This window comes from Strongylocentrotus purpuratus, unplaced genomic scaffold, assembly GCF_000002235.5.
Source record: "Strongylocentrotus purpuratus isolate Spur 01 unplaced genomic scaffold, Spur_5.0 spur5_scaffold_18, whole genome shotgun sequence".
Taxonomy (NCBI): domain Eukaryota; kingdom Metazoa; phylum Echinodermata; class Echinoidea; order Camarodonta; family Strongylocentrotidae; genus Strongylocentrotus; species Strongylocentrotus purpuratus.
Window position 1 is genome coordinate 4,862,375 of NW_022145603.1, and position 62,383 is coordinate 4,924,757.

General features: G+C 36.7%; 2 protein-coding genes across 2 annotated transcripts in view; both read right to left on the reverse strand.

The window, feature by feature from the left end:
• Positions 1 to 1,568: 1,568 nt before the first annotated feature.
• LOC105443545 lies at positions 1,569 to 9,130 on the reverse strand. The gene is made up of 5 exons (XM_030988970.1): positions 8,978 to 9,130; positions 8,178 to 8,261; positions 7,333 to 7,525; positions 4,250 to 4,297; positions 1,569 to 2,141 (listed from the first exon to the last, which is right to left on the reverse strand). The coding sequence occupies exons 1-5, from the start codon at positions 9,113 to 9,115 to the stop codon at positions 1,918 to 1,920; spliced, it is 687 nt and encodes a 228-aa protein (XP_030844830.1). The 5' UTR covers positions 9,116 to 9,130; the 3' UTR covers positions 1,569 to 1,917.
• Positions 9,131 to 59,359: 50,229 nt separating this feature from the next.
• The window catches only part of LOC115925296, a 6,356-nt gene continuing 3,332 nt past the window's right edge, over positions 59,360 to 62,383 (reverse strand). The window contains exon 3 of the mRNA XM_030988971.1: positions 59,360 to 60,163. Coding sequence (XP_030844831.1) covers positions 59,923 to 60,163 — 241 coding nt within the window. The 3' untranslated portion in view covers positions 59,360 to 59,922. The remainder of the gene's footprint in view (positions 60,164 to 62,383) is intronic.

Genomic DNA, 62,383 nt, shown 5'->3' on the forward strand with positions numbered 1-62,383 from the left:
AGTATGAAAACAAATAATCACCAATTAGTATATCGGATATTGACACATGAAGTAAAAAGATCTAAACACGCTATTATAAACTGAAACAATAATTCTGAGAACGTGCTCTTACCCTTTCACGTTTATTACAATCTATGTACATTTCTGACAAAACAATTATTTGTGAAAATAAGTATTCGATGATCATTTGTTTTCACACTGTATAAAACCTTGATATTCAATTAGGTATATCATTGCTCATCGGGTGTGTCGAATATGCACATAGAACTATGCACATAGAACTCATAAACGAAAATGAGACCATGAAAATTATGATGTATAAATTCATCACCGGTTTGTAAATTTGATTGATTGATTTTTGATTGATTTATTTACCAACAGCAATACATTCCATACAGTTTATACAATAATTACATATACAGGAAGAGAAACAATTGGTTGGTAAAAGGGGCCAGATAATAGCACATGTGCTAGTCAAGCCTAACCCCTTAATAAATTGGTAATTAGAAATAGACAACGACTTGTATCACTACCTACAGCTTAAACGATCGAATGAAAGGTACAGAAATACCTATTGAATTGTGCGAACATATCGATGACGTACGTATTAAGTAAGCTGAACATGATTTCCATGGGACATACAATAGGGTTTTGAAATTGCCTTTGAGTTGAAATTTCTAAAATAGTTGCGGTAGTGTTATTTATAGAATGGAATCTGTGTTTCCTTGTTGTTGCTCAGTAATGCTCACGCTGTACATATTTACATTTATTTGCTAGATATTGCTGCATGGAAATCTACCGCAACTGTAATTAGATTTGTATAGATAAATTACATCATGAAATTATGAATTATGGATACGGAATATAATAAGACTAAGACTATAATAAGATATTTGCAAGACTCATGTCATGTGCAACAGCATTTTCAATAGTATCATTTTATAACTCCATATGCGCAATCCCTCCCAGTCCAATTCGTTAACCTCCACCAGGAGAGTTGAGCTATATCATTTTCAGATTCAGAGAGTTTGGGAATATTTTTCTATTTGCAGCTGTCTCATGAAGATCGACCTGAAATGTTTGACCATTTGGATCTCTTTATAATCAAAGCAGTCTTTACCCAAAATTACTCATGATCTATAATTGTAGTGATAAAAGATAAATATCATTGTTGCCGAATTGAAGAACAATATGCAATCAATTTAGCCCTTCAAAAAAATCCTGTCCCGAAAAGGTTAAGAGAGTGATATTTTCCACAAATACTGATGATCTGATCACCTCCCGACAATCTACCATTTGAATCAAGTTTACTTGGAGACGAATATCTTTTCCTGAATGATATATTTTGCAAGATACGCCTTCCAGGGTTTAGATGTTGTTCAGACTGTAGACGCATATGAATATCAGCATAATACACCTGATAATCTTGATTATTTAGAATAGCCTCGTAAGCATCAACTCTGTTCTTCCTGAGGACCCTGTGATTATATTTCCCCCAGATACAAATGCTAGGTACCCACTTACAACTGGGTAGAGTATGGCAACCGTGGATTAATGTGATTGATGTGAACCTCCCAGGCCCTTGGATTGTACCACTATACCATGACAAACTGTACATGAGTTCAGTCATGCAGTGCAGAAGGCACCTTCATATCAGTTTTAGTCCCAGGTATATTCATGCAATGAATTGTCACCAATACTTGAAGGAAACACTATTAAAGTGATAATAGGCCTGCCTACTCGATATCCCTTGCTGCCATATTGAGTAGCTTCTCTGAAGAAACTATAGGGCAAAACTCAAGGAGTTCTCTAGCTGTCCGTTATTACAATGTCCAATTGATGTGAAATTTAGCAGATTCCGGCGTCTATTCTGACTTTCTCTGCAAGATCCGTCATGCTACAGCTACTCAAGGCCACTCAAAGCTTCTCCACCTTACTCTTATCGGTACATGACGATCGTTGCCTCCATAGTTGTAGCATAGCAAGGATGCGATACACTGCTGTTAGGTTGTCCTCTGTGATGTGGTCAATATCTGCTGGGTTTAATTCTAGTCTGATTCCAAGCAGACGCCAATCTGATCCTATCAGCTCTGCAAGATGACTGAAGTAAAGGGGGCACAGTACCTCACTTTCCTTGCAAGCTGTAAGATAAGGATACACAATTGTGGTGAACTGTGCAGTTTAAAATAATCTGCTCAGATCATATCTGCTGTACAAGACCACTATAGTCAGTGGCGGTTCCAGGGGGGGGGGGGGTCCCGGGGGGCCCTTTTTTGGGGTTGGGCCCCCCCTGGCGCTCAAGGGGGGGGGGGGGGTGTGCAAATAACAAAAAAATTGAGGACCAAAAAAAAAAAAAAAAAATGCTCACTACCCCCCCCCCCCCCCCCCCCCCCCCCCCCACTGAGCGACTTTTCGGCCGGCGCGATTTTCAAATTTTCAGGAGCAAAAAAAAAAAAGTTGGGCCCCCTCCCCTAAGAAATCCTGGATCCGCGCCTGACTATAGTAATGGTGGCGCAGTATATTGCTTTCCTTATATGCTGTAAGAGAAGGATAATATATGAATCAATTGTGACCCATGGAGTATAATATACTAACATTAGTTGATTTATACAAAATAAAGAAATGCTTGTGTGCTCAGCAAAAGGATCCAGACACCAATGCGGAACAAATGTTTCATTAGAGTTTTTTTGTTGAAATATACAATACACATATTAAGTGATACCCTATTACAGTCAAAAATCTAGATGATATTTAAATCATGAATTACGGTACAGATGTACTTTCAAAGAAAGATCAAAAGTTAAGAATGTATAACTTCTACACATGCATTTCCTGGCCGTGCATCCCTTTGCATTTTTCCACCACATTTTGTTTTTCTTCATTCAAGTGGACCACTATAAGGGAGAGATTCGAGACACGATGATGACACCCTGGCACCCTCATTATAGAAGGCTCTTCCTCTCCAGCTCCAAGATACATCCTCCATCAATAATTTAAAGCAGTCGTTGAAGTCTAAACTGAACTTGCCATCGACATCATGTTATTAGTTATTAAGATAATAATTTATCAAGTTTCTCCTTTAACCTTACTTTTGTTTTACCTTAGACTTATGAGATATACATGTGTCATTACACTTCTGGTTGGTAACAGTTATTTTGCCTTTCTTTGTCCAAGAATATTTATAAAGAAAGTCGGCATCATAGGCGTAAGTATTCATAATTGAATAATATTTGCCCTACAAACTAAAACAGCATCAACAACAACTGCCCCTAAAAATATGATGGCCCTTTCTTTTGCTTGCCAGATTTTTTTGGGAGTAGACTGCTCCTTTTTAAAAAGAAAATCTGGATCCACCCCGGGATTATACAATTTAAAAAAAAAATGTTCATTCTTAAAATGTAATTGTATCAAATTTGTATTATACCATTTTTAATAATCTGGTTCCTGTTTCATACAAATTGTCATCAATATCAAGTAACATGAATTGTAAGAGCTACTGGAATCGTGGCATTATTATATCTCCCTGCATGATCACTGCCAGGTGGTTATCCCATCAAATAAACTCTCAATTAACAAAAGAAAAAGAGGATCATGGGGGACCAATGGTCATTGATTAGGCATTGTTAACTATATAGAGGGCACACATAGCTATAGTGCAATGGGGCTTTAATGTTACAAGTTTTGTGAAACAGGGCTCTGGTTCACACATAAGAGTGACAATTAATTCCTTGCTTTCCATTTTTATTCTGCAACTCAACTCGCTGCTAAACACTAGGAGTAATTGAACACAAGTATGGTGTCTCTGGAAGAACAACACAAGTTCAAGTTCAAGTTTTAATGTTCCACATTTTACAGAAAATATTAACATATTTATAAAATTAAAAAAAATATACATTACAATTGTAGTATAAATGAGCACATGTCAATGATTCTCAAATTCATATAATAGATACAGTAGACTGTGGGGAACTTATAAAAACACAACACCATTTTGTCTGCAGAGTATTATACATTCATTGACAGTGTGTATCTAATCCCACTCCTGACACCTAATAGAATAACAGTAAGCCCTCTCTTGATTGAAACAAGACATGATGTTCCAAAGTAACACATATGGAATGGTAAGATACTTGTGAGCTTATTGAATAGACACTCCACATTCAAACTAAGAAATTGAAATCCTACTCTTTACAACATGATTATAGACAAAAATTAAGAGAATGGGAGAATGAAGTGACTGCATAATTACGGTTCACTGGACTCTTGTTCCCTGACTCCACTCCTTCCTCACTCATACCTGCATCAAAATATATGAATAAATAAATTCAAATTGAAAAGAGAAGAGATCTAGTTGATAAATCAGAGGGCTGTGGATCACAAGGTATTGAGTTCAAATCCCTGCCACAGCAATGTTATTCACTGGCAATATATAAATCTATATTTTAGGGTTTTTGGGTTTGGACTTTCTTTACAAAACTCTAAACATGGTTTGGAACTATCAAAAAACGATTATCTGGCTATAAACATACTAGGTATAATAACTGTAAATCTAATCTAACTCCTGACACCAAATAGAATAAAACATAATATTCTATACTATTTATATAGATTGGTAAGATATTATTGATCCTAAAGGTAATACAAAGTTTTGGTATGGGGCCATGAATTTGGTTCCAATGAACATGTTGGAAGCATACGTGATTTTACATTATTCAATGATCGTTGTCGAGGTTGAAATCAAGTCTAAAGTGATGAAATTGTGAATAATAAACTTTTTATGTTGTATAACTTCCTCTCATGACCGATATTACTTTAGCCTTAAAACAGTGTTTCTTGACTACAATCGACCGATTTGCAATTCGCTTTTGAAAATCATATATAAACACATGCATATTCTGAGATTTTCGTGGTCGCAACTACCATGGACTGGCTTTTGGCGGTATTTGAAATATTTGAAATTTACCGGGAGCACCGGCATATTTTGATTATTCAATTTGCTCGAAAGCAGAAGTATTTTAGGGGCTAAATCTTCTGTTGCTTATAAAACATCCACATGGGCATCCAAATATATCAACATTTCAAATAATTACTATCCATCTAAAAAACCTTGCATTTCCTTTAATGAACAGACACTCCAGATTCAAACCAAAGAAAATTACACCATGGTTAAACTTTTCCCCTCTTCAATTGTACCTAATAAACAAAACCAAAAGGAAATAGGAAAAAAAAGAACTGCATGAGCAAAGCTAATCAAAATAAAATGACTATTGGCATGTCATGTATGAATGAAGTAAAGCATGATGCGAGTGAAATGTTCAACCAGTTCATCAACAATCTCGTCGTTTGTGGAAAATCCGTATTTGTTTGATGAAAGTGAAATGTGCAACATATCGTCATGGCATGTTGTAGAATTATCAAAACAATTTAAAACAGAATCATTCCCTTTTTACAACACCGAGAGTGCCAAGAAAACCTTTAAACACAGAAATACAATACTTGCACCAACCCTATCTTTGAACAGCACCCTAAACGTCGCTATACATGTAAAGCACCTGGGGATATTGCACGCTACCAAAAATGACTATTCTTGTTACAGTGTTACGGGAATATTGTGAAAAAGTCACTATCATATCCAGGCGCAGATTGTGACTCGGAACACAACTTGGTGCTGATGACAGTGTAGCTGAAACTAAAGAAGACAAGAGGGAGCTGTAAAGTGACGAAAATGGATAATGCAAAGATGAAACAGAATGCAATAGTGTATGCATGTGGTGTCCAATCCAGGCTGTATCCTAGAGAATTCCCAGAGGGGCCCTCGGTTGAAGAAGAATGGGAAATTCCCAAAGGTGCCTTGCATGGTAGTGCTGAAGAAAACGTTGGGTTTGGTAAGAGAAAGAAGATCCGTAAACCATGGATAACAGAGGAAATGATAGATGAGATGGATCGGAGAAGGACGCTGAAAAAGGACAACACTGCAGAAGGTAAAAGGGGTTACAAGAGGCTAAACAATGAACTAAGAAGAGCTACAGACAAAGCCCGAACTAACCGGTGGGAATAACAATGCAAGGCATGAGGGATCTGAACTGCAGGGGGAGAACAGACCTTATGTAAAATAAAGTGAAAATTGTTAGTGACGATATGAACAAAGGGAAAGGAAACAACAACACAATAGGAGTTCTGGATGTGAATGGAGAACTGTTAACCAACCAACGGAACATAGAGGATAGATGGCGCTAGTATGTAGAGGAGTTGTATGTAAAGGACAATAAACCAGTCGCTTTGCCCTTGGAAATGGAAGATTATGTCATGGCGGATGACGTTGGTCCTCTCTTACTTCCAGAAGAGGTGCATGCTGCAGTCTGTCAGTTAAAAGACAGAAATACCATTACTGCTGAAACCTGAAATGCTCAAGAATATGGGGGAAGCTGTATGGGGCAGAGACGTGGACACTCGTCAGGAAGGACATTCATCGATTGAAGGCGGTCGAAATGTGGTGCTGGTGTAAATTACTAAAGGTGTGTCTTGGAGGGACAGAGTTTCGAATGAAGAGGTGTTGCATCGAGCTAAAAAAAAAAACGGATGCCGATTCAAACGATCAGAGAGAATTCTACATTAAGTGTCTCTCCAAGTACCTCGGTCTTGAGCCAACCGTTTCAGCATTTCATATCCTTTTGCTCACGATTCTGCGATTAAATCATGTAGAAAGCCTTTACGAGGTCATCCCCTCCTCTTCTTTCCATGTAGACGACCTATCAAGCTATCATCATCATGCCGCATTATGCCGCTTGGACACATAATGCGGCATGATGATGATGGCTTGATGATGGAAAGAAGCAACGGTGAAGACCTCGTTAAGGCTTTTTAGATGATTTAATCGCAGAATGTGGAGCAAAAGGATATGAAATGCTGAAACGGTTGGCTCAAGACCGAGGCACTAGGAGATACACTTGATATAGAATTCTGTTTAGGTCACTGACAGATCACTATTGATGATGATGAACCCAAAAGCCCGCCAATCAGTTAAAATATAGTTTGTGTACAGCTAGAAGGTATAATATGAACCTAACACAATTTTACCTGGCATTCTATGCATTAATAGTTGAGGAGTATGAAGAAACTCAAGAATACCATAACCCCCACATACGAAACTAAATTTGGACTTGGGCTCCTTGCAGGCCCTATGTGAAGGTGTACAGGTGAGTCAAATACTCTACACATGAGACTTTTATCTATACCAAAGAAGCATATTAGTGGGCTCTCTTGGGGAAAATTGACACCATTTGGGTGTTTACCCAATAACAGTTGCTGGTGTACGAAGTCTTATAGACCTACCAAACTTGAACTTGATTGCAGCCGTAGAGATGTGATGTAGTCCACACTTCAGTGACTTTCCCTTGAAGCAGTCTTTAAGCGGTTTCTTCTCACTGCAGTTCGGGCTCGGGCACATGAAGCGGACATCATACTCGATCCTCCTAGCATATTGCTGCCTAAGGCTATCATGGGTTTCCGTTACAAAGTCCATCACCTGCCATAAATACACAATCAGCCCCAAGACAGATATTTTATGTTAGTATCTTATTGGCTACTTTGTATCGCAATAATTTCTCATTCTGAAATGCTTATAGACCACTAAGGACCTACTCATCAGTGTGTTTGCTGTGTGTGCGTGTGTGTGTGTGTGTGTATGTGTGTGTGCGCGCGTCATGTGTGAATATATATATTTTTTGTGTTCTATATTCTGTAGCTTAGTTTTTTTCCATCCCTTGTATAAACATTACATTCTTTGTATTCACCTTGCCATATCGATAATGTATTTTGTTGACGCAAAATTAAACCTAGGTTTAAATCTGGGAGTTAGGCGAGGCTTAGACTAGACTTAAACCTGACTTCAGAATACGGGCCCATGAGTTTAATTTGAAGAAAACAATCATTTAATACATTCTCAAGGTTATTCATAAGTCTAGAGACAATTATGTGGAGTAGGCTTTTACGACACGAATTTTCATATAAGGAAAAAACCATGGTTCGGAGACATGTCTCAGTTGTGTACTGGCAGACTAAAGCCAGCTACCAGTTACACAAAAATGATATCGTGAACGCGCTAAGTAAATGTCAGAGAACCGTTTTGCGCCTCCTTCTCTGTTTGGTAATGGAAACCACCCTGTTAAGCTACCTACCTCTTTGACAGCACTTGGAGCTGGAGGTTTATGACTATCCCCATCATGATCAGAACCAGCAACCGCTCCTCGGAATACAGTGACCTGGAATGTTCAGCATCAAAGGTAAAGGGACAAAGATTAATGCATTAATAATATAATAGTGTCTATTTGTGTACAGTTACCCTCAATTTCGTGAGGGTTTTATATTTATTGATTTTAAAAATAAATTTATTCATTCTGTGTTCATTTTACAGAGTATGCTCCTAAGCACATAAAACTGATTTGCAAGAAAGCACTCATCAAATTATACAATTGAAATATAATGTAAAACAAAACAATTATAGAATAACACATTAGTACAATTCATTACAAAACAAAACAAGAACAAAAAGATTGAAAATAGAAACAATTAATGGGCTTGTGATTACATCCTTAGTACACTTGTCAAGCTTATAATGTATCTGATTTAACCCCCCCCCCCCCCAAAAAAAAAAAAAAAAAAAAAAGAACACCAAGGGTTACATATTTTGAGGTTCCCCTAGTCAGATTAGAGCCAGACTTTGATACTAAAATAAAGGTAAATTTTTAAGTGTTACACAATGCAATTCTGTCAAAGGAATAAGAGCCCTGGAGAGCTCTTGGTTCTCTACGTATCGACAGTACGATCTGATCGTCTTCAGGAGATTGACTATAACATTGCCTCGCGCAGGCTATTTATTGCCTATGAAGGGATCCAATGTGCGGCGTCATAAACTTGACCCTACAATTCAGTATTTCCACTATGAAAAAAGTGGGTATCGCTGACACTTGACTCAGACCTTGATAGTTGTTTCATGACGTGGTAACATCTCTATTAAGGCATGATGCTCTTCATCAACCATTAGACTGATGTGACGATGGTAAAGATTGACTGGTTCTCCATTTCTATCACCTATCCATCGGACTGCTCTCACCATCAACCGATGAAACAGCCCATCTGTGGAAAATGACAAACAAGAGAGATGAGCAACAGGTTATGGATGGTGACGTTTTGAAAGCCAGCTCCAAACATATATTAGCTGCAATGATAGTTAAAGACAGGAATATATTTCTGGAAAACAAAACAAAACATAAGTTTCTAACTAGATGTATTAAACTCCGACTATCAACAAAGTCATAACTATGCCTAGTAGTTTGTACACCTGGCAGCTCTTACACGCCCTTTGGCAGGACGTTAATCTACATCTGCCATTGTCCACCCAGGTGTTAAATGGGTATCGGTAGGGATTTTTTTTTTATTTGCTGAGAGCAACCTAGAATCAGTAGCCCAGCAGGTCTGGTGTAATATTGGAGCACATTAAGCACCTAACGGGGTGGATATGTGCACTATGAAATTATCCAATATTGATGTTATCATTATCACTAAAGCAAATAACAAGAATATTGTAGGCTTATCTGATGCAAAAATCTCTAATAGTATGTAGCTGACCAGCTTTCTACTCAATGTTGAAGCCAATCCTAAAATTTTGAAATCCATATGTAAGATGGACATAGTAAACTTCTTCGCGAAAACCAAAAAAAACGTCAGTCAAACTTGTCTATCAAGGCCACTTAAGGAAAATAGAGCAATCTACTTGCAACATAGTCTCTTTGGAGCTAAAAGGGTATTAACTCTATGAATCATTGAAGGTATTAACACCTTTTTGGCTTTAAAAACATATATTGAAATCATCCTTACCAGTTAAGAAGCCCCTGAAGTCCACATAAAAGTCTGTAGATAATTTAATCTGATCAAAATCTTTTTGGGGGAAATGTGACGTCAGCCTGGAAGGAACGTAATACCGCTTCTTTCCAACCTTCTCTGTTTCATTCATTACCTAAAATATAAAAACATACACAAAAAGAAAAATCCGAGAAAGGTTAGCAAGAGCCAAAGTAATTCATATTTCATTGATCATTTCGTTTCACACATTCCATTCCTGTCGTTAAATTGTGGTACGTTTCACAACAACATCGACATATTTAGCAATTTGGATTTCAAATTTGAGAAATATATATTTTGGTTCCATCTGTAAAAGCTTCCAAACCTTTAGTTGATCCCTATATTTCACAGCACAAAATATTTATTTTTAAAGGAACGTGTATGCAAATATAAAACAAATTATGGTGTTTAAAATGAAGCACGTTTAAAATGTTGACATTATTTACCCATTTTCCACCCTGGGTCAATATTTGGAACATATATAATTGTATACGTGCCTATTTGCTACTTTATTGTTTGTGTATTTCTAGTCACATTATTCTGAGATTAGAGTGAAACACTAATGCCTAGGTCACATTTGCTCTATGGCTAGGATACGGCGGCTGTACGCTCCCGGAATCGACAGATACTTGGGTGGCCTGAGGGTCACCCTGGTGCGTATACCTATCTTTACATGCCGTACGGGTCACCGTGAGATTATAACGCGGAGTTATAACTGTTTTCATTTCTAGGTTCGCCGTAGCGATTAGACACGCCGTAGCCATGCCGTAGAGCGGTTCGACGGCGACCGTACGTCGGTCGTACGGTAGCCTTGCGTTTTTATATATACTCCCGGGGTGAAGCGGTAGCATCAGTCTGGTCGCAGAGTCACATTGTGGTCCCCCTTCGGCTGCATTACCGGCACTTTGCGGCTACCTTGCGTCTGCCTCAGTATTTGTCAAAAGCTACAGCCGCCGCAGGGACGCCCCAAGGCGACCGTGCGTCATCACTTCAAAGGCCGTACGGCAGTCGCAGATTTTCTGTCTTCACCAATTCAATTCAATTCTCCACCGATACGCCGTGCGGCTACCCTAACATATGTGACCGCTACCGTATGTGACCTTGGGAATGCTGCGGCGGTCCTATAGATGCTATTGGCCGTAGATATTTTAAACCGCACAGCCGCCGCGGCAAACGTGACCTAGGTATAAGATTAACGTGAAACAAAATTTTTCGCTCCTGCGATAATTGCTGTTGTTGTAATTTTCTACCCTAACCGAATTCCTAACTTCAGCAATGGACCAAAACCCTTTACCGAAAGTCCAATTGCAACCATAAACCAACCCTATGCTTTTGATAAGATAAAACTCGGGGCATTGCTGCGGGAGCACCAATTAGCGGGAGATTCACCTCAGTATCTACTCCATCTTGTTGCTCTTGCTGGAGTCGCTCTACAGGTTTCTCACAGATGAGATCAAATTTGACCATAAGCTGGACTAAGGCCTCCTTCTGCTCCAAAAAGCCTTGCCACATATGCTTAATCAGCCTATCCTCTAAGATACCTTCATCCTCAAGGGTGGTCCAGGCATCACTCACGATCCCCTCCTGTAATTAAACACAATGTCAATTTAATGGCAGTTGGAATATCTAGACTCAGGAGCATAGCTTGTTAATCCTTATTACATGGTAAAGTAAGCTTTGTTACATCAATATCATAAAACAAATATGTCCTTTCATTTGTATCATTACTCTATAACTATTTCTCAAGAGACCTCTTTAAAGCCTTCTTCACATAGGTCACAGTGCCACAGTTTGCCGAAAGATTTTCAAAGTGTTCTGTGCTTTAAATTTTCTATCTTTGAAAACATAGATACATTGTGTCTGAATCCGACGACGGGGGAAATGATACACATGTAAAGCTAATAAATACATTTGTGATGTATTAAGCTCTACATAAACCCATAATATTGTCTTTAATGGAGAAGGTTTCCCACACTTTCAGCAGAACCCAGGATAATAATGATAATAATATTTATTTGTAAAGCGCAATAACTATTTGGATATATTATACTGCGCTGCAAGAGCTCGTAAATGCTGTGCTATACATATTATATGAACAAGTGAGTTTTCAGTTTTTATTTAAAATGATCTAGTGACGGGGCATTCCTTATTTCTAGTGGTAATTTATTGCATAAAAAGTGACAGTGCAAAAAAATGACAAGTCCCCGAGGGTTACTTTGGTTTGTTATGGGGTATGGTAGTGATCTGCTTGAAGACATCAATTAGCTACATCTCCTACGGTGTCTCGTAGGACAGTTTTAAATGCCCACTTCCCATTTAATTCGTAATAAAAAGAACCCTGCTGTAGCTTAGTGCAGCAATAATGAATGAGGTTTATTACCTTCTTTGCAGGATCCGGGATGGTAATGACCTGCTTGAAGACATCGATTAGCCACTGAGGCTTCAGGATCACCATGTCTCGTAGGAGAGACTGCTGGTCTTCAATGCCTCCGTAGAAGACTATGTAACCCAGGTCGTGGTAGAAGGTCAGCATCGTCAGAAGTTCTTGCTCCGATTTTATTCCAACAGGCTGTGTCAGTTCCTTGATCTGGAGAATTAAAAAAGTGGCTTCAAAATCATCATACATTTTGGGAAAACATCTGAAATAGTATTTATGAAATGAAAAAATGTCATATCAGTAACAATACATTTAATTTACACAAGGCATATACAGAATATAAATATATATGAAGTATTGTTCTTACAGAAAGCAACATGGACCCTGAATTTTATGCCAAGATTTTGAAAGGCCCCTACTATTATTAAGACATGCATACCAAGGAGTATAAACAAAATATCTGTAGTTCATAATTGAAAACCATTTTTCTATACTAATTTATGTTTAGATTGGATTATTATGTACTTGTTTTTCAAGCAAACATAAGATAAGTCCTCAGTTCATTTCTTCATAGCTACTTTCAACTCTCCTTGTATTATTGAGATATGTAATGTTAGGTGATTTAATGCATTAAATCACATAACATTACATATTTCTAATATACAACTTTGAGCTCAAATATAAACTACAGATATGTGTATGTCTCTCTCTATATTATCACCATCACAATCTTTATCATCATCATTTCTCTCACTCTCCCTTTCTCTCTCTCTCTCTTTCTATCACATCATTCGTACCCCCTTTTCCTCCTGCTCCTCCTCCTCCTCTTTTCTCTCGCTCCCTTTAGGTATGTGGTTCTCTGCCTTTTCCTCATTCAGAACCGAAAAAAATATTTGAAAATGGACAGAATGATGGTTGCAATCTAACCTGATCTAATGACAAGTAATTGATTGTATCTGTAGCTAGAAGTTTCTCAAATAAGAGCCATCGGATTGGAATCTCATCTCTCATGTAAGACTCTTTCATCGCTACTTCCTCTATACGTCTCTTCAACGCAATCATCTATACATGGAAGTAAGTAGACAGTTTATTTATTAAGCTAGGGTAATCATTTCCAAAGCTCTTTGAAAGCGCATAGAAACTTTATATCATGATGTGTTATGCGCTATACATGAAAAGACTATTATTATTTATTCATTAAATAGTTACTAAAAATACTGAAAATAGCGGCCCGAGACCTGATTTACATTCTGTTAACAATAAAACCAAATACATACCAATGTTAAAACAATTATTAAATGAAATTCATGACAATACATTCAAAGAAAACAATTGATGACATATGATATTATTCAAAAACTAATATTTCAACTATATTCCAAAAGTTAACACCTACAGTTGTGATATCGTATTTTTCGTGTAATATTTCAACTAATAATGAGAGAAATATTGGGGGAAAAGAAACACCAGTATAATATTTTGACAGGTTTGGAAGTAGGTATAAGGACGAAGCATGACTCAAAGCCTAAAGCCAAGTTACAATTGAAACATCTGTTATTCTGTATAGATTTCAAAAATGGTGATGAGAGAATTCTGTTTAAAGAAAATCAGGAGAAAAAGATTAAAGTATACAGTATAGAGATTCGTTATAACAAATTAAAAAAAGAGAAAATATTCTTCTCTTTCACAAGGCATGCAAACGTATTTGTGCACTTAAACTATTACCACAGACAATAATTCATTATGCATTGAGTTTGTGTCAAATTTACTAAGACAAATAAATCTAAATCAATGCCACTTGATTTTAGGTAGTAAATATCTATATTTGATTTTCGTCAAGCACAGTGGATGGAAATAAATGTCAGTATAACCACATATGTCCATTTTAGTCAAAGTATAATAGAATAAAGGAAAATATTATTTTTTCTGAATAAATACTAGCGAAACAGCATGAAATTGTGTTTTTTGGATTTGTTATAAAAACATAATGATTATACAAGTGAGGAATTATTTTAGGATTACTATAAAAAAAACATTAATACTTTATGTCAAAAGGAATAAACGTGACGTCTTAAAGTAAGCTGTTTTCATTATGTCTGTAAAAATTAATATATCATTAAATGGGTATTTCAGCTCTTTGTGTTTGAAAACGCATCTTAATTTATACATCATTACAAATTGGGACAATATTTGATATACAAAAAAGAGATAATCTCCTTCATTGCTGCTTCGAGAGTGATATTAGTATGTCACCTACACTATTCAGTAATGTCAACGCATGATCGTTTTATATTTGTGTCTTCCTTTATGGCAAGCCAATTAGTATGCACATCAGTAACAATTTGCAATCCAACAACGAAGTTGGAGAGCTTATAAAGGGGCTTTTAGGGGAACAATTGCAATGATTTGGGCATGTGACAAGATAGAAGAATAGCTTGGCAAAAAGCATCTTGCAAGTAGAAACTAATGGAAAGATCAACAGAATGACAGACATGGAAAGACATGGATTGATGATAAAGACGAGCAATTGGTGGAAAAGGTCTTGAACAACTAACTGGAATGGCTGAATGAAAGCAAATTGTAATGGAGAACCTGAAGCTAAGAAATCCATCACATTTCACCCAAGCTAAGATACAAATGGTAGATTGTATTTTGTACCAGGAAAAGTGGACTGTATTAGCTTCACTTTCTGAAGTGATATATAAATGTTGAAGTGGTCCAGACATGTGGAGCGATTTGTGCAGCACTTTGTTACTGCAAGGAAAAGCCACTTCACTTTTTGGATTGGATGTTACTGGATTGGATAGATAATCAGTAATACTCTTATGCTTCAGGGCTACTATAAATGGTGAAAGTTGATGAATGTTTGTAATGTACCTCTTCATCGTCGTCCTCTGAGCTGTTTTCAATGGCATAATACTTGGGGACCACATGGCATTCAAACGGCTTCTTCTTGATAGATTTACGGATCTTCTCAAAGGCAGAGCGAATCTCGAAGACAAAAAGAGTGAAATGAACCTAAAATACACATCTCAATCATAATGTTAAACATGTATTGCTACGTTTACACTATGTTCCCGGCGGCCACGGCAACCACGTTTCAGGCCACCGTGGACGAAACGGGATGAACACGAGACAACGCGGGGGACCGTATGGGCAAACGTGACTGGCCGTGATTGCCGTGGATACCGGGCCAGATATTTAAACTGTCAAAAAAATTGCCACGGCAGTTACGGTGCAATGAGAACCCTAGTAGGCCGTAATAAAACGGGGTGAACGCAACAAAACGTGACAGTACGTAATAAGCCGTAACAAAACTTGGAGGGATCCGTAGTGGGACGGGAACCCTGTGTATTCCCCGGCATCTCACGGTTCTTTTTTTTGTCACGTTCTGCCGCGTTTAGTACACGTTTAGTCACGGTTGCTTCACGGCTGCTGCGCGTTTTGTCCCGTATTGCCACATTTTGTCACGGTTCTCACGGCAAGATAGGGTGTATGGTAGCCGTTTCGTCGCGTTCAATCAGGTGCGTCTCGGCGTGTGACGGTTTACTACGGTCTGACACGGCGCGCCATGCCTGGGAGGGAGTAAATAAAATCCGGGCCCGGCAGGGGAGCTTTATTCGAGCCTGAGCAATTACTGCATCTAAAATACGGAGAGAGAAGACCAAGCTTTGGAAAAAGAAGGCCATGCAAGATATGCCCCCGAAGAAGCCAAGACGTACGAAGCCCCCCTCCCTCCTCAGTCCTGCACCACCACTAGAAGAGGGGCAGGAGCAGCCTGAAGATCCTCGTCGTTAACCGCCGCCAAATAAAGAGGAGCGTGCTGCTGCTGACCCGGTCCCTGAACTGGAACCTGAACCTGAGGCTGATGAGGCTGAAGAAGATGCACCTGCTAGAAGGAGGGTAGAGCGTGTGTCTGTATGTCTTGTCATTCGATGGCTTTTGTTACTCTTCCCAGGATCTCGTCGAAGAGCTCTGAAGGTACCCTCAGATAGTTCTTGAAGGCGTTGACATCTTCGGTGGGGAGCTCTCAAGTGAGAAATGATGAGTAGTGGCCCAAATGCTGCTGTCTTTCTACAACCATTTGTGCGCACTCGCATGGATCTTGGCCATCTCTTCTGCCTTCTTCCTACCTGCTTCACTCTGGCCTTCCCTTTCTGCAACTGCTGCTGGCCTTCTTCTTGCTGACGCAAAGACTGGATGTATGCACCCAGCAAACATGCAAACAATAAATCTTCTTCATCTTGGGCATTTATGATGGTGTCTCGTCGAAATCTCAGGATATAATGATTGCTTTTGCTTGGGAGGCCTTCTTTTTATACCGTGGGTACAAACGTGCTCCAAAGCTGCCCGGTGTTCACGTTTTCTGCGTAGAAAGCCTTGACAGAACGTGAAAAACGTGAGGGACCCCATCAAAACGTGATGGGACGAGAGGGAACGTTCTGGCATCCGTGGTAGAACGCGGGCCGAACCGTAGTGCGCCTTGGAGCCTCCGGGACTTAGCATCCCCTTCCCCCTACGGCCCGTCACGGATACCTAGGTAGACCGTGAGAAAAGTTGGCAAGACCTAACAAAACTTGAATCCAGAGATAAAATTGGTCTAAATCCTACGGCACACGTTTCAGGGCAAACGGGGCTGCCGTGGCCGCTGTGGCCGCCAGGAGCATAGTGTAAACGTAGCATATGCATACCTCACTTTAGATGAAAACATGATAATCTACAAAAGAATGCCGATATAAAATAGTATAATGCTATTTAAGTCCACTATGATATCTCCTTGGTTTTAATACGAAAGAAAAATTGAGAGGAATAGATCAGTGTATAATTGAACAAAATCTAAAAAAAAAAAAAAAAAAAAAGCCATTAAATTTTGAAGTTGTTTTAAATAAAACACAAATTGGCAGCTCAGTGACTATCTTCTTATATTTTTCCATGAATTTTGCATTTTCTAGCTTATTCAAGAAAGGAAAGAGCCGGTGTAAAAAAAAAAAACATATGTGTACAAATAGCAACTAAGGTGCACGTATGACTAAAAATTGAATTTAGATTAAAATAATATTAGTTTACTTTTTAATAATATATTACTCAAAATTTCACTGATCTATTTCTCTAATGTTTTTTCTTAAATTTTATTAAAACCAATGAAATATCAGGATGAACTTCTTTTAAAATTTCCATTCACAAGAAAGTGAAAATCTAACTTTCGCAAAGTTATATCCAAATTCAAGCTGCTCTAATTATATACCCCGATCCCAAAGCCAAACTTTCTCCTGACCGAATCCAAATGGCCAATGATATTATATTGTTTTGAATAATAAAAATAAAAAAAATAGAGAAATAGATCAGATCAAGACATCAATCTATTTTGCCACTCTCCATTCTCGTGAAAACTTTGGCGGCAATAACACTTGCAGGTCCATCAAGAAGAACACGTTATGCTGGTGGGGCTTCCTGGGGTAAACATCACAATTATTTTATTATCAACATACACGTATATCATAAACCATTACCTTTTCCTTTTTCTCTTTTGCATCTCCTTTCACACTGTCTCGATGCGTTCCAACGATGACTATAGGTGGAGATTTCTGGGAGGTTTTAGACGTATTATTATTTCTGACCGAAGAGGGGGCCACAGCATGGGCGAAGATGGAACACAACCAGAAATTGATGAACTCTAGACATGTCAGTTCTGATTTGGCACCTCCTTTAGCCTGTGTTCCAATTGTAAAAAAATATGTATGATAAGACCAATAATACAAAATACACTGATTCACCCTGCTTTGTAGTCATTCTAACAGGGATCATATATCCAACTTCAAAAATAACAAACCTATTACAGCATGACAATCTTATCATATGTTTAATACATTATCACAACTGTGTCCTTCAATGTAATATTACCATAACATAATCAAGGGGATGGAATGCAACATAAACTAAGTTTCAAGTAAAAATCCTTAATTACTGTATACAAAAAAATATTGAAGAAAAAATATTTTCTTCTAAACAAATAAAAATAAAGTTTCCTAGAAAAAAACTCCACAGGAAGAGCACAATACTCTCTTAGACATTTAGGTATTTACAGTAACAGATAAATACTAAAAGGTATTTCCATAGACAGTAAATTAACATAGAACAATCATATAAATGCACTTGAAAACGAAATACCTCTTAAGTATGTTTTTACTCAAAACTATATTACGTACTCTATATTGCTCTGTAATTCTCACATCCCTAACTTATTGTAATGTTTTATGGACAAAATAATACATATCGAACAAGTGTTAAAAAAGCTTTTGTGCGCTGCAAAAAAAAAAGGTTTTAGGTAAAATATCAGGTTACCAGGCGTACCCAATACAAGCTGTGATTTATACTGGGATTCGCGCCTTCTTCCTTGTAATACAAGTTCTTAAATTATATTCATGTTCCTAAATTGTATCGTTTGAACAAATGTCAAATATGTTGTCAAATTGGATGGAAGAATTAAATTGAATTGGAGATTGAAATGAGATTCACGAGAAGATGACATGAGGTAAATCATCACGAGAAACGAGGCACTCGTTGATTTTTAATCAGTAAAAAAATACCAGCTATTGGCAATTTTGTTCTCAAAATTTGAACACTTTTAATAATGACATGCCCAAGTGTGGAAGTGATTGGCAGGATGACCTTGTAGGCCAGCATGTTTCTTTCGAGCAGAGACGAACTTTCAAAGAGATGGACGTTTCAACTATTTTAGTCTCACACCGTGCTCTCAAAAGAAATAGAAAAACCGAATATATCACTGATTTAGAGAGAAAGGTGAGTTCTGGTCATCCGATTGCAATGTGAAAGAAAAGGTGTGGGATGGATCAGAAAAAGTTGATCATGTAGCATGTAAGTATTGGTGTGTACTGCAAAGTTCTGGAGTCATCAAAATCATAATAAATTTGGTCCAGTCTTGGTAAAGTCACAAGCACTGTGCACAGAAAGATGTTTATGGGACTACACAAATGGTGTCGGGGCTACTTATCTTGTTTTCTAATCTTTCTATGCTCATTACTCAGCCAGTATACATTTTCCACCAAAATTGTTTGGCAAATGACATTTATTTGTAATCTTAAACATTCAGTGTCATTTTCGTTTGATTCTGTGAGAATTCATTTTTTTTTTTTTTAACCAGAACTCACCTTTATCTTTAATTTTACCAAAAAATTACACATCCAGAAGGAAACAGATTGTTGAACATTTATCAAAAAAGAGTCGAAATTAACAAAAGCTATCAAAATATGACTTAAAAAAAAAAAAATCATTTTTACGCGATTATAATGAATAATGAAAATATGTAAAACTTTAAAAAATTAAAATATGGCATATAACTAATATTTTGGAACACAACACAACACTTTTTTATCATTCATCCATGTCCCTGTAAAGTATATCTATTTTTTTTTTTTTTACTAAGCAGTGAAATAAATAAATACCATCTGATAATTCTCGTCTCTGGATTCAGGAGGAACGACAGAATCCAAACTTCTACTGAGATCAAAGACTATCACATAAATGGCTCGCCATGTCAGAAACACCTACAGGAGAGGGGAATACAAATGATGTATAAGGATTTAACACTACCATGCTATGTTGCTTCTATATGCTCCATCATCTATAGAATTATAGGGACCTCGGGCAAACAAACGAACACAAATATATTAATATAAAAAGTATAATTCAGCAGTAAGGGAAAAATAGCTCTAAACTTCAATATCTCTATTCAAACCCAAGACAAATCAATAATATATAATAATGTTTAAAGTTCTTTAGATATAACTCCAATGGATATGCTCTGGCTACATATTCATAGCCATTATCGATTGTTGAGTATCGTTGCTACAAACCACTGGCAAACATATTATCAACTCCTAGATAACTCCATGAGAATGACAGATGAGCTAGATTCTGCTAAACAAGAAAACAAAAATGTATAGTTTTAGAGGTATTGCTGTTTACAGCACTTGTTTGCGCTGTATTAGATAGCAATAAGTCAGCAATTAAAATACAATGTCAAACCTGTTCCCCTACATTGGAATATCATATAAATAAAAGAAAAAATAATTTGGACTCTGGCCATGATTTTGCCCCGATGACTTAATCACACATTAAAGGGAAAGTCCGCCCTGACTTTAATTTGGTTTTTAAAAAAGCAGAAAAATGAGAACACAATAGTGAAAGTTTGAGAAACTTCATAGTCATACACCTTTATTTATTAGTTATTGGTGACAGAATAAACTTGTTTTATACAGGGGTTGTATGAAAAATATATTATACAATTAGTATAGTAATAGGGTGAATGTATGATTGAACATTTTGTAAAGGGAAATATATAATTTTTAAACGGTTTTTAATTCAAGGCAAATGGGAGGGAAGCTTGCCAGATTTGTTCCAGAGTTGCCAACTGGGGTTTCAGTGACCTATTTCTCTCATTTTCCTGCTTCTATTAAGACTTAATATCAGGGTGGATTTCCTTTTTAAGCACTTGTACAAAACTGATAGTAAAACCGATATGTAGGCCAACGGCTGTGCAAAAAGTGCATGCATCCATGTGCCCTGAACTGTAGTCCCTAATCTGGCCGGTTCTTTATATTATATTCCCTACAATTTACAATTATTGATTAAAGCCACCGAGGATGGCGTTATCAACGAACTCATAATACGCTCACCAGTTCGCTGGGCGTCTTAATTTAATGATCACACCATCTTCGGCTGGCAGCAAGTAAATAGGGAGATGTCGCTTATTGCGTTGGTACGGTGGAGATCAAACTTAAATAGGCTAGATCCTGGACTACCTAAACTGAATCATTATATTGGGCAGTGGGAGAATAGTACCAACTTCGAGTTTATTTTAGATACCCTAAAATTGATTAGATAAAATCACAAGAGAAATAGGAAATATTTATGACATAAATGCTATGATAGATGAAAGGGAGACTGTAGTAAATAAAATGTTATTGCTTTTTTGTCCCTTCTTAATACCAGAATCTAACAATATCGTACACATAGCTTTCAAGGCTTTAAGGTAAGATTTCTAAAAGGGAAAAGAACTCTTTTGTACCTGATGGGTTGTGTAGTAAACGTCATGTCCGGCAAAGTCCCATATACTTAGTGAGACCCTTTCTTCTCTAGCGCTATCAGTACTGTCTGTTCCTATCTCCTGAATAATGAAGGAAAGGAATACACTTCTACATGAACCTTTTTCATGTCATGTTAGTCTCTCTTTCTTAACACAACCGTCCCACTTCTCTGTTCTTTACTTTGCATCAGCTCTTTTCAATTTTCTTTCTATATATTCGTCCCATTCGTCCGAACAATTCCCTTCTATCTCCATTTCCACTGTCCCTTTCCTTTATAATCATATGTTGTTGTTTTTTACTCTCTCTTAGTGTTTTCAATTTTGTGCATGCCTTTTTCCCTTTTAATACCCATTTAAGCTGTTATCAATGTTATCAGTCATGCTATGTCTATTTTTACGTTAAAGTCTATGTCAATTGGTATTTATATTTATCACTGTTTACAAATACCCTTGATTATTACTATTTTTGTTGTTATATATGAATTTATTGCTTGTAGATAAAAGTCGCATCTAACATTTACATTTATTTAATTTGAACAATAATATTGAACTTAATTCAATATGATTTTACAACTTTGCAAACAAATAAAGGGAACATCATTACTGATCATCAAGACAATAAAAAACAACGTGGTCCAAACTTATATCATAAAGAAATCTTCCTTGTCACATACTGTAAGCATCATTTTTTTTTAGCAGAGTATGAGCAAAAAACACCCGGTAGCAAATAACTTGTTGTATCCCATAATTATATGTTCACCCTAGTGCAGCAAACAAGAATGAATAAAGTCCAACATGCCTCTCAAGGAGCTGCAAGTGTGAAAAAAACAATGTTTTTGGATCTCTTAAAGGTTGTTTTTTTCTCCATGGAAACCTGTCCCATTAAAGGCAACTTTTTCCCTTGAAAGATCTTTCTCATTCTCATGTGCCCTCAGGATCTAACAAAGTTTTTTTTTTATCCCACTCCTGACACCAAACAAGATTGAGATAATCTTTGTTCAGTATTGAGTATGTGCCAGAGTGACTATTATTTCACTGACATAATGTAAAGGTGAGCATTGATAACGAGTATAAGGGGTTGAGAATTACATCTCGATTGTTTTGCAAATGAAAATAATGCCGAACAGTCGTGAAATTTTATCTCACAACTTTTTACGAAAATCATGAACGAACATTTGTTCACTTTGAAGAGACACACTATTTTTTATATATGTTTTCTTGGATTTTGAACTACTGTTATTTCCCATATTTCCATCTTTATGGGTCCAATGGATTTTCTGCCCTTATACACTATCATGGAGATACACCATAATATGACACCGTTGACTTTAAGAATACCCATTGTCAGAGGTGGATATCTCTTTGTATGCTTGCTGTGGTTTATAGCTGTTTGATCTGGGACCAGTTTGTCTTCGACACAATTGGGTTATTCACATGTTCTACACGCGGCCCGACTACTATCCGCACGGTCTTATTATATAATCATTTTGTATACTTATTATTTCGTCTTATTCCCATTTTCATGTAATAAACATTCAATCAAAAATAATAACCATCATCAAATTAATATTAAATCTCATGGATAGTAGAGGAAATGGGCATTAGAAAAACTAGGAATTATACTAATTGGTTTTAAGACTAATCAAACAATAGACGAGATCGGTGGTAGACTTATCGGAGATAACACCAAATGGAAATTAGACCAAATTTGGTTATTAGCCTAAATGGTCATGAGACCAAATTATAAATAAACTAAACGATTATTAGACCATTTAGATTGTAGTCAGGCTGGGTATAGACCATATGAGAATAGAATGATTGGGTAGTACACGGACTGGTTGTAGACGAAACGGCAATTCACCTTCGATGCTACAGCTCTGTAGAAATGTTTCCATTAAAGTTAACAAACAAGGTCATGATACAGAAAACCCACTTCCAGACATCATGTTAACCTGGTTAATTCCGTTATCTGCGCAAAAATGCTATGGTGTAGATCCTAAAACATCGTAGGCAAAAGGTTAAACATTGAATTCTACCTTTAGGTGATCCCGTTCCTTAAGCATTTCCGCCACCAGACTTGCTACTTGATTTGGCACACTGTCATCCTCCTCTTTAGCCTTGGGTGCTGAGACAACTTCTTCTGCCATAAAGATGAAATATATTTGTAGGATATTTAAATTCATAATTAATCTGTAATTGCCACTCCCCCGCCAAGGTGTTAAATAGGTATAAAGGAGGATGCGAACATCAATGTAGTTAGATTGGCATATCTTTGTTTGTAAAAAAATGGCGCCTGGCCAGATAATAATCCAGTGAGTGGAGCATGTGCAGTATCATTCTACCATCTACAGGTCTAAAAATGAGAATATTTCATGTGACTGACATCTAATAATTTAGAATTAATAGTATTTTAAATTGACTAATGTGTTTAATATAGCAATTTTTCTGTGATTACACTTTAAAAGGATTTTTAACAAGTAAATAGTTATTTGTAATCAACTATTATAGTTACTTAATATCTTATTGACGATGAATTAAAGATTGGTCTAGTTTTAAGAAAAAAAACTACACAAACAAACTAAAAATAACAAAAACAAATCAAATACACAAACCTGTTTCTACAGGATTCAGGCCTCTGTCAAGAGTAGTATCGCTGTGTGGTTCTACACTTCTTCGATCCTTTACACAAAATAAATCAAAATTAGCAATAAAAAAAAAAGATATTTTTTAGTGGTTGATGAGTTTATCCCACCCTTTATGACTTTACACTATCATTATGTACTGGTGTTGAGTCATTTATTGTGTCATTGCATGATGCATTCCAGATGCATTTATATGAATATTTGAATAGTTAATACTGAGTTAAATGTAAACTTGTGTTGCAGTTATGAACTTGAAGTTCAAAACAGCATGATAATACGAATCCGCTTTTTAAAATAGTTTGCATAATTTGTGGCTGTTAGACATGAGTCTTAAAATTCAATATCATGAATGAAATTAATATGAAAAGTAAACAGCCACCTCGACATACTGTGGTGCAGCGTTTTACAACTTTGTTTGTACAAGCGTAAAAATCAAAAGGTTTCGCGTCGCCCTAATCCTAAATTAATTACAGAAGATTCATTTATGCGGGAACCTCGCTGCCCAATACATGAATCCAAAGTCATACATTTGGTCACCTTGATGCACGAATAGTAGAATTTTCAGGCATCTTGCTGTCTAAAATCATCTCGTCTCTAAATGTTCTGGGCGAGTCAAGTGAACAAGCGTAGTAAAAATGCAACTTCGATTTAAGAATGCAAGATACATTCGAGAACCTTTCTGTCAAAAAAGATGTTCCGGCACCTCGTTGACTAATTATAGAGCTATTCAGACACTTCACTGCCTCAAATCCGAATGAAGTGAGTGAGGAAAAAGACTCTTTAGGACGTTATTTCTTCATGATAATACACAGCAGTTTCTAGTTATACATTCTTACGGAGTTGATGTTTATTTCATAATGGATACACACAAAATGATTAATTAGTTTCTCTGGCGGCATCCCAGTTGAAAAAAGCTGCTATAGTGCATTGTAGTCTAAGATAGCCCATTATTATTTATCGTTATTAAATTATCATGTTTTACTTTCTACTCAAGTATATTTCTTTCGAGTTTATTTACCAAAATTTCGACACCATTTACTTGTTTGGAAAGTCATCATATATATAAACATTTTTATTCCAGCAGAATTTAAAAGAAAATGCCTGTATGGAGATGATAATTACCTGTGATGGGGTCACGGTCAGCTTCTTTGGTACTTCATCCACCAAAGCATTTCCGTATTTATCCTCTGTAAAAGTAAATCATCATATTCTCCTATTGAATCATACATTTCAATGTTATATGAGATTGTACGACTCCAGAGTAAATTATATTTATATGATTTTAATGAAAAAATTGATGTGCAATCCTGCCATTATAGCAAGTCAAAAATTTCCAGCTAGCTAGAAATATGATGTGATATCATGCAACTCCTTCATTTGTTCTAATACACATCTTGACTAAAACAATATTTTCGTTAAAACATGAAGATAACGCCGTTAATGAGACTGAGCATGGCAGGTATAGGTGTGATAGTGACAGGCTCTTGTACATCGTGTTAATGGAGTGTTAGTTCGAGAGAGAACCAGGGACCAGGGGATACAGGAGGATAATGTTGAATAGCTGGCAGGAGAGTTGTTCATGATAACATAGCAAAAATGGAAATGGAAAGTAAACAGAGAGGAGAGAGATGGCATCGCGTGAGGAAGAAATGACAGGATTGATCCTGCTGAGAAAGAGGCATCCTAAGTTTATCATGGTTCTGATGCTGTACATATGATCCAATATGACGTTGCACCTAAAATGGGAAGGCACTGACGGTCATGAAATCCACTTCCAAGATACTAAAAGGCTGACAGAGAGGCAAAAAGACCTCCTGCAAAGCATTAAAAGGGTTTTAGAAGAAATTGAGAAGCACCAGCTAAGATCGCTATTTTCAAAGCAGGTTGACATGAAGAGGTTACATGACGTTGCTAAGAAGGTGAACGAAGTCCTGTACTGAGACATATATTGAAACAATTGATGTCAGACCAGTAGACTTATACGAGCTGCAGCGGTGGTTGCCTTCCGTAACCTATTTGTTTCAAGAGAGAACCTAAAAGGGAGAAAAGAGAAGATTTGGAAAAGGAGAATCCTAGGAAACATATACCAACTAAGAAGAGGATTAAGCAAGTTAGAGATGAAGGATGAAAACCAGGGTAACAGAATAAAGGGACTAGCTAATACCGAAAACAAGAACAATGCGAAAAGGAAGGGAAGAAAACTGCACAACTGAGAAGATACGATCAGATAATAAGCCAATACAGAAAAACCCGTATGTTCTAGTATGACCAAAAGAGGTGGTATCAGGAGCTGGAAAAAGTTAAAGCACCGTCATTGCCTTAAAAGGACGTCACACGTAGCAGTCCACTGTCGACGTGCAAATCTACAAGTCCCTCTTGACAACAGCGACATAACGCTAAATCCCAGGAGAGCTGTGACTTCTGGAGTGGTATCAAGGACAATCCCGCTAAACACAACCTAGAGGCAGAATGTCTAGCTGATGTTAAAGAAAGCTTTAAAGATGCACCAGACAGATCAGGTCATGGGACTGGATCAAGAAAGGAGACCTGACGAAAGAGACAGTGGGTCATCTGAGTAAATGCAGTAAAATGGTTGAGTACCTCCAACAACACAACATTGTAGCCAGAATTATACACTGAATCACTGTCAACTATGGACTTGAAGCTTCAGACAAGGGGTATAATTATAAGCCAGAAAAGGTCATATAATATGCTGACTTAATATTGCGCTGGGATTTAAACATCCACACAGATCAGGAGATTCAGGGCCGGAGACTAGATATATTAGTGGTGGACAGAACAGAGAGCCAAACTCAGCCAATGCATCATAATTGATATAGCTGTGCCTGGTGATGCTAGGATTGCTGAGAAAGAAAAAGGATCAAGAGTGACCTACAAAGAGAACTGGGAAAGCTGTGGAATATCAAGACATGTGTAGTCCCTGTGTTGGTTGTTGTATTAGGCATGATCACAAGCGATCTTCCTAAACATCTGAAGAAGATTGGAGTTACTAAAAAGACAGAACTTCAGCAGCAGAAAGCATCATAAAGCAGCTCTGCTCAATATTGCAAGACTCTTACGAAAAATACTTGAGGCTACGGGTTGAAGTTTGCCCTCAGTATGCTAATGAGATAAAAACATCATAGATTAAGCTGAGATATTGATGAAATAATACAATAATAATAATTATGATGATACAAATAATAATAATTATAACGATAATAATATTAACAATAATAACTGTATTAATAACAATGATAAAGACAATAATAATCTTTAAAAAAGTATAGACGCTATGTGCAATAAAATTGTAACATAAAGTGTTTTTCTATACGCATTTGTCCAGTTTGAAAAATTCAAAATGTCAGAATTAAAGATGTACTATTGCAGATGCAAAAATTATTTTGGCTGGATTGGCATGTGTGCGTTCGTAAAATGGCGCCTTCATATAACTGACATTCAATAAAATGAAGTCAGGTTTCAGAGCAAAGTGAAGTTAAAATTGTGAACTCGAATTTTGACAACATTTCTGTGATAACTCCTTAAAAGGAGTTTTAATAAGTAAATACTTGTTTGTTATCACCTTGTTTATACTTTTTCTCTCATGGACTATGATATAGACATTAATCCAGAGCTTAGAAAATAAACGAAAAAACGGAAAAAACACAAACCTGCTTCATCGGGATTCAGTGCTCTGCTGTGTGGTTCAAAATGTTCTTGATCCTGTACTCAAAATAAATCAGAATCAAGATTGTTATCGATCAACTTATACTAGCCGCATCACAATTATCAACTAGAATTACTTTTTTAAGTGGTTGATGATATGATCCCACTCTTTATTTGTTTACATTGTCACTCTAGACTGGTCAAGAGCAATATATTGTTTAAAAGCCAGATTGACTAAGTACTAAACAGACTAGATGCAAACAAAAAGCTAAAACATAAAATTATGCTAGAGTCTGTGAATACTTTAATGGATACTAAGGAACTAAATGTAAACTTGTGTTGCACTAATGAATATAATAACAAATATATTTTCATGAATGAAATGCATATGCAAAGAAATAAAGCGATCACAATATACTGTAGTGCATGGTAGACTCAGACAGCCCACCTATATGTATCATTCTTTGCTTACTCTTCAGGTATATTGCGTTTAATTCAATGAACACAATTTCCGACATCATTTATTAGTTTGGATGATCATCATGATAATTTCTTTTCTTCTGGATGAATTCACTTCTCCATCATATTGATAACTCACTACTAAATAACTTTTATAGAGATTTTTTATTTGGATTAACAGGTACGATAGCTATTTCATTCACTCTTAATGGTGTACCTATCATCAGAAAAAACGATACATGTATAGGGATGATAATTACCTGTTGTGGTTTCAAGGTCAGCTTCTTTGTTATATCCTCCGCAAGAGCTTTTTTGTATTCATCTTCTTTAAAAGTAAATCATCGTAATAATATCATATTATACTATTGTATAATTTATTACTTTGTAACAACATTAGATTGTATGACTCCATAATGAAATAAAATGTTTATAACAAACATTTTGAAGTGCAATTATGTCTATTCTGGTAGTTCTGAAAAGACAAAATAGTACCTGGACGGTCAGACAATAGTAATTAAAGAAAAGATTTAGTGGCCTCGACGGGATGCGAGAGACTATGATTACGAAATTTGGAATGAATAGAGATGAAGGAAGGGACCTAAGCAGGGCTTTCAAGCACTACGTGCAAAACCAATGGGATTGTGGTAAATAAAGTACTCGTGATGACGCGTGCTGTGGCACTAACAGCCGTCCACATTCTCATAAGCTGTTGTGTAAAATACCCCCCCTCGACAAAATCAAGGATAGAGAAGGACGTAAAGGGAGCGATATGCAGCTTAAAAAAATGACGTCATAGCCGACGCGTGTTATAATTAGCAGAAAACTCAGCGGAATTGGTTTAGTGACCCTTGTTCAAATGCGGTTTACTCAACATTTTTAGGCGAACATATACCGTATTTGGTATCAATCGAAAGATCTTTTCAATGCGTTCAGTTTGACACTATTGTATTCTGCGCGCAACATACTGCACGCATTTTCAGGGCTGTTACGTAATACCTAGTAAATTCATCCTTATACGGTAGGCTTGGGGGTGCACCATGTGAGAGAGAGGGAGGATTGAGCAGTCCTGAACAGGACTCTCGGTAATTTTTCTTGAGGGTGTGTAGTCCTGAAAAGGACTGTTGGTGTAGTCTTGAAAAAGACTGTTTGTTATCTTTCTTAGCTTATAGTTCTAAGGAGAACTATAGCGCTTGGAGGGGATGGATGGCGGAAGTGGCTCGACGTTTCGAACAGGTTGACTATCCGTCGTCAGGAGTGGAGAATAGTTGGCGTGCGTGAGCTTAAGTCCCCTGGGTGCGGACGGGGGGAATTATATTTACCCCAAGTTATACGTCACAGATGAAAGAACATCTCTTAGACTATTCAGAAGAACTTGTTAGAAGGATAGTGGAGATGCGGAGGAAGACAGAAAGGCCTTAAAACGGACCAGAAATGGACAAAATGAGTGATTTTGGGCATACGCAGAGTTTGGTGACCTACATTTGATATCAGGGATTACGTCTACGATATTTGAAAGGGATCGGGCAAGAGAAAAAGACCTATAAACAAAATAACAAGCACTGAGTGCAAAACGAACAGGATTTTAGGGGAAAAGATCAAGAACAAGAAGAATTCAGAACGCGAACAAGAACAAGGCTTTGACGAAGGTCGTCAATGTCGTCAATGCAATAATAACAATATTGACAATTATAATGATAACAATAATACAAACAACAACAATAGTAATAATAATAATGATAATGATAACAATTATAATAATTAGATGATAATGATAAAACTACAAATGACATTAATTATTAGAAAGATATTTATGAATGAGCCTCTATGTGCTAACAAACTGTAACATTATGATACGTTAATGAAAAGAATCAATTTATGTTTTGAATATTTTTTAAAGGGTTTTCGGACCTCATTTTTCACCAGCATTTTTAAAAATTCATAATGTCGGAAATAAAGAAATACTTATGCAAACATTTTTATTTTTCTTAGTGTAAAAGCAAACCTTTGTAGCTCTACTAACCTTTTGTATCTTCACTCCCATGTCCTTTCTCGTCAATTGACCACGTTTTTTCGCCAGCGATTGCAACCTCGATGCAAATGTCACATCCGTCTGTTATAGCCTCATTTGGATCAAATCTGAAGCAAAAAATAGAATGATACAAATAATGTAGGTTTTTGCGGCCAATTTTACCCTTTTGTTATTCATCAAAGTTCATATTCCGAGCATTCGAATTCGCGCAAGTCGCATGCGCAGCGTTGAAACAGCTTTCAAAATTAAAATCTCAGGATTCACATTCACTATCCGTGCAATCAATTGTTAAATCGGGTCATTCAAAATTTCAAATGTTAACAAAAAGCAGGCTCACAAAGTAGCGGCATGAGACCCCGCGAAAGGCGACAGACGTGAAAATCACAAAATCTGGGCAAAATGGAAAAACCTAGATTCGCCGACAAGTGGGAACGACCTTCAGCTACAACATGACGGCAAGGGACGGATGGCTGCCGCAGGGAACGGAGTCTAGCGACCAAAATCGGATGTTGTCTGGACTCGAGTGACGCTATCTCGACGAAGCCCGGCAACAAGGAACGAGGTCAAACGCCTTACCGCTTACGGTGGGTTGCGGCGAAGATAACGTGACTCAGCGGTCGACATCAAAGCCTGTGTGTGTGCGGGTCACTGACGTTACAAAACGTGAAAAATCGCGCTAAAAGTTTCAAACCGTGGACCATCGTTGTCAAATCGTAGCACATCGCAGACCACCGTGTCAGGTACTCGTAAACAACCCGCCATCAACAGTCATCAACCGTCATCCTCCGGCCAAAATTCGAAATCAATCGTCGCACCAAGGTCGAAGCAGTATCGTTACTTGCCGCGCAATGTGTCGTCAGGGTTCGAGATGTGACGTCACTTGCTGTCAATGTTCGTTGACAACGACACCGATAACGACTACCAACGAAATTGTTACGACCTCTAAGCGACTAGAGATGGAATCGCTCGGCATGGAAACGTCAAGGGAATGAGGGTTGCCGTCTCTAACGAAATCCGGACGAAATTCTAACGACTTTTTTGTCCAGCCATAAACTTTTCAACATGCTCAATTTGCCGACGGACGCGACTGATGATTTCGGCCGTCTGCGGTCGCTAGCGGATTCGTCAGCGACAATTGAAGGCAACACACGATGAATGGCGAGAAATTCAATATTGCAATTCGCCGCTTAACGTAGCCTGCGGTACCCCCCCCCCATTCGCCATAGTGTGAGCTTGCCTTTAAATTGCGTACATTTCGTGCAAAGAGCATTCAAATTCATATCTTGCCGGATACGGTACCTCGGTAGTCATTTAAATTCGTGGCATGTTCAAAATATATAAATACAAATACCAAGATATGCCTAAGATAAGGATATTTCAAACGTTTTGTTTATTTTGCGGCGTGCTCGAATTTACCTGTGAGTGATGAATTTACTTTTTGTGAATAAGCATACATATTCGTGAATTTGAAGAAGAAAAAAAAAATGCGAATTTGCAGCAAAATCCTATAATAATAATAATTATAATATGACAGACCAGCTTATTATTATAAACAATTAAAATGCTAATGATAATAGTACAACATATTAATAACAATATTATTAATGATAATGATATTTACGCAATTCTATTCCGAAGCACAAAAAATCCATACGTAAGTATTCAAAATGTTTAACAAGCTAAATTGGGTAAAAAATCAAACAAATCCGAGTACAATTAAATAAATGGTGAATTACAAATGCTTCGAAGTTAAAATTATTTAATCTTTGTGGATATCCAATTGTTGTGTAATGTAAATTCAATTGTGCAATAATGGACGTAATTGGGGATGTAGATGATAATTGTTGCTCGATGCAGACGAAATATATCATTAGATCCTATCCCTGTTCTTATTGTGTGTATACATGGCTTATTCTCGATAAAACTGTTGTCTAATAAACCATTATCTAGTTGAATGGAATTTCATATAGGCAAATTATATCACATTTATTGTGTACCACAATGGGGAAGTACTGTACACCAAAACAGTGATTACAGGAAGCTTTCACCACCACCAAGTTTGTATAATTTTTCTGCTGTCCTTTCCATGAACTTGGTATCAAGATCGGATAGCCCCTTTATGAAAGAGACACATGTAAATCATTTAGGAAAAAATATTATTACTATGTATACTTAATACTAGAATGCTTTGTTTACATTAATCTTTTATTTCTTTCAAAACAGAAACAAAAACACATTATGAAGTCTCTAAAATATAAACGGATGTCCTCAAATAAACACAAAATGTAACAAAGATATATATTATCAAGTCAGAGTATTGGAATGAAAGTTGTTACCCCCCTCCTCTTTTTTATTTTGTTTAAACAAAATATTGATACATATTTCAACGATGTTTAATAAATTCAATTCCTTTGAATTACAAGATGAAGCAGGAAAAGTTTTCACATTTAGATTCCAACAATTAATTATTGTGCAAATATTTTGATGACTCACCTCACTTCTTCCCCATGTGGTCAACAAATAATATGAATATAAACATCACAGCACGATTTCAAACATTGTAGACATGTTATACAAATCATAATTATGACATTATTATAGACATAATTTGCACTAAGTTTGTATACTACATGTATATTTTCACTGATTAGATGATTATATTGCCAACAAAAGAGAAAATAACAGATAAATGCGATTAAAAAAGTGAACAAGTATCACAAACGAAACTGTTTTCGTTATCGAGAAATCAGAATAAATTAGATCAAAATCATATTGCTATCTGACCTATTTTAATGTTGGACAAAGATTTTATGTTTCCAAATTTAACGTCAATTTATGTACTAATATAGTTGCCGAAATATTCTTCAAATGAATGGAAGAAATGTATAATATAGAGACAAATGAACAAGGTACTATACAGACAGAGATAAAGAGATATAAAACAAAATTAAGTGATAAAGGGATAATAAAGAGATTACCTTTGTCCTGTAAGACATTTCTTTAGACTGGTCTTTCCAACACGTTGTTGTCCAACAAGCATCAGGCGCGTTCGGAATACCTTCCTCGTGCCACCCTGAGCTGCTTCGGCATACGCTCGCCGTGCTCTCGGTCCCCGAGCGAGGATCTCGAGAGGTGTCGAAAGACCACCGAAGGAAATATCATCCCGATTGCTCCCCGAGTCATCTTTGAAGGATGTCAGTTGGTCGTTTCCCTCGTTATTATCAGTGTCATCTTTAAAGATAAAGGTGAGTTCTGGTTTTTAAAAAAGAAAATGAGTTCTCACAGAATCAAACGAAACTTACACTGAATGTTCAAGACTAAAAATAAATGTCATTTGCCAAACAATATTGGTAGAAAACGTATACTGGCTGAATAATGAGCATAGAAAGATTAGGAAATCAAGGTTGTTAGCCCCGACACCATTTATGTGATTGATACTTACCAAGATTGAGCCACATTTATTATGATTTTGATGACTCCTGAACTCTGTAGTACACACCAATACTTACAAGCTACATGATCAACTTTTTCTGATCCATTCCACACCTTTTCTTTCACAATGCAATCGGATGACCAGAAATCACTCTTTTCTTTAATAATGAAGATCAATCAAACACAACCAATATATCAGGATAAGTACCAGATATAGCCTGTCACAAAAAGCAAAACCGTCTAAACGATAACAAAACATGAGAAAAGCAAGGACAACCAGCATGATAAAGTTTGGGTTTTGATATGACTGTTTCACTTTAATAGCAGCTTACACCGCAGGTGTAAGCTACTATTAAAGTGAAACAGAAAACACGGATACAGAATACCAATTAGTGATGACGGAGCACATGGTGGAGCCGTTTTGCTTTCGGTTTGTAGGTGCTGTGGAGTCGCTTCACAGCACCTACAAATCGACGATTTTTTTCGAGGGAGAAATGTTGTGGGTCTGCATGGTGTCTGTCTTGGTCGTGTGACTGGGGTGTTTTAATTAAAAGATACACTGCGTCCTCCAATCGTACTTTCGCCCTAAATTGCCGAGTATTGCCTTTGCAAAACATGAACGATTCGACCCATCAATTTTATGTAAATAAATATTTCGAATTACAACGGTCAAATTTCTATACTGCTTTCATCACTTTCATTCCCAGATTCTTATTTAAAAGGCCACCAAGATTTTGGTTTACGTAAATAATTTGCTCAGAAAACACGGATACAGAATACCAATTAGTGATGACGGATCACATGATGCAGCCGTTTTGCCGTTTTTCTACGATGCCTCCAATCTTCGAGCATACGGGCAATTCACGGCTACTCACGTTACATTTGGAGGGACATGGACTTACTCCTTGAGAACCTAGTTTTTGCTAAACAAAATTATATAACTTAAAAATAAAGACCAACTATGGTCATGCGATTGCATTGTGAAAGAACCGTTGCGGAATCGATCAGAAAAGGTTGATCATCTAGCATATAAGTATTGGTGTGTACTGCAAGGTTCTGGAATCATCAAAATGATAAGAAATTTGGCCCAGTCTTCGTAAAGTTACAAGCACTGTACACAGAGAGATGTATATGGGACTACGCACACGTGCGCGACACATGCGTTTATCTCTCACACACCAATATATAAACTAATTTACCAAATATATCAATTAGAAGGCGGGTTTCCCAGCAAAATTTGTATCATCATGTATTAATCAAAACATACTCTTTCACATGATTGGTAATAAGAGCTTCCATTTCATTTTTTTGAAATTGGGGCGTTTCCAATACTGGTCTTTACCTCACCCTCTTTTTCACCGAATAATCGTTTTGAAAAGGTTATCTGCTTTCCGTAAGCTAATGAAACGTGTTGGTTACTCTCAATACGTGAAAAGGACATGCATATTTTGAAGAGAGACCTGTATAGAAAATAGTCTAAAAATGAGGCTTTCCTCTAAAATTGCTGTACCTTTTGAAACATTCTTGGACATACCACTTTTTCAGAAATGACTAGAACTTCGGTTACTCACGTTACATTTTGTCCTAGTTGTTTCTCACAGACATTACGCAAAGAATGAAGGACGACTAAACCAATTTACCCACAAAATTCACCAGTGAATCATTATTTTACACTTTATCACATTTTACCCAAAGAAATATAGAAAATAACCAGTGTAGTTTACACCAAACTGCATTTCTGTTGACTGTAGTCTCACATATACATTTCTGATGATGGTTCCAGAAGTTGACGAAATCTTATTTTTTTAAAGTTATATATTATATATTGCATTTATTCATAGTGATATGGGTAACATAAATGAAATTATTATCATTGGAGGCCATTTACTTTTAAGGCCGTCATGTCCAACAACCTGTGAAATAGGCCACACCCATTTTATTTTTTGTTTTCATTTAATTTATTTCTTGGCTTCGTGATAGAAGATTTGTGGAGGGAGGAGTCCACGTCTGCTGCTGGCTCGTTGGTGACTGACGAGTTGGATGCGGTACTGGCAGGCACGGTTGCAGCGGTTGCATGGGAACATTGGTTGGTTGGAAAGTGGGGTTGGGTTTTTCCTCCTTTTATCTTTTGTCAGTGAGGTGGTCTCTGTGGTCGTCCTCGAAGGAAGCTGCTGCCTGCCGAACATTGAGTCGCCTAGATGCACGGTCAGACACGATAGCAGCCAACTGGCGGTGGGCAATGTAGCAGGCACCAAGGGATTTCTTGGGGCAGTCGTTGTATCTCTTCCCAGGACCAAACTCCAATTGAAATCAGTTGAAATCTCCAACTGGTTTCAATTGGTTTCAACTGGTTTCAATTGGTTTCAATTGGAATACAAAATTTCCAGTTGAAACCTATTGCCGAACTGGAAAATATTGTTATGGGGTGTCATTTCCGGTTGAAACCAATAAAAAGTGCAACTGGAACCAGTAAGATAATTTTTCCAGTTACTCAGTTGGTTCCAGTTAGAAGTCATTTCCAGTTACTCAACTAGTTCCAGTTACAAGTTCAACTGGAAACAGTGAGATAATTTTCCTGTTACTCAATTGTTTCCAGTTACCCAACTGGTTCCAGTTAGCATTAATTCCCAGTTAGAAGTCATTTCCAGTTACCCAACTGGTTCCAGTTAGAAGTCATTTCCAGTTACCCAACTGGTTCCAGTTAGAATTAATTTCAAGTTAAAAGTCATTTCCAGTTACCCAACTGGTTCCAGTTAGAATTCATTTCCAGTTACCCAATTGGTTCCAGTTAGAAGTCATTTCCAGTTACCCAACTGGTTCCAGTTAGAAGTCATTTCCAGTTACCCAATTGGTTCCAGTTAGAAGTAATTTCCAGTTACCCAACTGGTTCCAGTTAGAATTCATTTCCAGTTACCCAATTGGTTCCAGTTAGAAGTCATTTCCAGTTACCCAATTGGTTCCAGTTAGAAGTCATTTCCAGTTACCCAACTGGTTCCAGTTAGAATTCATTTCCATTTAATTCCTGGGTGCACCTCTGTCTCGGTGGTCAGTGGAGAGCTTGCCATACATCATGATCTTGGGAAGGCGATGGTCCTCCATTCTGGAAGCGTGACCAGCCCATCGCAGTTATATATTTAACAGCGTAGTTTCGATTCTTGTAGTCTCTGTCAGCTCAAGTACTTCGATGTTGGTGACGAAGTCACTCCAGTGAATTTTGAGGATGGAGCGAAGACAGCGCTGATGGAAACGTTCAAGAAGTCGTAGGGGATGCCGGTAATGGACCCACGAATTGGAGCCGTACAGGAAAGTGAGTATAACAACGGCTATGTACACGCTTATCTTGGTCTGTTTGTTCAGGTGGTTGTGGTTCTAGACTCTTTTAGTCTACCAAAGGCGCTGTTTGCATTAGCGAGTCTGTTGTCTATTTCCTTATCGATCCTTGAATCGGACGAGGTGCAGCCGAGGTAGTTAAACTGTTCGACTGTTTTGAGATGTGGGGGGGGGGGGGGGTGGCTGGTATTCCTGGTGGGGAGCTGGTTGCTGGAGGACCTCGGTTTTCTTCAGGCTGACTTCAAGGCAAACAGTTTTGGCAGGACGTTATGCGCTGGAGAGCTGGCTCTGAATGAGCAACTAGAGCGGCAACGTGTGAGCTTGCATGCGCCTCAGATAGAATAGACTGCCATCTGTGCGATACCGGATATAAACGGCATCTTCGCTGTTGAGGTGTTCCATGGCTTGTTCCTGGAATCATGCTGAACAAGATAGTGAAGAGGGTTGATGCAAGAAGGCAGCCTCGCTTCACGCCGTTGTCAATGGGAAAGGGTTCGAGAGATCATTGCTGTAACTGACACGGCCTTATTGGTTTTAATGCAGTAACCATGCTGAGAAACTTCGGGGGACATCCAAGACAGTCCAGAATTTTCCAATCCCTTTATTTGCTCACGGTGTCGAAGGCTTTGGTGAGGTCAACAAATGTGATGTTACGTCCTTAGTTTTGTTCTCTGCACTTTTCCTGGAGCTGTCTTAGGGCAAAGACCATGTCAGTAGTTCCTCTGTTTGCGCGAAAACCAAACTGTGATTCTTGGAGGGCATTTTCGGTGACGCCTGGCATCAGCCTATTGAAAAGAAACCGAGCAAGGATTTTGCCTGCGATGGAGAGCACGTGATGCCCCTGTAGTTGGGGTAGTCTGATTTATCGCCTCTGTGTTTTACAGGGTGATAGGACTTCACAATCACACAATAAATGGAAGATAACAAGTGTAAGACACAATATCAGAATCCCTTAATACAGAAAATACCTTAATAACACTCTTGAAAAAAGTACTTTCTAAGCAATGTGAACTGCAAGAAAGGCTGAGATAAGTACATTACATTAAACTCTGTCATCCTGTTTTCTATTCAGAAATAATCCGTGGCCACAAAATTTTATGGGCATGAGGTCCGTATTTTTAATTCATAAATGTTGACAATGACCAAATATGGTCTCATGGTAAACCATATGCTGGGACGATCCCAAACATATAAAAGGGATGCTCAAATATAACAAGTTTTTCTCCTGGGCCCTCACTACCTTCAAGAGAGGAGCTGCATGGTTGTCTTCTATTCTACTACTACCGACTTATGTCTGCTTTTTCAGCATAACCTAAACATCTGTTTGTAAAAATCTGTACTGTACAAATATATGCAACTAATAGCAGTTTTTGTTATCTTACCTATCTTTGCCATGAACTGAACGTTGCTTGATATATATTTTATTCTTGTTTTTACGTAGAGTTTTAAGCTAATATTTTACACAGATTGTCTATGTATGATAAGGAATATTTACAGTACATAATTATAAGCAGATCCATGAATCTCTGCACATTGCCGACACTACATTAAGTGGGGAGGGGGGATGCTGACTCACCAGCGAGGGTGGGCCGTTCCTCAGTATCTCTCCTTCCGTGCAGCACATTTTGTTCTAGGTCAGGTTCTAATATTGAGAAGAAATAAGAAAGAAAAAAATTAGGACTTTTGTCCCATTTGCAAGCCCCCCAAAATGAAACGGTTCAAATTCCAATGGCAGAACTTCCTTCAAAACGAAAGGGCTTGAGAATAATTTTTGTGGGAAAATAACGCTAATTAGTTGTAACATCGACTTAAAGGGATGTAGCATGGCGAAACTACATGTCTTTCTAGTGGGTTGACTCGGGGCCAATCGGGTTTTAATTGGACGACGCGACTGCAGTATTCACGTGCGTGCAACATACGCGAAACCGAAGCGTGAGGAGAACTTCAGTCTGTTTCGCGACCGCTAGCGCGCGCTGACCGTTAATCAAGTGCCATTCGTTTACGTGCAGTTGTCCAAAAGAAGTAACAAATGACGTTAATCAGTATTTGCCACGATACAGCCCCTTTAAGTGATTGCAATCACTTCAGGAATTAGTCTGATTTTCAAACTGTCGAATGATCGTATTACTATTGATAATAAACTACCATTTTTTGTTGGTTTTTTTTGTAGCATTCTTTATTGCATGGTATTCTCATATCGATAACATTTGTTAAACCATATGAAGAAACACTGGAATCATAAAATCGACAAGATCATCCTTAACCGGCACTTTTAATGCTATATTCTACCGCCATCTTACCATGTCTTAATTATGGCATTTTGGCAAAGGGAAAATGCATCCCAAACAAGAATACATAAAATGTTGTTCTTACAAAAAAGAGTTTTGAGAATAATATGTAATATCTCATATAGAGCACATGCTGATGTTTTGTTTCGCCTAAATCGTTGTCTCAAAGATCATGACCCTTACCGATTTCAGCTTTGTCAATTTATGTACGTCCTTGCAAAAAAATAACAGTTTCCACAGATCTACATTCGGCCAACAAATGATTATAATCCACCAAGAACTCGAACGGCTTTTGCCAGTAGGACTCTATTCTCCATTGGTCCTAGATATTGCAATTCATTAGATCACAAATCGAAACTGGCCCATAACTCAAGCAGATTAAAAGACCTTGTGAGGAAACTATTGCTTGATTTGTATTGATGTGAATATTTTACTCTGCTTTCAATCTTATATTTTTTTCCAGGTTTATCTTTTTTGTTATCAACTTGTCTTTATCTTAAGTACGTATTTTTTTTAATGTAAGTTTAAACATAACTATTGTATTTAGTGTACATACGTTTGATTTACTATTTTCTTTTTCTGCTTTCTTTCTTTTCCAAGTAACTATTCTGTTAAAGATAAAGGTGAGTTCTGTTCATCCGATCGCATTGTGAAAGAAAAGTTGCGGAATGGATCAGAACAAGTTGATCATAAAGCATGTAAGTATTGGTGTTTACTGCAAAGTTCTGGAGTCATCAAAATCATAATGAATTTGGCCCAGTCTTGGTAAAGTAACAAGCACTGTACACAGAAAGATGTATATGGGACTACACAAATGGTGTCGGGGCTACTAACCTTGATTTCCTAATATTTCTATGCTCATTACTCAGCCAGTATACATTTTTTACCAAAATTGTTTGGCAAATGATATTTATTTGTAATCTTGAACATTCAGTGTAAGTTTCGTTTGATTCTGTGACAATTCATTTTCTTTCTTTTTTAACAAGAACTAACCTCTATCTTTAAGGACACTTTTCTTCATTTTGTTTTAATGTATATATCTGTATTATTAATCAACTAGGGGATCTACATCACAAAAGCGTTGCTTTTTAGTAGATCCTTCTACTTTATCAAATCTTTGTCACCTCTCCATGTATATTATATTCCTGTATCTCTGTTATTGTTCTTGGCCATGTATATACATGTACATATCTGCATATTTTGTCGAATGTGGAATGTGAATAAATATTCATGAATAAGCCAACAAGTGATGATGAAACAGTGAAAATGCAATTTGCAAACATCCATAGACTACCTCGTCGACGTAACATGTCAGATCGTGAAGGAGAGAAGGCCTCAAATGCTATTATTATGAGGTTCGTTAAATTTGCTGATAGGGAGAAGGTCCTAAATGCATTTTACGCGGACAATTAATCTCAGAACAAAAGGAAAAGGGGCGGAGGTATAGCTGCTTCTAGTGCTAATGCTACTCCTGAAGCCATAGACAAGGATGACCCATTGTTTTGTGTATTCATTCGCACAGATTGACCAAGAAAGATGGAGATAAAGAGAAGCCAGTTAGCCTCAAGAGTATATGAGTTGAGAAAGCAATTATTTCTAACAAGAATCAGAGTATTCTTCAAACCAAGAAAGGGAGTGGTGGAGATGACTGGAAAAGACATAAGGAGCAAATAGTCATGAACTATACAGACTGAGAGCAAGAAGAAAGACATTAACAAAACTTTATTTTTTAAGGAAATAAACAATTAACCTTTATAATTGTTAGGCTCTCATACTAATAGAAAAGTGATCCACCGTGGGAGAAGGACCATGATGCATCTTGACCTGGATTTTTTTTTGTTTTTTTTGTTTTGTTATATAGTTATGTTTGTGTTGTGTTTATGTTGTTTGTTATGTGTTGTATTTGGTTTGTTATGTTCCTATACAAATAAATATCCGGCCTCCAAAATATTTATGTATTTCATTTCTCTCTACAGTGTCTTAATCTTTAGAAGTTTGAATCATTTTGTAATGGACAATGTTTTCATTTGTTATGAATAGTTAAGACATGAAAATAATATCATCAAACTGCCGTGGACGTGGAGAACGATGTAAAAGAAAGGATCTAGTTGACTTTTTGAAAAAGAAAGATGCAAATATAGATTGTCTATAGGACACTCATCTTGTCTTTGAATGGCAAGAAGAAATGTTAAAAGGGTGGGATGGAAGAGGCTTCTTTTCCTATAAATAATCTTTATCCAAGACACATTTTATTATAAAAGAGTATAGTGATACTGATGGAAAATATGTTGCCCTAGTATCCAGCTTGATTTTCTAGAAATTCACTGATTGCAATATATAGTTGTGTTGATTGAAATCTAGTACAGAGTAAATAAGATATTTTTGATTACCTTCAACCTTCGACTTCGAATAGAGAAAAGTAAGAGAAAAGGTACTTGAGATAAAAAAAAAAAATAATAAAAAAAGACTTTAATTTAGTTGATCCATGGCGTTAACTTCATCGTCATACACATTCCTATACATGGTGACATCCTACACCACTGAAGCAAAGTAGGTTGGATTACTTGTTAATGTCTTCAGATATATTTTCCTTGGCTATCGCACTGATCACTCAATGATCAGTTTAGACATTGTGTAAGATAAATGCCATAAGATATTGAACTATTTGAAGTTTAATAACTTATTTTAGAAAAAAAAATCTGAATTTGTTAATCTTATTAAGGAGAAGGTAAATGAAGTTCTTTACAATACCATAATATTGACTGTCTTGATTGTAAACAATTTGAACATGTTAGTAAAGAAGATTTAAAATTTACGATTAAGGACCAGTTGTTTTTGGACACCATGTTGATGGAGTTGCGGGTAGTTGCGGGCAGTAGCAGCTTCTGTATGCGATTCGACATAAAAAGAAGGAAGAAAGTGTAGAAAAGGACCTAATTGAGACTGAGAAAGTGAAGTTAGAAAGACTGTTCGAACATCATACATATACTAGAGAAAATTAAGAAAAAATTAACTATTGAAAGATGAATTGAAAACGAAACATGTAACCTCGCAAACCGATATATTATAGGTAAAGTTATGGTTAGTGTATAATGGACACGAGTATTCCCACTTGATTCATAGAAAAACAATCAGTGAACAATTTGGGGTCCTTGGTTGAGTGAATTCAATTTTTTATGTCAACAAACTAAGTTGAAATATGTGGTAATTTCAAGCTTTTTGTTTATATACGCTGTCACGATTGATAGTTAATTAAACAATGATAGTGATCATGATAATGATAGTAACAGTAATGATAACTTCTGATTGATAAAGTAACAGCGTTTCTCGATATTTTAAAATAAATTTGATAGTCGAGTTTGGGGCTTGCACATCTAGAGGCCTTAACAACAATGTGGATAATTCACCAAGCAGTTCTGCCGATATCGCATTGTTTGGTTCGCCTGTGTAGATATATAGGTACAAAAATAGCGACGGGTATTGTGTTAATAACGAAAGTTTCAAGGTTGAAATGGCAGATGCTGAATATATATATTTATCTAACAGCGTATGACGTATTCTAAATCAATACTAGAAATTTAATTCGTCATGGGGACGAATTAGGTGGTCTGTCTTCAAGTCTTATGATAGATTATAATATTTACTATATTGAGAAAGGGAGAAGTTATATAGACATGTAAACAATGATGATCATGATGATGATCATGATGGTGATGATCTTGATAGTAATGGTGATGACGATGATGATGATGATGATCATGATGATGTTGATGATTATCATCAACAGACCATGATGACATCAGACTGAAAAAAAATGAGAGAACATTTAGATAGTATATAGTCTCAGCTACAACATACTCAAAAATCAACAAAAATCAAGCCGAAATAACGGCGATATTGCTCGCAAAAGACAAGAATGTAGAATCCAGATTTGAGAAAAAGTCATCTCCCATAAGGATTACACGCAAAAAGTAATGGATCAAGTGATAATAGGGTAATAATAAAGTAAATATGGTTGTTTATTACATTATTTGCGATTGTACGTGTTTTAATATTCAAAGGAGATGGTACAGTGAAAGGTCAAAAAGAAAAAAAACTGAAGAAAATTTTTTTTTGGAGACGCCCGGACTCGAACCAGGGACCTCGAGGTCGGAAGTCAAGTGCGTTACCGATATACCAAAACATTTCCCATAGAGATTACACGTAAACGGAAAATGGAATTCTCAAATCCCACTTTGCAAGTGAAATATGAGCATGATCCCGGCATCTGATCGAAAAATAAAGGACACACTAGTGATAGCTTATTGTCTCAGCTACAACATACTCAAAGCTCAGCGTAAACAAAGATAAAACGACGGAGATATTGCTCACGAAAGACGAGAATGTAGAATCCAGTTTTGAGAAAAAGTCATGTCCTATAGAGAATACACGCAAAATGTGAAAAATTGACATGCCTCCTTTAATTGCAAAAATACGCCATGATGCCTTTGTCAAAATGAAAATTCGGGGTAACTGCATTTGTAGAGAATCATCTCAGCTGGCAAGAGTCCTGGTTTTGATGGAGTGGATATCACATTGGTTAAAAATGTTATTCATATTTTATGTTACCCTTTATGTGATATTATCAATTTATCTTTAAATACTGGTGTTGTCCCAGACAAACTTAAAATTGCAAAGGTTATTCCTATTTATGAAAATGGATCAAATGTTAATTTATCAAATTATAGGCCCATATCTATTCTTCCTATTTTTTCAAAGATTTTAGAGAAATGTGTATATAGTCGTGTATATAAATTCTTGGAAAAGTACAATATTATTACTCCCAAACAATTTGGTTTTCGAGCGGGACACTCTACTTCTTCTGCCATCTCTGATTTTATTCATAAAGTTACAAATGCCTTTGATAATAAAGAAATAATGATTGGCCTGTTTTTAGATCTTAGCAAGGCTTTTGATTCTCTTGATCACTCAATATTTATATATTAAAAAAATTGGAATGTTATGGTTTTAGAGGTATTGTACTGAAATGGTTCAAAAGTTATTTAAGTAATCGCAAACAATATGTTGTTCTAGAAAAATGTGAATCACAGACAATGGCGATACTAAGATGTGGAGTGCCCCAGGGCTCAATTCTTGGGCCATTATTATTTCTTTTATATGTAAATGATATTTGCAATGTTTCAAAAGTATTAGAACTGATATTATTTGCAGATGACACTAGTGTGTTTATGTCCCATCAAGATATTGTATCTCTTCAAAATATGTTTAATACAGAATTTGCTAAACTGGTTGATTGGTTATATATAAATAAACTTGTAATCAATATTAAAAAAACACACTTCATGATTTTTACCAAAAAAAACATTGATGTTACCCAAATAAAGGTTAAAGTTAAGGAATCAGTTATTGAATACGTTACACATTTAACTTTTTTAGGAGTCACAATTGATGATAAATTAAATTGGAAGGAACACACTGCTGTCGTCTGCAATAGATTGGCTAAACATGTTGGTATATTTTATAAATTGAAATTTTTACCTACAGAAATATTGATAATTTTGTATAATACATTAATATTACCCCACTTAAATTATTGTATTCTTGTATGGGCATGCTCTAGTATGCAAAATACAAATAGGCTTTTAATTTTACAAAAGAAAATTATAAGAATTATATCGCACAGCCAATACCTTGCTCATACTTTACCTCTTTTTTACAACCTCCATTTTTTAAAAGTAAACGATATTTATGTTTATCAATGTGCAATTTTTATGTATCTATGCTTTAAAAAACTTTTACCAAATACTATTTTACAATATTTTCAACTTAATAAGAATATTCATGGCCACCAGACCAGGATTTTGAATAATTTTCATATTCCAGGAGTAAGGACACTAGTTTCCCAAATACAATTTTTTTCAGGGGTCCAAAAATTTGGAATGACATACCCATAGATATTCGACTGAGTCCATCACTAAATAGTTTTAAAAGAAAATTTAAACTGTACCTGTTAAGACAATACTCAATAGTGCAATAACCTATATTCTTAATGTTCATCAGACAGAAAAGTGTGTGTTGGTGTGTATGGGAGAGAGTGTATGTGTGAATGCAATTTCCCCCTCCCCCTTTTTTCCCTTCCTTTTTATAACAAATACAAAATTTAAATAATGTACTTAGTTTTTTTATACAATTACTGGAGACAGACTTTTACATAAGGCCCGGCCTTCCTGTCTAGTCTCCAAATACTTTCATTAATGTACATGTTTAAAAATGTTTTTTCCCTTGTCCATCATGTCTTCTCCACTTGTGTTATCCTCATGTTATATATTGATACATGTATTTTATTCTAACTTTTATATGTTTGCTTTCCTTGTATATTTTTAATGAAAGTATTGAATAAAGTGAACTTGAAAAAAAAAAAAAACTTGAATATCAAAATTTGAAAGAAAATTGATCAATATTTACAGAGATACAATCGATTTTCCAAAAATCTGCTGACGTCATAATATGCAAATTGAAATTTTGAGTTCGGAGGCTATTATGATGACGTCATGAGTTAATTGAGGGTCAAATAAGACATGAAATCATATCTCCAACTCATGCTTTTTCCAACCATGATATAAAAGTTGGGGGTCAATGGACTATCTGAAGAGCTATTTTCATTTTTAAATGGCATGTTTTTGATCAAATTTGCATTATATTGCCCATAGCAGCACGCGCGGATTTTGATTTTTGACGCGCGCTCACGGCCTTATGAAAGGTCAAGAGTGACCGAAATTAATGTAAATTGTCAATTATGGTAAGAGGAATCTAAATCATGTAGACATTTGGAATTTGACCTTTTGCGCGCGTGTGAGCGCGCACAACGCGCGCGGGGACACGTACGGACGGAAAATTTTGAAATGCTTAAAATGACCCGATTCGTACTCTCCTTTAATAGTTAAGTGATTTTGAGCATTTGTAAATTTTAAAGCACGCGTACGTGCGCGTCATGACCTTTATGTGACCTTTGATGACATGACTTGTTGACCCTTGACCTGAAGTATATGTGATATGAATATGAATGACCTTTGCTGATGCATCATGAAGATATAATGGATAATGTGATTTCACAAAATGGCGCCTGGATGACGTCACGATAATCTGATGACCTTGAAAAGGTTACTGTCACGTCTCATGACAATGACCTATGACTGTGCCAAAATTGAAAGAAATTAAGACAACCGATCTTAAGTTAACCGATGAACAAAAAACGGGGAGAAATAAAAGTAAAGAATAAAGAAAGAAAATTCTGACGAAAACAATAGGTGATCTGTCGATATCGACAGACCACCTAATTACCAACATGTGTCGAGCTCTATACACACTCGAGTTTTGCTGGAGGGGCGTCAAATGATATATATTGGAGCATTGCATATCTATATTATATATATATATATTGAAAGATGCAGCAAAGTCCTGGACATGTATTCCTATTAATTGTTTCAAACAACAGACCGAGTATACGTGGTCCGCATAAGTTCAAATCCTTTTTATTCAATAAGGACACGTTTTTTTTGTAATAGTTGGTAAAGTTTTAGTCAATACACAATAGGGCATACCAGATCACTACTAACACAAATAGTTGACAAGGTATACATCGGTACAGTAACAACAAGTAGATGTTAGCTGTTGTCACAGAACTGTAGTTGGCTTAGTGGCGATACACAAGTATAAATCAAGTATGAAGAGGTGTCGTGGTCGAGTGGATATGTTACCGGACTGTGGATCACAATGTCCGCGTTTCGAGTCCCACCGCGGCACTAATGCCCTTTGGCAAGACATTGATCTACATTTGCCACTCTCAACCCAGGTTCTTAATGGGTACCCGGTAGGATGCGAAAGCTAATGTGGTTTGATTAGCAAGTGTGCGCTTGTAAAAAATGACGCCTGGCTGGAATGCTCCTCAGGGAGTGAAGAATGTGCATACATTGTGTGCGGGTAAGCCTGAATCCGATGACCGGGTTAATAATATATATCTATATAGCACTTTGAGAGGGCCTGCGGTCCTGAAATCGCTATATAAGAACGAGCTATTATTATCATTATTATATTAAAACAATCATTTAAAGAATGAGTTGTACTTTGATATTCTGAATTTTAATAAAACAATAAAACGAGATACGCTAGTCTTGTTCAGACGGAGGAAAGTTACCCTAAGCTAAAGGTTGTGTTAAAAGCTAGTCGGGGTAAATAGGGCTGGCCAATCGTAATAATAATAATACTAGATCACATTTATAACGCGCCTAATACATTGTTTCTAGGCGCAGTGGTGCTGTTGTCCCAGCAGCCATTAAGTGAAGCAATGTCCTTACACGAAATAAAGCCGGGACGACAGCACCACAAGTACACAATATTATTTAGTACACAATTACATTATGTTACGCTATCATGCCACTATCCGTACAACTATACGAATATACGTCTATCCAGCCGGTCAAGAAAGAAAAAGGAGGGGAAAAAGAAAGAAAAGGTAAGTGAAAGAAGAAGAAAAGTAGGAAGAGAAAAAAGAGAAGAGGAAAAAAGGAGGGGAAAGGAAGAAAGGGGAAGAGAGAGAGGTCGATATTAAGGAGGAAAGACGGAGAACAGAAAAGGGGAAAAAGGAGAATAATGAGAAGGGAAAAGAAAGAAAGGGGGATGATATTTTAAGAAGGTGTTTTTTTTAAGGGGAAAAGAGCGGGGGGGGGGGGCACGCAATTTTGCAGTGTGCATAATGTGGGGTCCCTCTTGCCAGGCGTATAGGTGTAGCCCCCCCCCCTCCGAAAAGAAAAGCACAAGAAGAACCAAAAAAAAAAAAAAAAGAGAGACGGAGTAAGGGGGAAGGAGAGAATTTTTGTGAGTTAAAGGAGAAAGGAAAAAAATGAAAGAAAATTATTAATAGAAGACAGGTGCGAGGGCATGAGGAATTGCATTTCTTTTAAAAGAATAATGGGATAACAACCAGCGCTGCTGTCGGAAAAATGATAAACGGGGGAGGGGGAAATAAGAGGGAAAGAAAGGAAAGAAAGGAAAGAGAAGAGAAGAGAAGAGAAGAAAAAAGGAAAATAAAAGAAAAAGAGGAAAGGAGAGGAGAGAAAGAGAAAAGAAAGAAAATACAGAAAATAATAAAAGGAAAAAAAGTAGAGAAAAAGGATACAAAATAAACGGGGGGTGAAAGAGAGGAAAGAGAGAGGGGTTAAGAGCCTGAGAGAAGAAGGACGGGAGTAAGAGAGAGAGGGGGATGTTGGGTGGAGTCAACACGTCGAAGCTTTCATGTTTCATTACCCCTCTTTTACCGGGAAGGGGGCATGTGCCCCCTGTGCCCCTCTGAATCCGCCACTGGTATAGTTGTATAGATATACAGTTTCCTGTGTTCTGGTTGGACGACTGGATAGACGTATAGTCGTATAGTTGTACGGATAGTGGCATGCTTGGCCCGCCATATACGCCGCCACATTTACCCCGACTAGCTCTTAACACGACCTTTATCCTAGGGTAACTTTCCTCCGTCTGAACAAGACTAATGCTACGGTCACAAATGTTCGAACGAACGATAATTTCGTACGAATCCCCCTGTTTTTCCATTGTCTTTCCGAATTCCCATTGTCTGAAGATCGTTCGTACGGCGTTCGTAGCAGTTCGTAATGGCATTTGTGACCGAGGCTTAATATGAGTTCATGTTGACAAATAGAAATTGGATCACATTGCAGTTTAAGCCTCGGTCACAAATTCCAGACAATGGAAAAACCTTTGTGACCGTAGCTTAGGAGGGTCGAATTAAATAAACACCGCCATTATACCAGACCATTGCTCGTTAACAGGGATACGCGATCCGAACTTTGGAGATCGGGGTCGAATGACTCGAAGGTTCGTAAATGAAAACTATCAACTAGCGATCTGCAAAAAGTACAAATATTCGACTTACACCATCAGTTGTCCATACGCTCTTAATCTAACCAACTTGCCACGATTAATTAGGCCATCCACCTACCCAGTCTTATCAAGCGTACGTTCCAGAAATCTTAACATGGCTTTTAAAATCCAAAAGTAAATATCTCATGACATTCAGAGGTAAAATCTATCACCCCACAATCTATGTACAGTTTATTTAAAATAATAATCAATATGTTATTTTGAACATCATGTTAATCAATGAAAAAGTGGTTTCATAATGCAATGTGCAGTCGAATATGAAGAAAGGAAATGCAATTCTGAACAAGGAAATACCAAAGCCACCTCCCCAAGTTCATCAGTAACAAGTACAAAACCTCGAGAAAAAAACATAGAGACGAAACTACTATTTGATTTTAAATGCTAATCCATTTTGACAAGTTCAAGACAAACAGCACATGTATGTAATTTGTTCCAACAGAGTACAATTACAAAATTTCTTTATTAATTGCACAACTGATATGGCCTGCATTATAATCATGTGCGGGGGTATGGGCCCATCTGCCCTCAAATGGCAGAGATAAGATAATAATAACATAAAATCTACAACAAAGAGAGAAGTGCTTAAAAAAAAGTTATATTAATATTTTAGAATCTGAATAAAAGTTACCCAATCTCTATAAATGACATCCTCTCCACTAAATGTGGTTAATATTGACTGCCTAATTCAGGGCAATACGACTTGTGAGATATCACCCTCACCTTCGGTTCGGGCGATATATGTCGTATTGCCCTGAATGCAGTCAATATTACTTAATTATTTACCTCACTTTAGAAATATAGCCATCTGATTGGTCATAATTGCAGTCATGGTTTTGGATATTCCCTTAAATAGATGAACATAATATAGTCAATAGTTCATGACTGAAATTCCCGCAAGATTCCGGGTACCAGAAACTAGTTAAATACCCATTGGTTTGCAATCACTTAAGTAATAATCTGATTTTCAGAACCTTTTACCGAATGGTTGTACTTTTTGTGCTGCACAAAGATTCAATCAGTTTAATGTTGGCAATTACAAGTAGTGGGTTATTGATGGAGACAAATGCTCGTGTACCTGGTACAGCTCATCTTATGTATGTTATAACCAAAGAAAAAAAATGTCAGTCAGTCACTCAATAGTGTCTCACGGTGTAGTCTAGAAGGTAAACAGGTTTCCTTGCATAATTTGAATATAAGGACAATGCTTAATGTTTAGATTTCACAGATACGTCATACACGACATATTCATAATTCCTGCAAAGTTTTACAGAATTTGATGTTGGCTGCAAAAGGGACATACTATCTTTAACATATTGAAGGTTGCTTTTTTATTTTTTACATCGTATTAATTCACAAGAGGATATTTTACAATTACCTTTAAAGGAAGTAAAGGATAGAAACAACTTAAAACTTCAGTATTATGAAAGCTCTATCCATAATTATTACATCGCTTTTTGACATGAAATAGTGATAACTGTTAAAATGCAAATCATACCTTCAGGTGATGCTTCTTTCCTCTGTGCTTGTTCACTCGTGAGATACTGAACTACGTCAAGATGACCATTGCGTGATGCCCAGTTAAGAGATGTCACACCATCATTATCACCCCTCCCAGTCTGTGCTCCTTGACCAACTAGATACTGAACTACATCAAGATGACCATTGCGTGATGCATAGTAAAGAGGTGTCTGACCAGCATTGTCACTCGTATCAATATGTACACCCTGACCAACGAGGAAGTGAACTACATCAAGATGACCATTGCGTGATGCACAGTGAAGAGGTGTCTGACCATCATTGTCACTCGTATCAATATGTACACCCTGACCAACGAGGAATTGAACTACATCAAGATAACCATCATGTGATGCACAGTGAAGAGGTGTCTGACCGTCATTATCACTCTTATCAATATGTGCTCTGTGACCAACTAGATACTGAACTACATCAAGATGACCATTGCGTGATGCATAGTAAAGAGGTGTCTGACCATCATTGTCACTCGTATCAATATGTACACCCTGACCAACGAGGAATTGAACTACATCAAGATAACCATTGTATGATGCACAGTGAAGAGGTGTCTGACCATCATTATCACTCTTATCAATATGTGCTCTGTGACCAACTAGATACTGAACTACATCAAGATGACCATTGCGTGATGCCCAGTTAAGAGATGTCACACCATCATTATCACCCCTCCCAATCTGTGCTCCTTGACCAACGAGATACTGAGCTACATTGAGATGACCACCATAAGATGCAGAGGGAAGAGATGTCACACCATTATTATCACCCCTCCCAATCTGTGCTCCTTGACCAACTAGATACTGAACTACATCAAGATGACCATTGCGTGATGCATAGTAAAGAGGTGTCTGACCATCATTGTCACTCTTATCAATATGTGCTCTGTGACCAACTAGATACTGAACTACATCAAGATGACCATTGCGTGATGCATAGTAAAGAGGTGTCTGACCATTATTGTCACTCGTATCAATATGTACACCCTGACCAACGAGGAACTGAACCATACCAAGATAACCATTGTGTGATGCATAGTGAAGAGGTGTCACACCATCATAATCACCCTTTTCTATCCGTGCTCCTTGACCAACTAGATACTGAACTACATCAAGATGACCATTGCGTGATGCCCAGTTAAGAGATGTCACACCATCATTATCACCCCTCCCAATCTGTGCTCCTTGACCAACGAGATACTGAGCTACATTGAGATGACCACCACAAGACGCAGAGTGAAGAGATGTCACACCATCATTATTACCCCTCCCAATATGTGCTCCTTGACCAACTAGATACTGAACTACATCAAGATGACCATTGCGCGATGCATAGTAAAGAGGTGTCTGACCATCATTGTCACTCGTATCAATATGTACACCCTGACCAACGAGGAAGTGAACTATACCAAGATAACCACTGTGTGATGCATAGTGAAGAGGTGTCACACCATCATTATCACCCCTCCCAATCTGTGCTCCTTGACCAACGAGATACTGAGCTACATTGAGATGACCACCACAAGACGCAGAGTGAAGAGATGTCACACCATCATTATCACCCCTCCCAATCTGTGCTCCTTGACCAACGAGATACTGAACTACATCAAGATGACCATTGCGTGATGCATAGTAAAGAGGTGTCTGACCATCATTGTCACTCGTATCAAAATGTACACCATGAGCAACGAGATACTGAACTACATCAAGATGTCCATTACGTGATGCATAGTAAAGAGGCGTGTGACCGTCATTATCACGCTTATCAAACTTTACACCCTGACCAACGAGGAAGTGAACTACATCAAGATGACCATTGTTTGATGCAACAAGAAGTGGTGTTCCACCAATATCATTTGCCCTCTCAACCTGGGCTCCTCGACCAACGAGGTTCTGAACTACATCGAGATGACCCTTTGAAGCTGCCTCGAGAAGGGCGTTATCAACCTCAGCAGACTCATTTCTGGCTCTTTCAGCCATGTCTTGATAATTATGTCTGCGGATGTAAATGTGAAGGAAGCCTTAAATATATTTCTTTATTCTAGACCTCATATGTCGTGATGGTCAAAGTCTCCTCTGTGTTTTGCAAATCGTTCTTGGAAGAGCTTAAACACGTCAATGATGTTACCCGCTCTATACAGCCTGAAAAGGATATTTCTTTCTCTGCTACCCTGAAGGTTCAAACTTTTCGTAGCCTAGTAATGATTATGCATTATTACGGTAAAGGTATGATTCTAATATATTCAACTAATATAATGTAATACTCAAAGAATCCATCTCGGACAGTCCTGGCGCCGTCAGTACAAGCGTGATATATCCACTTTATTGGTCTGATTCCCTTCACATAAATCACCGTGCTCTGGACCATCCAACTAAAACACCAACGGTCTGTTGCTTCAAAATGTAATTGTTGATTGTCAAATCAGTTCACAAATCATTTCATAAAATTGTTCCACGATAAAACGCTAAGAATTCTTCATAAAATGCAGCTCTCTGCTTTTTATCCGAAGAATTTACCTTATGTTTGATAGTACATAAAACAAAGGTGAGAAAGTACATAACACAAACAAAATCCTTCGTTTTTGTCTGCTTACAGTTCCCGATCAAACTAACCGATGGAACAGTCATGGAGAAAATGGCGGATCCTTTTGTGAGAAACGTGCGTTGTTTTGTTGAACGTCAAAAAAATAGTACGCAGGCATAACCTCGTCTAAGGTTCGATGGCATGTAATGCAAAAGTACATGAAAGAGAAGATATGCATGGTTGACTATTTCAAATGAGCCGAAACCAAATCGTCGCAGCGATATTTACTGACAATGTTTTTATTGTTTAATTTGTTTCCTTTTTCCCATGAAACATCAACGTAATATAAATATAAAATGAAAATTGCTTTTTTTCCGCTCAACAGAATTAATAGTAATGTGAACAATGTATACAGTACCTGCTATTGAAGGAAGAAAACAAATCCAATGAAGTAATTCCAACTGTCTGGCTTATACTCTGGACTTCAACCCGCGAGAGCTTTCGTGGGTCGAGATGAATAGCAGGTATAGAAACATAAATATCTTCATCGTAATGCATGCATAATAGATAGACATTAGTGGAGGTTCGAGGGGCTGGGGGGGGGGGGGGGGGGGGGAGGTGGTAGTATGCTCCTAGCTCCTCCCCTTTTCCCTCAAAAAAGGAGAAAGAATCGAAAATAAGAAGCATAATTTAGGGATGATGACCTTTTCCCCCTTCCTATTCTTTTTTCTTGCTTTCATCCCCTACCTATTAAGCATCCATGTCCACCACATTTCCAAAGGTATAAATGTATGGATGGTGTCAGGTAAGTAAATAATCAAACTGTGGACAATCAAAATATAATATCTCCAATGCATTTTTCTTCAATATCACCTCTTTTCGTTAAAAAACCCCAAATGGAAATGTTATATATGTCCAGGATAATTGCTATTAAGAATTGAAGGGCCTTTATCTTATGTACACCAATAAACAGAGTACTCAAACTACATATTACATTCAAATATAATGTACAGTTAATAGTTAATAAAATAATAATTTTAAACATTTTGAACTCCATCACTTGTTGAATGATAAATTGATGGCTTTTATATTTTCTGAAAGATCTCTTTAATATTCTACTGAAACATTTATGACAGATAGGGACTTCCTACACGCATAATATGTTAGTGTATATACGTAAATTTGAATTCAAAACAATGTTGTTATAGTATTCGGCAATAACAGGTCATAAACTGACTGGCTTGCCTAAATTAAGCAACAACAACAACTTAAAATGAGTCCGTCCACCAAAAATAGGAGAAAATCCCACATACATCTCCATTACTATTGTGTTCTCCACGAGTGCAAACCACGAGAAAAGGTGCATCGTTATATAGAAATACTTTGTTCATAATCATCATCATAATGATTATCTGTTTTGTCATTATGACTATTGCGACTATTTGTCATTATTCAAATAAAGGAGGCTAAAATGTGAATGCTTACAAGTTTCCAAGTTCACGAGTCAGCAGGATGAAATAATGTTTCCGTTGATAATTAATGGTCTGACTGATGTGTGTCTAGTATTCTTTCGGATTCATAATGACACATCGATGTTTTATAAAAACATGAACAGAAAATGTGGGATGATGTAAAATTAATGACTTGTGTCAGTGTGCGTGCAAGTATATACATGTAAAGAGTGTGTTTGTGTGCGTGGTTGTGCGTGTGTGAGTCTGTATCTGCTTGCGTAAAGGTGTTTATCTGCATATGACCTTCACAAGAGGAGCTGTAGTCCAGAATCTGGCCTATTTAATTTTGATCTCCACCACACCAAAGCTACCTCTCCCTACTTACTTGCTACCAGCCGATGATGGCGTGATCATTAAATTAAGACGCCAGGCTGGGCTGGTGAGCATAATTATGAGTTCGTTGATAACGCCATCTTCGACGGCTTGAATCAAGTGTAGGGAAATTATAAAGGACCGTGCAGATTATGGACTAGAAGAGCTGACGCAGAATACAATTATTTCTCTCTATGAATTTGTTTACCCAGGTACGCCTGATGAGCATCAGTACTGTTTTTTCTGCAATTGTTATTACCCCAGCAACTGCCGGATACCCATTTCACCTAGATGGGAAGTGGCAAATGTGATTAATTTCTTGCTAAAAGATGTTAGTGCCGGGCTGAGATTCGAACCATCAACCCTTAGATTGAGAGTCAAGTGAGTGAACCACTACACCACGACACCACGACACCCCCATCTCTCTCTCTCTCTCTCTCTCCCTCTCTCTCTCTGTTTGGACCTACTCATTTTCATTATCTAGGATATATGTTCCTCTATATTCACTTCATTATAGATGTGGACAGATGCCAGTTCAGAATAAACTTTTCGTATAGTCACATGTATAAACTCACATAATTTGAAAAGGAAATGCGTAACTTATGACCTGTAAATTAAGTGAAACCAACATTTAGTGTTTTATACGTGAAGATACCTTAATACAACAAAGAAAGTTACATACATGGTAGTTGTTTAGAGCCATTAATTACATTAACAATACCTATGTATCAACATACGAAATACTGGAATGTATTTTTTAACATATCTTAACAACTTAACAACTAAAATTTAAATTTAGTCTGATGACGTGTAGGTGTATTCAATTACTTTTATTTTTTACTGGTTCATACTATGTATCAGCAAACTAGCTAACCGATTGAACAGTCATGAAGAAAATGGCGGATCCTTTTGTGAGAAACGAGCGTGGTGTTGTATATAGTACGCCGTCATGACCCCATCTAAGCTTCAATGGCATGTAATGCAAAAATATATGAAAAGAGAAGCTATGCATGGTTGACTATTTCGAATGAGCCAAAACCAGCTCCTTGCAGCGATATTTACTTACAAAATATACTTTGAGCTTACCCACTTCAGCGTAAAATTGTTTGCATTTTCACATGATACGTCAACGTATTACTAAATACAAAATGAAAATCGCTTTAAAATGTCTGTATTAGTTCGGAAAACATAAGAATAGATATATCATTCACAATGATGCAAATCATTCAATCATCCGAAATATGACAGTTAGTACGTGCTATTTTAATTTCTAAGCACAGAGCCTTTCCTGAAGTCTATCTCCCAAATTATCGTACTTTTTATTAGATTCGCAAGAACATCACCACATAGGACAGTTTTATAAAAGCTACTTTGGCATTTACTTGAGCTAATTTTTCTACATTTTCTACATGTAGGCTACAGCCCTTAACAACGGTATTTTTTCTATCATGCCCTGTGTATTTTTGGTTTCGTCAGTCTAACGGACTGTCGGTGTATTGTGATATGGGCCTCGTGGACCTTTTGGAATTTCTCCATTTCTATATTTTCTAATGCATTTAAGTTTTTGATTCACTGTTGAAAGAAGAGTATTTTGGTTAGAATAGTAATAGATAGGTTTGATTAATCGTCTGCAAATGAAATAATGTAGTTTAATTATTTTGTTTTATTATCAAACTGATCCGTGAGAATGTTTAAAAAGTTATCATAAGTTTCATTTACATCGTCAGAATCATTAATTAGTTGTTAATCGATGAAAATGATTAACCTTGTAACCCCAATCGTGAGATCGAATTCGGGTCTTCTTTGTAAAGTGCCTAAATGTGGGGTTTCACCGCTCCACAGAATTAATAGTAATGTGAACAATGTATACACTACCTGCTATTGAAGGAAGAAAACAAATCCAATGATATAATTCAACTGTCTGGGTTATACTCTGGACTTTAACCCCGAGAGCTTTCGTGGGTCGAGATGAATAGCAGGTATAGAAACACAAATATCTGCATCGTTATGCATGAACAATAGATATACATTAGAGCTCCTAGCCCCTCCCCTTTTCCCTCAAAAAGGGGACAGAAAAAGGGGAGAAAAAATAGGAAATAAGAAGCATAATTTAGAGGTGATGACATTCCTCTTTTTATTCTATGTTTTCGCTTCTAAGAGAATTAAAAGACTTGCCCCTTACATTGTGTATCAGCAATACGCCAAAATATATGTAGAGATGTATATTTAATTGAGATGAGTATAGATGTAGATGTATAATAATATATTCGTGCACTTTTGCAAACGTATGTAAAATCAAGCAATTAGTTTGTGTTTCCTTATTACTAAATGTAGTCGTCATGAAGATCATGTAGATCAGAAGTTTGGAAAATCATAGGTAGACGGTAGAAACCACGACCAAGTTATATCATGTCATTTATTTCAGTGCAATACAGCATGATATGAATAAACACACATGTTATCTGAACATCGTTGTGATATTTCGTATCCTTACTTTGGGTTTTATTTTCTCAGTCTTCATTAATATTATATGAAGGAAGAACAAAACTGACTAGGACAAACAGACTTTACCTCATCGACTTTAATTTGTAACATATAGATTTGAATTGTACAATGCATAACAAATAAAATAATTTAGCTGTCTTGGGTTTAAAGGCAGAGTATTCTACAAATATTGCTATCATACTCTTATAATGTATTTTCAATTGCGCTATCTTTTCGTTAGGGTGTACATATACCCAAAGCATCATCACCGATGCGTCATCAGTTGGTGATGCATTTTGGGATATTATTGGCAGCAGATGGCAATATACGTAAATCTTAATAAGTGCAAGTAAAACACTATGCCTTTAAGTCCACGTCGACTATTGATTTGTTACAGTATACGTTTCTATGCAACCATACCAAACTCAGACAAATTATACCCGTTAAACTTTTTGTTTGATGATTTGATCACATGCCCAAGGGCCAACGTTAACAATTCGAAAATCGACTGTATTGTCTATCTCATGCAAGGCAACCTGTGATGCAATGAAGGAGTAATATCGGGGAATCGTATTGCTTCGCAGGTTTCATTGCGCAAGATGGAAAACTTTGTGCGTTTCGAGTGAAACACACGCACTGTGCGTAATTATTCTTGGGTTGTTTAATATGCTTGTAAATGTGGCCATTTCGATTCATGCAAATTAAGCAAAATGCCTAAAGTTGCTTTTAAGGCAAAACGCTTAAATTTTCGGAGACAACGTGGGATCTCAAACCAATGAAATAAATAAACTTTATAAAAAGAACATTTCAAATCTACAAGACACTGGTAGAGTTAAAGCGATTTTGAATAGCGCCATCCATGTCTTGAGCTGTGACACCACTGCAATATTTCCTATTATCTTCAAAGATTTCTTCGTGTATGAATTGTGTGATGCACAAATTGTTTTTCTTTCCATTACTTGCAACCGTTGTATACCTAATAATTGTGTCCATGTCCTTCAAATTAGAACTACATTTCATTTCATTTCATGAATTTATTTCCATGTCAACATGAAAACAAAATTATACAATCTTCAATACAAACATATATAATGCAATATCTGAAGTGAGAGGACCATGAAAAGCACATAAATAGCGCGGTTAATAATTTTCATCACCAACTACACAAAATAAAAATAACTTAACAATACATAATCTACATAAAATCTAGATTACAAAAAAGGAAGATAAAGAAAATAGAAAAAAAAGGAGAAAACATTTCATAAACATTGAAATTGCAAGTAGTAAAACAATTTTCAAAAATAAATTGCTTTTGTAGTCGTTTAAAATAGTTGAATCCTCTTACTATTCTTAATTTATCTAGGAAGGTTATTCCATAAAACTGAGCCGTTATAGAAGATGGAATATCGAGATATCGGGAAACGGTTAAATGGGAGATGAATATTTTGAGCATTCCTGGTATTAAAATTATGGACAGAACAATGTAAGGTTAGATCATTAATATGGACTTCAGGAAGCTTTTTGCTGAGTAGTTTGAACACAAATACTGCAGTTATAAAGATATTAATTAATGAATATGTAACATTTTCATTTTACTAGAGGATAATTGCGGAGAATGCAATCATGATCGAGTAACACTTTTCTGTAATTGTTAAATTCTTTCAATATTTTTGTTGTTGCTGTAAGACCAAAACAAATTATTACACCAGTTAATATGGAATAATATAAATATACAAATGTTTATTGAAGAAAAAATTGCAGTTTGGTAAAAATTCCAATACTTCTTGATACTTCTTGATACTTCTAATATTCTTTATTGTTTAGTGCTCCATTAATTTTATTAATTAAATCACGTATTGCAGTTACTGTTGAATGGCCCTGTCTAAATCCGAATTGATTTTGAGAAGTATATTGTATTTATCTAAAATTTCAATTAATCTTTAAAACGCATTTTTATAATATTTTGGAAAATATGGACATAACTGATATTGGACGGAAGTTGTTAAAATTATTTTGATTACCCTTCTGGGGAAATGGGTGTGACGTGAGCAACCTTTAATATTGTTGGGAAGGTACCACTACTTAACAAATTGTTAAAGATAACAGATAAGGGTTTACTTATTACAAACATTACATACTTTACAACCTCGGGCAATTATCTCCCAAGATTTCATGGTTTTTCTTTTGTCCATCGTTATCAATATACAATGAATTCCATCAAAAATCCTTTCTCTTTCCAAACCTACTACACGGTACACCTAGATTGAGAAAAGGGGAGTGTCGATTTTTTCTTCTTCAATGAATTCGCACGGTGGAGTGACGACTTATGTGCAATCAGCATCACTATAGACAGTCTAATTTCATGATTTAACAAAAAGGTTCTTAGATCTGCGACTCGTCATGTTTCGGCTTGGAATCGGCAATGATCGGCTCCTCGATGATTTTCCGAATGAAATTCATCCACGTGACAGCTCCGATATCAGAAAACTTCATGGCGGTCCTCAGCCGTACATCCTCGCTGGTTAGAAACCGAACCGGTCCGTTGTAGAGGTCCATTTCGATGATTTTCTGGACGATGTCGGTGATTTCTTCCGTTGTTTGGAACATTTCCTCGAAGTAATGTCTGTAATATATGAAGATAATGATGATAATAATGATTATTATAGTAGTAATAATAGTAATAATGATGATAAAATTAATGAAAATCTGAGGGCCAAAGTCAAATATCTTGCTTACCTTTGTAATTGGTTGCCACCTCTGCGTGGCAGTGGGAGCCCCTTAGCAGCACAAATAATAGAAAGCCAAGTAGAAGGGAAAAGAAAAAGAGGCAGACAGAGAAAGCAATGGTTTGATAACATCAAAGAATGGACAGGTCTCACATATTCAGAAGCCAAAAGATTAGCACAGGATAGAAACAAACGGAGAAAGACAACAAGAAGATGGGCAGATGTGGTCGCCAATCGCCAGCAACTGACGGTGGCAGCCAGGTAGGTTGCCAGGTAGCCAGGTAGCCACTACCAGACAATCTAGAACACGTTGTTTGATCGAAGTATTTTATAACAATGCACAATATTTCAGAAGTTTTTGAATGAGGATACATAAAGAGGCCTTTTTGACGAAAAGTTGTGATTTAAGAAAAATACTTCAAGTAAAACTTTCAACGCCGTGAGTTTGAAGTCATTATACAGACGAATAAATGATTTATATTTTGATACCAATTTTAATGGAATTCGGATTTATTAACATCATAATTGTAAGTAAAAAATATGATTTTTTTTTTTTTTTTTTTTTGGAGGGGGGGGGGATGATATTTTTTCAAAATCTGAGATTTCTTTTCTTTTTACTTTCCATGAATTCTCCCATGGACAATAACAATATATTGTGCCAAGGAGAGGCTTTTATCTAATTTTATTAAAAGGTTATAGCAACCCAGTGTTATTGACTTGATTTCCACAAAAACGACATATTTGCCCATATGCATATGCATTGAGGCCGAGTTTTGAGTGTACAAATCGAGGAAAACCTTAAATCACCATTTGTTTGGTGTCATAAGATGGATAATTACAAATCGTTTTTGTGGAAGTCAAGTCAATAACTTGTTACTGAAAAAAGGGATATGAGCTTCTGCTTTACAAAAATTAATATCCTAGTACATATGCAAATTTCTGCAAAGTTTCGGGAAAAGACTTCTCCAATTCTAAAAATATATTCCGATATGGAAAAAAAAGTTTTTGGATAAAATTCAATTTTTTGAAAAAGAAAACACATAGAAAAACATGTTTTTTTTTACTTCAAATTGTGATGTTAATTTATCCGAATCCCTTTAAAAGTGGTATCACAGCGTAGATAGATAAATTTCTATTATTTTGACACCAATTTCATGGTGCTTTAATGTTTACGAAATACTTTCTCTAGTCAAAATGGCCGTTTTGGGGCCAGTCCCCTCCGACATATGGGTTACCGCTACATATTAAAAAAGAAAACACCTCTGAAATATCATGTGTTAGGATAATACGAATTAACGAGACGTGGCAGGCACACCTTTTTTTAAACTGTGTTCTTCCACTTATGATGATAATTATAATGATGATAAAAACAACAACGAAATTAATAATACTAATAATAATAACAATGACACTAATGGCAGCTGTGCTTGCAGCTGTGATCCTTTTTCAATAGGCCATTTTCGTAATGTAACCAAATTTAGTGCATAAGTCTTTGTGAAGTGCCTCAATGCATATCATTTCATTCACCTGATAAGAATAATAGTTTTTCAATAGTCAGAATTCAAACTGGAAATATTAAGTGTTGCTAAGTAGGTCAAGCCATAGGCCCGAATTCACAAAGCAAGGTTTGAGCTCAAACCCCCTTTTGTTTCGCCAAACCTCCTTTTGTTCTTTACAAACCAGGTTTGTAAAAAACGCGTAAAACGCGTCATATGACATACGAAAACCAAGGTTTGTCGACAAACCTCCTTTGTGAATTCGGGCCATAATGTTTGTCCAACCTGGCAACAACTAATGTATGCGGTTCGGATTCTGTCTAATAAAATACTATTATTCTTTTCAGGTGAATGAAATAATATGTATTGAGGCACTTCACAAAGGCTTATGCATTAAATTTGGTTAGATTACGAAAATGGCTTATTGTAGCTAAAACGGTTTAACTCTGACCAACTTAAATGCAATTTCCGTTCTGGCAATAGTAGTACAAAGATGGTAGCAGGTGAATGCAATGCTTCACATACCTTGGAAGGAAGCATTCACTATGAACATGACGGACAAAGAAAGAGGACAAAATATACAGTTCCTCAGGTAGACAAAGAAACATCCCTTCACTGCTA

Bases quoted from the DNA above. Each gene is read 5' to 3' on its own strand.
- LOC105443545 (XM_030988970.1), bottom strand. From the start codon at position 9,115: ATGGTGAGAGCAGTCCGATGGATAGGTGATAGAAATGGAGAACCAGTC. The intron at 8,262-8,977 runs GTCTGAGTCAAG...TGAACATTCCAG, and splicing joins GTCATGAAACAACTATCAAG to GTCACTGTATTCCGAGGAGC. The intron at 7,526-8,177 runs GTAGGTAGCTTA...TATTTATGGCAG, and splicing joins CTCCAAGTGCTGTCAAAGAG to GTGATGGACTTTGTAACGGA.